Source organism: Crocodylus siamensis, chromosome 2 (genome assembly GCF_052110815.1).
Source record: "Crocodylus siamensis isolate JL-2025a chromosome 2, ASM5211081v1, whole genome shotgun sequence".
Classification (NCBI taxonomy): domain Eukaryota; kingdom Metazoa; phylum Chordata; order Crocodylia; family Crocodylidae; genus Crocodylus; species Crocodylus siamensis.
The window spans coordinates 171,598,096-171,668,035 of NC_143396.1; the positions used below are offsets into that span (position 1 = coordinate 171,598,096).

At 47.2% G+C, this 69,940-nt stretch overlaps 1 protein-coding gene across 1 annotated transcript; it reads right to left on the reverse strand.

The window, feature by feature from the left end:
* Window positions 1–5,711: 5,711 nt before the first annotated feature.
* LOC149871307 (acyl-CoA (8-3)-desaturase-like) lies at window positions 5,712–28,882 on the reverse strand. The gene is made up of 12 exons (XM_090034911.1): window positions 28,655–28,882; window positions 17,241–17,351; window positions 16,592–16,789; window positions 14,736–14,834; window positions 14,387–14,515; window positions 12,470–12,527; window positions 11,849–11,925; window positions 10,586–10,683; window positions 10,076–10,172; window positions 8,007–8,086; window positions 7,344–7,469; window positions 5,712–5,763 (listed from the first exon to the last, which is right to left on the reverse strand). The coding sequence occupies exons 1-12, from the start codon at window positions 28,880–28,882 to the stop codon at window positions 5,712–5,714; spliced, it is 1,353 nt and encodes a 450-aa protein (XP_089891037.1).
* Window positions 28,883–69,940: the final 41,058 nt, after the last annotated feature.

Here is a 69,940-nt window from a genome sequence, read left to right on the forward strand (position 1 = left end):
CTCCAGGGTGGTGGGGAGGGCAGGGTTTGCTCCCTGGTGGGCTCAGGTGGCCGTAGCCATGCCTGGCCCCAGCCTTCCCTCTCAGGGTCTTGAACCCCGCAGGGCTCAGGCGGCCCCAGCCATACCTAGCCCCACTCTCCCCCTTGGGGTTTTGAACCCCCATAGAGCTCAGGCAGCCTTGGCCATACCTGACCCCCAACTCTCCCTCTCAGGGTCTCAAAACCCCTCAGGGCTCAGGCAGCCTTGGCCATACCTGGCCCCCACTCTCCTCCTTGGGGCTTGCACCCCTGTGACTACCTCCAATGGAAGACAAACCCACCCGAAGGTGAGGACTAGGGTTAAGGTGCCCCTACCCACCTTTCACCAGGGTGATAACTGGCCTGGCATTTCCTGGGGGCACCCACTGAGAGTCCCACCAGGCCACCCTCTCGTAGCAGGGTGCAGTTTTAGGTCATGCCCAAGACCAGGAGCCTCCTGACCATCCCCTACAGCTCCTCCCTTATCTCCAGATGATATCAGCAGCCCTACAGCTAGGCAATATTATTGCCTCACCTTCAGCAGCAAAAAATGCCCTGTTTATATGGGCAGCCCTAGGTCCAAAATGGCTTCCCTCATTAGGCACCTGTCGGCTGCTAGCTTCAGGCCCTTAAAGTGGCAGGCACCTATGATGCCCTGCCACATGGTCCAAAACCCCCTCCCCTTCTTGTTTCTCCTCCCCTCCCCACCCCACAGAAAACTTTCGTGGTTGGAAATCACAGAGGACCAATATGGAAAAAGCATGAATAAGGAAGAAGTAAGTTATTTAGTATACTGTATAGAGTCCTATAGAAAATAGTCTATATTTAAAAAGTGTATAGAGCTACAGATAGTGTATAGTGTAGAGATAGATAGATAGATAGATAGATATTGTGTAGAATTATAGGACTATAGGAAACAGTGTACAGGGTTTTTTCCTACTATTTTTCTATTCTCCTTTTTTGTTTTTAAATGTTCTTTAATTTATTTATTGTTTAAATACTTTTTTCTTATGCCTGTTTTGATAAAAATATCATGTAAATGTGCATTTTTACATAAAGCTTTGAATTTTTGTCTATATGTGTGGCATATTTTCTTTCATAGGCAGATTGGCATGCATGGGATTCCGTGTATTTTGGGGGTAAGTGTGGTGGGTTGGGAAAGGTGATGATCACACTTAGCCCCCTCAGCCAGCATGGAGATCCTTTGCTTGGGCTTTTTTTTATGGAGTGATGGCATTACTGGAAAGAGTAGCAGGGTGGACTGTTATGGGAGGTTGAATACTTATCCAATGCTTGTGTTATCCCCAATCACAATGTACAGCAATCCTGGCAAGCCTGCTGCAATACTGCGGCAGGCATGGCAGAGCCTTCCTTAATAGTTGAAAGAGGGCAATTAGCAACTCTTCTGTTGGGAAGCTCTTTGAGAAAGTTATCCAGTTGCACATCTGTAAGGGACCAGCAGGGGAGATTATGCTTAGGGGCAACCAACATGGGTTCATTAGAGGCAGGTCCTGTCAGACCAACCTGGTGGCCTTCTACGATCAGGGCACAAAATCCTTAGACGCAGGTGTCGTGGTAGGCGTAGTCTTTCTGGACTTTAGAAAGGCCTTTGACACTGTCTCTCACCCCATTCTCATTAAAAAATTAGACGATTGCAGTGTTGATGCCTATACAGTCAGATGGGTTGCTAATTGGCTGGAGGGCCGAACCCAGAGAGTGGTGGTGGATGGGCCATTTTCGACCTGGAGTAATGTGGGCAGTGGGGTTCCCCAGGGTTTGGTCCTTGGGTCCGCACTGTTCAACATCTTCATCAACGACTTGGACGAGGGAGTGAAAAGCACCTTGTTCAAATTCATGGATGACACTAAGATGTGGGGAGAAGTGGGCACACTAGAGGAGAGGGACAGGCTGCAATTAGATCTGGACAGGTTACAGGGGTAGGCAGATGAGAACAGGATGGGTTTCAATACGGTCAAGTGCAAGGTGTTGCACCTGGGGAGGAAGAACCAGCAGCATACTTACAGGCTGGGGGACTCCCTTCTCATCAGTGCAGAGGCAGAAAAGGATCTTGGAGTCATTATTGACTCCAAAATGAACATGGGCCAACAATGTGAGGACGCGGTCAGGAAGGCTAACCGCACCTTGTCATGTATCCACAGATGCATCATGAGCAGGGCCAAGGAGGTGATCCTACCCCTCTATGCGACATTGGTCGGGCCACAGTTGGAGTACTGTGTCTAGTTCTGGGCACTGCACTTCAGGAGGGATGTGGCCAGCATCAAGAGGGTCCAGAGGAGGGCCTCTTGCATGATTGGGGGCAGCAAAGCAGGCTCCACAAGGGGAGGCTATGGGACTTGAACTTGTTCAGCATCTACAAGAGAAGGCTGAGAGAGGATCTAGTGGCCATCTATGAACTGGCTAAGGGGGACCAGCAGGCAATGGGAGAGTCCCTGTTCCCCCAAGCACTACTGGGAGTAGCAAGGAATAATGGCCATACGTTGATGGACAGTAGGTTCAGGCTAGATATCAGGAGGCACTACTTCACAGTCAGGGCAGCTAGGATCTGGAACCAACTTCCAAGGGAAGTGGTGCTCGCCCCTACCTGGAGGTCTTCAAAAGGAGGCTAGATAGATACTTAGCCAGGGTTGTTTGACCTCAGCATTCTTTCCTGCTCATGGCAGGGAGCTGGACTTGATGATCCACTCAGGTCCCTTCCAACCCCACCAACTATGAAATTATGAAACTATGTATTATGATGCTAATGCTTGGTCATGGTGGGGCAGCTGCATCCATGCATGGTCACTGATGGCGTTGGGGGAGGTGGGGTCAGGATCAGTGTACTAGTGTCCTCACGGTCCTCATCAACATCTGGTGCTCATCAACAGCTCAGAAACAGCTCAGAGCTTTGCAAATAGTTTCACAAAAGCCAGGAGTCACATGAATCATTCTCTTTTAACAACCCATTAATGTATTTATTTACACTTTTCTTTTTCTTTTCTATAGTAAAACCATGGGTGAGTTACATTTGTATGAATCCAAGCATGCACTGAGAAAAGACCCACCCACCCACCCATCCAACCCACTTTCTTCTATTCTACATTCACAATTTCATAACTTAATATTAATAGCTAGCATTGACTACTTACAATATTTCAACTAAGAGCATTTGTGACTGTTTAGAATTTTATGGTACCATAAATTATTTTAATGTATGGCATGTAACACTTTATTGCATGATTAACATACTAATTGTGCGGTAAATAGATCATCTGCTAGGGGCCATACAGGTATAATTCCACACTATTTTTCCTGTGACAGAGAAATCATCTGAAAATGCATAACATATCTGAATCTGAAAGATCTTACATGTTGTTCAGGAAATGCTAAACAACAATAATCCATAATACTTACTTTTTAAAGTTGGTGGTAGGTTACATTTACGTGTACATATAAATGACTCACTGGCCATATCTACATGAGACACTGACTTTGCAGTCTTTACTGAGCAGTCATTTAGTGCTTCTATAAACAAGTACTAAATGACTGTGGTAACTGGAGTTACTGCATATAGCAGGAAGCCACCTTTGTTTCTCCCCAAAATCTCTACTCTGGGACAATTTGATTAGGATGGGCCCAGCAGAGGAGACGCACACTTACCCTATCTCTTTAGGTAACCTGAGCTGGTTACATTCCTGAGGGAGGGGGGAAACCTGCTCCCTCTGCCTACGTGACTGGTATCAGCTACCTGGGTGAGGGGCATCTACCTGGTGGGCTGGAGTCTGCCCGGCAACTAGTGATGTATTTCAAATCGGTGGGCCGACAGCCAACTGGTACTGGCCTCCATTGGATCAGGTGAATGAGGTCACAGGGGCTATGTAAGTTAAGACTGCTCAGGAGGAGGGGGCAGCAGCCATGCATGGGACTCGAGACTTAGAGAGGAGCTTTACCATCTGAAACTGGCTCTCTCCCCCATAACTCATGAGCTAGGAACAGCCTGCCTCCAGAGGGAATCTCCAACAGCCTTGGGATGATACTTGTGAGTAAGCTACTCGAGATCTGGCTAGATATCTAGCTGGCAGTAACTCAGATGCGTAATCAAAAGGCTACCTCAGCCAGACTGTTTTGCTCTATGGGATTTCTATGATATTGCTCTATCTTGTACCCTATTTTCACCCTCCCCCTGTAATCAATAAAGTTCTCCTTTGTGACCGGTGTAGGAGACTTATTGAGGGGGGGTCTAAATTATGCCTAAGAGGCCCCTTAGGTCTGCGGACTAAGAGGGACTTTCCTTTTTGGCCCCCGATTTAGGGGAAGTGCCCCAAGTGCTTGTACTGGGTTGAGTACCCCTAGGACTATTAGGCCTGTGTTTCCCCGAGGACACAGGGCTGAGAGAGTCCCTTCTCAGGGTGGTGGCAGCTTACGTTACCCCCAGGCTAGCAAGTGTGATCCAGGAAGGGGGTCCGCCGGACAAGAGGCGCCCCTAGGGAGGCACTTGGAGCCTGGAAGGTGGTCGGGTGCAGTGAGTTGGGTGGCTCAACGCAGGAGTGCCCCTACTGGCCCGCCACACTGCACAGTCACACCAAGGAAGGGCTCTTTTGTGATGCTGACTGTTCACTAGCTTTTGACTGCTGTGCACTGGTTGCATCACGTTTCCTGACCTCCAACACTAGTGCACAATAGTCATGGTCTACTGTACAGTCAGCATCTCATGTAGACATGACCGCTTCTAGGTATCCTCTGCATATCTTCCTATTTTTCCAATAGTATAATGTTCACTAAAATATTTATGATGAGTCTCATATCAGAAAATAAATACAGACCATCACACATGATGAGTTAAGAGACAACCTCTAAAACACATTAGGATAACTATAGTAAAATAATGGACACTGTAAACACTCTTAGTGATTTAGCTTCTTTAGCCCTCTGTGTAAGTTTATTTCCCCCATTTTTTCTGTGCTTAACTTACAACAAATAGATGAACTCCTTGAATATTTCCTTTTCCATTTTTCCACCATCATCATTTCTTCTTTTTCAGTACAGTTAATTTTCGCCTGCACATTATTTCCCAAGGTAAAGCAATTCAGAAAGACTTAAGCTTCCTTGTTCTGAAATGATGTTGTGATGGTCCAGGGAATATGAGAGAGGCAAGACTTCTTGAGGGGTCTATCTTTTATTGGACCAACGACATGGTTGAGAGAGACGTGACAAGCCTTTGAATACAACAGTGCACTTCTTCAGGTCTTCCTCAGCTGATACCAGAAAGTTTGTCTGTGTCTATCCACCCCATGAAGTTAGACTAATAAAAGCTAGCACCCAGAAGAATTCTTGCCGTAAGCTTCCTTAAAACTGTCACTCAGGGAAAGAGTCAGGCTGATCTCTCTCTTGTATTCACAGCAAGTAACATTAGTAAAGAGATAAAGAGAGTCTTTTCTGATTATTTATAAAGCCCCTTTTCTACAAGCCTCGGCTGAAATATCCTACTGATTCATCATGTCCCTAAACAGTCACAGAAAGCAGCAGATGAAGTCAGTTTCAGAGCTAGGAGAAATATCTTGAAAGTCCATTCATATTGAAATAAAGCATCTCCCTTGCTCCCTAGCAAAGCACATGTCTATCCTTGAGATCCAGTGGTCTGCTGTGTAGTTTTTTATGGCAGCTTACATGGAGAAGAAATTTCATGTTGTATGTTTCTTATCCATGCAGATAGGCCTCAAGCCAGTGTTCCCCAGAATCTTTCAAGGTGCTGTAAAGACAAGAGTAATAAGAAGCTCAGTTCATCATAGGCAGTGAAAAGATGAAAAGGTGGTAATCTGCTAAGTGGTCTCAATGGAGAGAGTGGAGTGATGGCAAACTAGCCTTGTGAAAGAAGCACCCTTGGAAAAAGAGTGAGGTGGGAGGGATGGACTGAAAATCAGGAGCAAGAGAGGCATCTAAAGGTTGGCAGCATGAGAAAATGAGGAAGTAGTGGAAAGAAAAAGGAGTTTAAGGGACAAGAAGGAGGAAAGTCTTCTTTGAGGGGGGGTCATAGATTCCCTGAAAAAAACATGTCATGACACTGAGCCAAGGGGGTTGAGGGAGTTGATGGCAGAGAGGGAATGAGAAGGGACTTGGTTGTGAGGAGTCACCAGATAGACAGAGGTGCAGTAGACTACTTGGTCAGACAAGAGGAGACAGATAGAAGGAGCCCATATAACTGGGGAAAAATGGAGCGAGAGAGTGTGGAGGAATATGAATGGTTATTTTCTGTCTGCATAGCAGTTAAAGTCGCTCACATTCTTCATCCAGCTATGGCTACATTATTATAAGAAAGATTCCCAGACTGATACCTTGGGGTCTCATCCTCTTACTTATTTGCTTAAATTTGTTACTGGAACTGTTGGCAGTGTTGAAGCTAAACACATGCCTGCTTGCAGAACTGGGCCTTTCGTATGGTATAAATAATAATGAAAATAATGATGATAGGCAGGAAAGAATCCATAATAGAATATTTTCATTACAGCTGGTTGTATAGGTTAAAACCAAAACAGTTGCCATGGAGGAAAAAAAGCCTTTTTTGAGGTAAGTTATAATTTATTATATTTTTTTATCAAATCAAAGAATCAATGAAAACAAACTAATCAGTCTTCTGTCTTTCTTTTAATTCATCCTCCTATGCAGATCAACAAAGGATTAAAGAATGTATTTCTTTTCAATTTTCTGATCTTTATGTTGCACTACTTTGTATATGGTCCTCATATTTCTACTATTAGGTTTCTTGCGTTTGCCATTGGCTCTGGGAACTGCCATTCATTTGTGATTGTGACATTCGTGGTATTTTTGAGTGAATATATGAAAAGGGACAAATAGGCTCCATTAAAAATGCTTCATTTTGCCTGGATTTGGGCTAAGAATATGGGTTAAATACCTTGATGTTCATTTGCATGAACATTTACTGAACTAGATCTCAGAATTTACAAAGACAGTTTCACAAAGGTTAATTCTCTGACCTTGCTACTCACATAGGCCTTCCACTTAAACTGTATATGGATAGATCTGATATTCCTTTTCCTTTTATAGTTCTGGGCAGTTTCAGGTATTTGTTCACAGTTTGGAAGGGTTGCATATAAAAGAAGTATGTGAATAGACAGCATCTGGTGAAAAACTTCAATATACTCCAATACCCCTCATACTCTAATACCCTGAGCTATTGAACCCCATATTTACCTTACATATTTCTGCAGACCTACATCTCTAATATTTTCTCAAACTTCTCCTCTACTGTAGGCTGTATCCCTGCCTAGCTGTACACTAGTGTGCAAACCCATTCTCTTAATTGTCACTTACTGCAAAATGTCTGCAAGGGCAGTGAGCAAGGTCTTGGTTTTGTACTCAATGCCATGCTTGGCGCAGAGAGATTTCACCAAGGGGGCTGCCTTCCACAAGTTATGTCGAGGCATTGTGGGGAAAAGGCTGTGATGAGAGAAAGAAAGGCAGGTCACATAGGACTCCTACATATGTGCATGGAGCCTGCTCTGACATGCTGGAAATCCAGGACGTCAAAGCAGACTCAATTAATCGAGTCTACTAGAGCACAGAAATTGACACACTCTGGCAGCCTTCTGTGTCACATGTCTCAGTATCCCCGTGCATCCTGCACTGAAATAAAACATGTTCAATGAGCTTTAGTTCAAAGCATCCAGCTGCCATTTTTTCAGCACGGGGACATGCAGGGACTCTGATACACATGACATGCAGGCATTTTAATTAGCGCAGCTTGCTAATTAAAGTGCCTGGTGCCACATCCCAGCGCACATGTAAAAATGTCGACTGGATTTTGCCCCCTCCTTCCTCCCTGTCCCATTAGGATCCCCTCTCTTTTCATGTTACCAAACTGATTGTTACCTGTATGGCTACACTGCCTCATATGAAGCCTGGAAGGACTTCCTTTTTCTTATACTCAGAGGGATCCCCTTATATTCACACTCTTCTTCCCATACCCATACTCACTGGTGCTCAATTTGGAAGTTCAGGTGCCCAGTGAACCAGTCATTGAACAAGGACTGCTGCACATTGCATGTTGCCTCGAGCTGAAAAGAAAAATATGTTCTGTTTTTCATAAGTATGGAAAACAATTTTTTTCCTCATTTTTGCCTAGCCTAAGCAGTTACCTTTGTTGAGAATCATGGGTACCATTTACCTAAAGATGAAATGAGGTCTGAATGTGAGTAGTATCCTGGAAAGTGGGATAAGTATTGCCTTATGTAGAATTATGAAGTCATAGAGAAGTAGGGCTCAAAGGGACCTCAGAACTCATCTAATCCAGGGTTGTCAAACATGACCCACAGGCCACATCTGGTCTGCAGAGCCCCATCATCTGGCTCCCAGTGCTGTTGCTGGGTTTGAACTGGTTCACCCGAAGGCAAGGCTGAGGATGTGCACTGCACACAGCACCCATTCTGCCATTCCAGGATGTACGCCATGAAGTGTGTCTACACCAGCCAGTCTGGGACCGAAAATACATGTGGTGTTCACAGGTCCCACGTGCAGCACAGGTCCCAGGGTGGCTGGAGAAGGCACCACGTGAGGCATAGTCCCAAAGCAGCTGCTGGACACACCATATACAACACAGGCCCCAGAGCAGCTGGAATGGGTGCCATGTGTAGTGCAGTCCAGCAACAGTGAATGCCACCAGTAGCGTGCTCACTCCAGCTGCTCTAACAGCACCTGCCTGCACTGCACTGCACCACCTGCAGAACCCGTTTGAACTGTTTTGGGATCTGTGCTGCACATGGCATCCACCTTGACTGCTCTGGGACACATGCTGAATCAGAGTTTCATGGGTCCATTGGTTCAGTTCAGCCCATGGGCAGGCCGTATGTCAGTCATCTAGTGCACAGAGCAACAGACAAAGCCCAGAACCAGGGGAAAAAAACAAACATCCTCCACTGCTTTGCAATGTGGGGACAGAAAGCATAACTCTATGTATCACACCCTCTAACTTGATAAACAGAACTTCACTTCCTATATCCTTTCCTTAAATTTATCCCAGCTGCTCTAATCATATTTCATAACTAAAACAGTTGTGGAGCTCTGCTTCATTCTCCCATTGCTGCACTTTGTCTCTCCAATATCCAGCAACCTGTGGGGTGGGGAATTGTGAGGCTCCGGGGCCTCCAACTGTTGCTCTTTACAGAGAACTCAAGACATAACTAATTCTCATCCCTGGCCAATGCTTGTTCAACCTGTTCTTGAAAACTGCCGATGATGGAGTTTCCATCACTTCCCTTTGTAGTTTATTCCACTGACTCACTATTCCAATGGTGACAGTGTTTTTCCTGATATCTAAGCTAAACCTACTTTGCTGCAACTTCAAGCCATTGATGTGAAAAATTCTTGATTCAACTGGAAAAAGCAAAATAGTTTTTCTTTTGGGATCCACATAGACCAGTGTCTAAGCTTCCCTAAAGAGACTTTACCCATATCTCCCATTTGAATGGACAGGATAAATGAACATTGAGAAATCACAAACTATTTTTCTGGCTTCTTTCAAATCTTTCCATGAAAACAGAACTAACTAGGCTTGTCTGTAGATAGTATAACTATATCCCATAGTATACAATATTACTTAGAAACAAATGTAATTAGAGTGCCCTCGTGTACAGTTATGTCTATTTAAGCATCTCATATTTCTCCTAAAAGTATTTTGTCAAAATATTCCATTATAGAGCTATCTCTGTTCTTCTCCTTAATTTCTTTTCCTTAAGCTCAAGAATGATTATAACTTGAAGGGCTATATTTAACATAAGTCAAGGAAATATTGCACCAAACTTTTTATCAGTGAAAAAAAAAAGAAAAAGAAATCTGATTTGTTTTGCCAACAAAAGATCTATTTTTCAAGCAGTTCTTTAAAAGTCTTTTGTCAGGACTCTTCTGTACACCTGAGTACCATTTATAATTTTCCATCTGTGTCACAAGAAGAAATCCCCAACTCAATTTAGGGTTATAACTCCTAGAAAAGGAGTCCTTCAGCTTCACAACCCCAGACCCCAGGCTTCCAGCAGTGGAATAGATCTTACCTGGGTAGACACCCAGTCCAAGTTCCGATCATAATCAATGTGCATTGGGATGTGGTTCATTTGTGAAATCCAGATAAACCAGGAAGCCTCTAGGTATCTGAGCACACAAATATACACATATATAAACACAGTCATTATCCACAATCTACTTTAAAGAGACCCACTATGTTGCCTGGGGAAACTAATGATTTTCCTGTAAAAGATCTTAAAGGCCAACTTGGTAATGTCCTGGTAACAAGTCTCCCACCCAAACTCACAAGATATTACTTCTGTATTTTCCATCCCATCACTTCTGCGTCTCAGTATTTTAGCATCATTGTACTTTTTTAGCAGAGGATCTCACAGAGCTTCCCATGATACCCTTCTTTTTTCTGCTTGACTACAGTTACTTAGAAATTGGCAATGTAACTATATTTTTTATTATTCCTGCCTGTGCTGAAATCTGCAAATACTGGCAAAAAGCAAGGAATGGACAAGGGCCAGAGAGACAGAGGGCCCAGTGAATATTACCTGGCAAACCAGTAGTACAGGATGAAGGTCTTTAATCCCATTAGGGGCACGTACATGAGAAAGAGTCGAATGTTGTAAGTCACTGTCAAGAACAGCTCCTGTCATAGAGATGCAAAGAAGGCTTCACACAAAAGGCTGCTTATAGTACTACACTCCCCTACCACTCTGCTCTAGCCAAAATGGAGCAACAAACCAAAATCATAGAGTTATGAACTCATAGAAAAGGAGGGCCAGAAAGGACCGATCCTCTTCTCAAGGCAGGATCACCCCAAATTAAACCATCCTAAGCAAGTCGTTTTCTTTTATGCCCCTTGTCTATTACTCCACCTATCTAAATCAACATAAATTTTGCCCAGAAATTTCACATGGCAAAGCAAATATTTTTGTGATTTCAAGCCGTAACACACATGGCAGCTCCCATCCTTCACCATTCACTTGGCTGAGGGGGCAAATACCTGAAGACTAAAAATACATAAGAACTGCCTTTTACTGGCATTGGCAATGCATAGCAGAAGTATGTGGGTGCACATGCACCCCCAGAGCTTGGTGGTCCACCCTCTGCAAAAAGTGCTGCTGACACTGCCAGCGACACCTGCCCCCTTCCCCCCCTCACTGCTGACACCATCTGCAGTTGGACGCTGACTACCGGTCGGTGTTTGGCACCCCCCACCCCCCTCACCGACATCACTGCAGCCACCCACAGGAGCTCCCTGCTCAGCCTGCTCCCACTGCTGACACAGCTGCGGCAGCCTGCGGGAGCTCCCCACTGGCCACCGTCACGCCCCTGCCACCAACACCATTGCCGACACCTGCAGGCGGTCGCTGTGACCCCCAGCCTGCGAGGCATTTGTGTTTACTGGGTTGGTCCATAGGTCCATCAAGCCCAGCACCCTGTCTCATACAGTTGCAAAGAGCAGATGCTAAGGAGATGTGTGAACAGGGCATGGCCAGAATTTTTCTCTCCTTGTTCCTCTCCAGCTGCATTTTCCAGCATTCAGAAGTTTCAGAAGTTCTGGTCCAGAAGCTGCACTTCCACCTACCATATTCAACACCTACTGAGGGATCTTTCCTCCAAGAATTAGTCCAATCGCCTTTTGAAAGAATTAGTTAAACTGGGTTAAGATGGTGAGGAAACTCTGCAAGTGAATACTGAATATATTCTATTCTATCTCAATTCTTTGATGACAGAATTGATACATTGGGGACAGGGAAAACTGTGATTATATTTTGCAAAGGTTTCTGGGTAATGCTAAGAATACTTACAAGCCACTTTTTGTGCTTGGTTGCAAAATAGATTAAAGCAAACTGGAAAACGGGAATTAGTGCGAATGGAGCCACAACTGAGGAAAACAAAGCAAAACAAAACAGAAACACATTAACAATCTTACTGGGTTACAAATTGTGCAGAAATCTAGAAAAATAAAAGAAGAGGTCTTTCTGATGTGGGATTTTAAGTGTGGCATAAGGGTGAAGGGTGATTTTATCACTTTGCTCCAGGTTTCTATATCGTTTATCTTACTCCATGCTTCCAGGCTTCTTCCTATCTCAACTCTCTTTCTTTCCTCAGCTGATTTTCTTTCCTTGTATATCCCTCCATTTTATGCCTGCTGCACTTTAGCTGTTACCATATGCATCATTTTCAACAGGCAGGCAAGGTTTTTCAAGTAGATGTGATATAGTTATATATGCAACAGACACACATCAGCTGGCAGTCCTGACAATTGGTGGCTACCTTCCTAAACATGATGATCATCCACCAGACTATGATGTGGAACAGACTATCTTTTCTCTGTCCTTTAAGGGATATAAAGACAGGGGTGAGAAGTTGTAGCTACTGTGGGGTGAAAGCCCCATGGCACTGCCAGGAAGCTTGGAGATACTCACAGGCAAAATACTTGTGCTGATGGTTGTAAGGCATGAACTTTTTCTTCTTTTTCCCCAACTAAAAAAAGAGAGGAAGGCATAATAGGTGAGCTGGATTACTAAAAAGCTTTATCAGGCATTTCTCAACCAACCCTATTTAAACAATACCAGAAATCAGCAGTTTCTCCTGCATTTATCCTGAGAGGAAGGATTTCTTAAAATCCAAAAAAGAGAGAATTAGAAGAGAGGAGATATGGATTTGATTTCATCCCTTGTGACTCTGCACACACATGCAGAGGTCAGGGAAAGGCAGCTGAGTGAGAGGAGCCCAAACATCTCAGAAAGCTGGAGGTGACAGGTACAGAACATTTTCATATATGTGTCTGAGTTTATTGCTTAATCACTCTGTTGAAGGAAAGTATTCTAAAATATTCTCAGCTTCATCAGTATTATGCTATCTGTTGGGGCCTGATTTCACAGAACAACAAGCAATGTCCGTCTCACCCAACAAAGTGGATCACCCAAGAAAGTGGATCCCAACAAAGCTATGTTAGGACATATCCTGGCACAACTGATCTGCTTCCTTTGGTGACATCTGTTTATTTCCTAAGTTTCAGCCTGTTTCACCCTGCCTGAATTCCTGAGAAACTGTGAATATACAAAGGATCCTCTTCCACCTTACTGCTTTTTTTGTGACTCAGTGTTAAGGGTTAGATAGTTTCATAGTTTCATAGTTGGTCAGGTCAGAAGGGACCTGAGCAGATCATCAAGTCCGACCCCTGCCATGGCAGGAAAGAGTACTAGGGTCAAACAACCCCAGGAAGGTGTACATCAAGCCTCCTCTTAAAGACCCCCAGGGTAGGAGCCAGCACCACTTCTCTTGGAAGTTGGTTCCAGATGATGGTCAACAGCATGGAATAGAATCACACTTAGGTATATAAGTTTAATTACGTGCTTAATAAGTTGAATTTAATCTGGCCTTAAGATTTTATCCCTCCCCTTTCCCCCTTCTACCACAATGCTTTTGTGCAAGCCCTAGTTTACTAGTTTTAGAGAACAGAGACCAGGACTGCCCTTAAAGTTGTCCCAGTGGGCAGCCAGAAGACAAAAAACAAATTAGAGGGTAGGTGGCTCAGCAAGATGGAGACTGCCCCAGAAGGGAGGGGGCACTGGGGCAGAAACTATGTCCCTACTGTTCATTCATTTTATCCAATGAATATTAGATGCAGAAAAGCCATTCCAAGACACCAAGCCTACTCACTTCCAGTGTAATATTGATCATATGAGGGGGCCTGGCACATGTTACATGTATGGCACAATTAAGGTGTTAATTGCACTACAAATTACAATGCTGCTGCATATGCACCCAATTTAAGGCACCATAAAATGGCAAATTAGCTATAAAAATGTTTCACATATAATGTACAACATTTTTATGGATGGCTTCCACGGCACCCAAAATTGAATGTGTAACATGTCCACATACTAGGGCTGTGTTGACCCAATGCCCAACAATCAGCTGATTGCTGAAATTAGCTCTGGACAGCTCTGGCTCTGCCAGCCTGGAGCCATGTCACATCTCCAGTTGGCAGGGGACTGCTCCAGGGCTGATAAGGATGATCAACTGATAGGCAGCACCAACCCAGAAGGCAGCCCCAAGTCTCCAACTGGGTGCAGGGGATCAGAGGCTCCCAGTGGGGGAAGCCAAAGGGATTGCCCTGCCAGGGACTTTAAACCCTATGCCTGGCATCTTTCATGTGTAGCATGGTAGGATATGTGCTTGTTGAGCTCAGATCCTATCCCATGATAAATTTAACAAGTGCCAGTGGCCTAAGATGATATACTTCCCAGTCTTGGAGTCCTCCCAGCCCCATATATATTCCCATTCAAATAGATCTTTGTTATCCTGTGTTACTTCCAAACATTGCCAACACTCACCTCTGTGGAGAGTATCCTCCCAAAGCTGAATAAGACAGGGTGGAAACCAAGATCAGGGTCTTTGTGAAAGCAGTTGGGTTTGGCATGGTGTTGATTGTGCAGGTGATTCCACCAGCTGGGTGAAAACCCCTGTGGAAAGGTCATAGACCAAAGATGTCAAACTACAGTACCATGTTATCAAGACATTTATCCATGATTTATCCATTTGTCCAAGAGATATGGCACATTCCCCGCCTTGCTACATTTAGAGCACACCCCCTCACAAAAATGTTACCTCAATCTGGAGCTTATCTCATTTATTAAGCAACAATATTCGGTATCAGACAGCTTCCTGAGAAGTAGCACTTACTTTCAGAGCAGCTAAGCCTAAATGAAACCTCCGACTCCATTTTGTATTTCTGAAGACAGAAAAGTGCCCAACATCATGTTGGAACCAGTTCAATTGTGTCTGCAAAAGAACAGAATGGAAATATAAGCAAAAGTGTGAGTTTCCCCACACATTAGTGCTGTGCTTCTTCCCAGAACTAGATGCTTTTAAGAAGGCTAGAGCCAGGGTGGGCAATTATTTGGGCCCAAGGGCCATATAGGAAGTATTGATGAGCTGTCACAAGCAGGGTCAGCACCCCCATCTCTTGCCCCCCCACCACACCTCTTCCTACAACACACCAAAATTCCCTATGGGGCTTGCAGTGGGTGGGAAACACTGTTCAGGGTCAGGACAGGTGTGATTTGCTCCCTGCAGGCCCTGCCCTATGGTGAGGGTGGCAGGGTGGGGGGTATATGGAGCTGTGCGGAGGGGGTATATTCACATGGGGAGGGGCTTCTTGGGAGCCATTTTGGGGGTGAGGGGAGGGAGGGGGAGGCAGGGGGCATGTAGATCAGAGCTCAGCCCATCTCTGGCTGCTCCCGCAGCACTCTGCACAGGACTGAGCCCTGCCCAGGGCAGCCAGTCAACACCTGCTGGCCCCAGGCCTAGTCCAGGCCCTGGCTAGCATGAAGCTTCTTGCAGAGCTGTTCCCAGTGTGGCTGCAGCCAGCCAGGTGCTGCTCTGTTCTTCTCACCTTCAGTAGGAGCCACCCTGCTGAATCTTCCCCTCTGCCAACAGTGGCACAGCAGTGGCATGAGTTGGAGGAGGAGCCACCACTAGAGATGAGGGGAGCAGAGCAGCACCCAGTCGGCTGCAGCCACACCAGGAACAGCCCCACCAGGGCAGGAGCAGGAACAGGAGCAGCAGCTGCAGCTGCAAGCAAGGGAAGCAGAACAGCCCTGCTGGCCCAGGTCCCAGCTAACCTGCAGTTTCTAGTGGGGCTGGTCCTGGAGCAGCTGAAGCTGGCTGGTGCTGCTTTGGTCCCCTTGCCTGCAGTGGCAGCTCCCCTTCCCACTCTTCCCCTGCTGTACTGCTTTGGGTGGGTGAACAGGAGGAAGGTTCAACCAGGTAGCTTCTGCTGGAGGTGAGGGGAGCAGAGCAGCACCTGGCCAGCTGCAGTCACACTGGGAACAACCCCAGCAGAAGCTGCACCAGGGTCCAAGCCAGCAATAACATGGCATGGGCTGCCCCAGCTGGAGAGGGTGGGACTTGGTCCCATATGCAGCACTGCAGGGGCAGCCGTAGGCTGGATCCAGCCAGCTGGCAGGCTGGATCTGGCCTGCAGGCCATGTTTTGCCCACCCCTGGGCTAGAGCATCCACTAGACCTAAGACCCCTGCCACATGTTATATATATATTGTGCAATTCACTGGTTAATTGCACAATAAATTTAAAACATCCACATGTAGCAAAGTAATTATATCACCATAAAAATGTCCATTCAGCTTTAAAAAAAAAGCCAACAAGCTACAAGGTTAGTGCTTGAAAATACGTAACAACTTTATGGTTGGTTTCTATCCATATTTAATTTAAATGTATAGCAGCGCCCTAGATCACACAGGGGAAACTTGATCATATAGAAAATGATTTTTTGGACTTCTCTTCACAGTAGTCTTACTACTACAGTGAGTAATTTGTATTATTTCTTAAGTTCACAAGTATCCCTGGTGTTAATGGTGTCTAGCTGAAGAGAGAAGTGTCTGCTTATTACCAGCCAGGTGACAAAATCTCAGCAGAAGAAATTTCAGGGGAATAACTGCTATAAAACCTTGTAACTGGCCTCATGCATGTTGAAAAAGAGAATACACCTGAGTTATTGTGGTGGATTAGGTAGTTTACCTGTGCAATAGTGAACAGTGCCGCACCAACAAGGAAGGACACTAAGGATGCACCAAAGTACCACACAGTGAGCCAGGAAGCAGCATCCAGTACCAAGATGTGCAGGAAAATCAGGAAGAAAAAGAAGTAATTAGGCTGCAGGAGACCCATCTTCTCAACAGTGGCTCGCAGCTCACGGAAGTCCTCCACCAGCAGTTTCTGGGGAGAGACATAACATTACTGCACTCTCTAGGCAGCAGAGCAAACTTTGCAGTTAAGAAAAAGGGGAAACACTTAGGTATCCCTTCTCTCCAATAGGGGTTTCTGTAACAAAAAGGGATATACAATGATTGACAGCTATTGCTATACACAGTAACAGTTTCATCCTAGAGACTATGCCCTGAGGGGTTCTGAGTGGGTCCCAGTGACATGGAGGGGAGATGGGGGGGGGGGGGCCCTGTGACATGCCCACAACCCTAGGGGAGATTTCTGTGATCCTGAGATCTGTCCATGCATTACCTCCCTGGAGTAGGCTCCTCAGCACTCCCATCTGTGATGCAAAGCTGGATGCACAGTATGTTGGAGAACACAGCTGCCAGTACATTAATTTTTCCATTTTCCCACATAGAAGCCCACATCCTATCCCACATCTGGTTCTCCAAACACTCACATTTTTACTGGGCTCAGAGGTAGATTGATCTGGTGCCAACTCCCCGACCTGCAGTGGTTTTAAGTATGTTTTCACCAGTGCTTTATTTTTGTGGAAAGCGACAAAGGCATCCTAAGAAAGACACAAGCATTGATGGTGAAAAAGGGAAGACGCAGGCCAGATCCCAGGTTGCTCAGTGCTTCAGACAAATAATTGATTTCCATACACCCCAGCTCCTTTAATGTCCGTGCTACAGTTATTCCCCAGTTCCACTGCTCTGTTTGGCCATTGCTGTGAGGTGTCATCTGCTTCATTACACTGAAAGCCTCTCCTCAAAGATGCTAACAGATCCTCAACCTGAACAAGGCAATTAACAGGACATAGATTTGCAGTAACTGAGGCAGAAAATGATTATCAACCAAGAGTCTCCATTGCACTGTGGGTTGTGGGGACTTCTTCCTGAGGTCAATACCATTGCTCTGCGGTGGTCATTGTTTGCCAGGGTTCTTGGGGAGCATGTGCTGGTAGAATTCTCCTCTGGGCCAGGAAAGGAGACCCCCTGGTCTGCTGCTGTGTACTAAAATATCAAAGCAGCAAAGCTCCCACTACCACCTGCAAATGGTTAGGGGATGGTAGCCCATCCAGACTATCAGAAACCCACTGAATGTAATATACACATTCATCACAACTTCCTGGCTAGAACTGCTCCTACTCTTATCGGCCACTTTGAAAATAAACTTGCTACTGGTTTAAATTAGCTGCATGCATAGGAAGACAAGTTTAATCTGGGTGCTTTCCTATGTGTTGTCAAATACAGTCCAAGATCTTGCTCCTGATATTCTAATCTGTAATCAGGACCAGCCCTAGCAATGTGAAAGATTTGTTCCACCTACTGGTTGGCACTTGTGCATTATGATTAAGTCTCTCCTTAATCTTCTAGTTCAGTTAAATAACTTGGATGTTTTAGTCTTATACTATGAGGAAGGTTTCTTAGGTGGTGAATTATCTTGCTCTGAACACTTCTAATTTACAGGTTTCCCTCAGTTTATGCTGTACGTGCATTCCCAGAGAATGATGTATTAATCAAATTTGGATAAAGCGAACCCACTTTCCCATGGTCTGGAGGGAGGGAGTGAGGCTGGAATTAGGAAAGGGGCAGGGGGAGGGGTGCCACTCCCAGAGCTGCACAAGGCAGCAAAGCAGAGGGAACAGAGTGGCACTCACTCGAGCCCTGGCTGCAGAGGCCCCAGAAGTGGCTGGCACCAGCTGCCTGCAGCCGCTGGGCTGTGCCATGCTCTACCTGTCCCCATTTACCTCTGCTCTTGGGCTGCACCATGCCCTGGTGCAGGCATCTGGTGTCAGCTGCTCCTGGAACCAGGGATGGGGTGAGTGCTGCACTCCATGCTGCCCGGGGCTCCACTTGTCAGTACTCACCCCAGCCCATGCTGAAGCAGCCCCAGAAGCAGTCGACACGAGCTGCCTGCACCACAGCATGGCACAGGCCAGGAGTTGGGGTGAGCCCAGGTGCAGAACGACAGGCAGAGCACGGTGCAGCCCAGCGGCTGCAGGCTGCTGGTGCTGGCCGCTCCCAGGGTCACTGCAGCCCAGGCTGGGTTGAGTGGGGCCACAGCCATCTCCTCTCCCCTCATAGACTTACCTGCTTGGGTTGAGGGCATCTATGCTGATCACATAGGAGTGAATTTACCTTGCATATAATGAATTATGGGTCTAAACGTGCTCATTGCATAGGAGCAAATTCACATATCAAGAACCTGCATAAATCGAGGGAAACCTGTATTTCATTTCTTCATGCTGTGTCCACTCCTTGGTGTATGTGTGATTTACATATAAAGTGCCCACCTCTTTCAAACTCAGAAATCAAAGAATTGAATAAGACAATGGAAAGGCACAATACACACATGTACTAGCACAACTAAAAGGGAGCATTTGGGGCACCAATCCTGGGTACCCACTGGGGGAGGTGGTAGCTACAAAATAGTAGTTGCAGAGCTACTGACCTGCCTACCACTGCTGGTGGCATAGCTGTAGCTGTTTCCCCATGCACTGCCATCACACTGGTTGCACAACTGTCCAGTTATTCCTTTGCACGCATGTACCTTTTCAGACCATTCTGCAAGCTCATCTCATCTCAACCAAGCCTCCACAGACCACCAGAGTGAGGAGGTTCTGTAGTTCAATGACAGCCAATCTTTTTGATAGGCTTGACACAAAACTAGGCCCACATCCTCCCTGCATCCCATTTTGATCCCCTTCTCCCATCTGATCTACTGCTTTGCTTGCTGCTCCTAGACCTGTGCTCCCAGCCTAATCTCCTGCTCTGCTTCCTTCCTCTGCTTCATGCCCTATCTGCCACTTTGCTTTCTGCTCCTTTCCAACTCTGCTGAATGCCACATGGGGAGGCTGCTGATGCCATTGTGGCACCAATGCCTCCTACAGTCACTGCACCTTCAAGAAGAACAGACTGATAAAGCCTTCTTAGTGCCGCTCACTCTAGTAAGGCTTTGTCTGCTATTAGAACATGTTGGCCCTTCAAAGGATTCTCAACAACAAACTTTTCTCTGGAAGATATTCTAGCAAGCCAAAGTCAGTTCCAAATGTGCACATTATTTCTCATTCAGAAGAAAGTAGGTCTGTGCCAGTCAGCAGCGATCCAATCCCGCTTCAGATACTGCCACTTCGGATGGCCATTATCCAATCTGGAGCTCTGGACTGGGTTTCCGCCTCGATCTGGCCGAAGCTTTGGAGCCACCTCGGAAATCCCACCATAGGGTATAATGGGGAATCAATTAAATATCTATAACTTTGCTGGTTTTTGTCCAATTTGGATGACACATGTAGGGACGATAGCCTCTGCTGAGAGCATGAAACCTGCCAAGTTTCAAGGAGATCAGTGCAGGGGTTTGGGGGTAACTGTACCCCAAATTCTTGCACCAGTTTTGCTTGTCTGCAGGTTGAGAGGCAGTTCCTCCCAAACCCCTGCACTTCTTGAAATGTGGCAGGCTTTGTGGCCTCAGTAAGAGCTACCACCCCTGCAGTTTTAACCTCCCTGTGTTGTAACACATAGACATGACAGGAGTTTTGCTTTCAAGAATTTGGGGTGCAGTTCCCCCCAAACCCCTGCACTGATCTCCTGAAACTTGGCAGGCTGCATGATCTCTGTAGAGTCTACCATTCCTGAAAATTGCATCCAAATTGGACAAAAAACAACAAAGTTGTAGATATTTTATTGTTTCTCCATTACACCCTATGGCCGGATCTCTGAGGCGACTCCGAAGTGCTTTGGGAAGCCGAATGAGGCAGCGCTTCGACCCAGATGTGCTGCTTCGGACCCCAAAGCATCCAAAGCTTCTCCAGATCCAAAGCTCTGTCTGAAGCCTGGCACAGCCCTAGAGGGAAGTGATACATTCTGCTGAAGTTTATGTTGTAACCTTGGCAGTGCTGAGGAAAGGGTACAGTATAGCTATTACTATGCTTTACTTGAAGGCAAAAGGAAGAGAGTGAATGCATAAATAAAGCAGTAAAAAATACCACCACTATTTAGGCCAATCATTTCACCAGTAGTGATTCTGAACCTGACAGTCTCAAGCAGATGAGTACACCAATTAGAAAACTCATGCTGGGACCCTGAGGCAGTCAATCATACTCACTAATGTGTCTTACATTTTATTTCATTTCCAGGGTACAGCATGGGTTCAAAGAAAAAAGACCTTGCTCCACCTCAGTTCCTTCTAAGAGGCCATATCAAAATATATCTAGCTCTTTAGCTGTGATATCAAAGGATTATTCACCACCAGTCCTGGCACTCACAAAACTGTGCAAATGAGGAATCCTCCTGCCACAGAAACAGGTGCATTGTGGGTGGAGTTGGCATTCTTTTGGAGAATTTCACTGTTTCCTAAGGCTGCCAATTCAAATATTACCAGCCCACAATAATTTCTGAGGTTCAACAGGGTATATTTATTTTTTACAGAGATGTACTCTACACAGTTTTACTGGGTTTTGTTCTTATTAGGCAATTAAAAGCAGGAGAAAAAATGAGTGTGTCTGTTTTTGCCGTGTCTCAAGGCACTACTGTCTAACCACTGCATTGGACTATGTAGAAGATAAATTCAGTATTAAGAACTGAAGTACTGGGAAGAACAAAGAGGAGACATCTATGTTAACCTACTGAAATGAGACAGTAAAAGGAAACAGTTACCAGATCCACTACAAACTGGAAACGGATTCATAATTGTTCCTAGAAGGAAGTGTCCACATGTAGACTGCTTATGAGTTCTAAGCACTGGAGTGTATGAGTTAAGAGCAGTGCAGTGTGGGATGCCTGGAGGAATGACCAGGCACAAAGCACAAATGCACTGTATCTGCACATAATATTGTATTGGATCAAGGGGGATCGGCTTAAAATAGCACTCCGTTTTCCCAGTGTGCTTTTGAAATGTTCCAGGAAGTTTAAAAACAGTCTAATGGGGAACTGTGGCCTTGATCATCTTATGGTCCGATGGCTAGGTAACTGGCTATGGGGTCGGACCCAAAGAGTACTGTCACATGCACACCATAATGCTGGCATTGATGCGCGAGGCACCAAGATGGTGAGCCCCACCCTTCTTCCCCGCAACCATCACAAAAGAGTAAAACAAATGCTGCCATACCATTACTTTCATTATCAGAGCATCACCAACATAGGTGAGGTCAGCTAGTCTGTAACGCCAAATAAGGCCGGGACACAGAACCCTGAGAGGTGATAGGTGAAAACAGCCAGCTCACCGTTGAGCGCGTCACCTGAGTGATATAAGGGAGAGCACAGCCGCACCCAAGCGAGGTCGTTCATCACCCACTTTGATTATCACAAGGGACGCTAGCCTGATCACCTAGCTTCCACCTCCCATTCACAATTAGCAACCACCGAATGCTGCTTCATTGCCGGTCCCAACGTGATTAGCAGTCTACTTCTCTGCATCTCGTTTCTCTCCTCAACGCTCGCTGTGAGTAAATAAACTTCTACCTTCAACTACTCTCCGTTGCCATGACTATCACCTCACCTCCAGTCTTTTCAGGCGATGTGAGCTAGACTCACGTTAACCGTCCCATAGAGCGCTAACTGGCCCTTCTAACCCCGTCATTCTGGTCCCTTGTGTTGCGATCGGACAGCAGCATGACATGGCATCACGAACAGGATTCATGGATCCGCTGGTCGCCGTCTGCCCCTGGGGCTGGGGCTGCCGTACCACCAATGATGATACAGAACTTTGGGTGTATATGAGTTACCGCTCTGCAAGCCCAGCCCCAAAAGACTGCCGAGGCTACTTGTCTTTAAAGAAGGGTCAAAAGGAGTGGGCCTTCGAGGGGTCACCAGCTGCTCTCGGCTGCCTTCTCTCAGACCCCAAAACCCTGTTCTGCCCAAATGATGAGGGGCACACTGTGTCCTTGAAGAAAGTTAAGAGGTATGGGATGGGAGATCCCACTCCCGCGCAGACCTGGGCCACAGGTCTGCGACATCTAAAAGATCTAGGAGCTCCCATACTGGTCAATAATTTCCATTGCCTGCCTATAAAAAAATGCTCAAGGGGGCACAAAATGGCCGGGGATCTCATCAGTGACCTGGAGATGCACGGAAAAGCCGCACAGAAATGGACTGGTCCGACCTGGGATAAAAATAGTGTCTGGGTATCCTCTACCAACACTTTGTAAATGCCGTGCATTCATATTCCGATCTCGAGTCACAGTTTTGTGCAGCAGTACAGCAAGCTGCAGATATAGAAAAAGAGTACGTGCCTCTGGCAAAGAAGGCACAGCCTCCCAAGGCCACGCCTCCCACGCTGTCCGCCCCACCTCCACCATACGTGGGACAGGACGTAGAGCCATCAAAAGGGGCTCTGCCTAGCCTCTACCCAGAACTACCTCCTCCGCCAGACTTGCCGCAACCCGTCACGGCCCTCCCAATCAGCACCACTAAGGTCACGGTCGGGTTAGACAAGCACCCAGTAACAATGACCTCCTGGTGAAGCAGGTCCCGGGCAGGGATCCGTGACTTAATCACTTCCACCGCATGCCATCCAGGAGAACCGCCACTAGTCTGGCTGGGCTGGATGGTTATAGATTATGGTTATGACCGAGTCGATCTAGAAGAAACCACCGTGATGTTACGCAGTTCCATCTGGACATCCGGACTGGGGGGATTATGTCAAACCTTAGGAGGCATCTACAACAACTCTGCCCCTCACCTGTCCCTTAACTCACATGAGAACTTTGCGGACCGTTGCTTGCGATTCCACGTCGACAGTTTCAACCTCACCGATGTTTTAGAAGGAACAGACGTCGCTCTCAACCTCACGTGCCAAGCTTGCAACGTAGGGTCAAACCTCAGTTGGATGTTCAGCTGGCTCGACATGTTCGGCCTCGGACACTTGAAGAAACTTGTGCTAACCGCCCTGATTATTTGTGCGATAGGTATTGCCGTTTGTTGTTTGTTCTGTTTTTTCTTACAATGGCTAAAGTCGCGCCTGATTCGCCTATCTCCTTTTGTATATACACGCTTACTCAGTGCTGACCAAAATAGCTATGAGGCCGTACAAGTGCCTGTCAAAGATCAAAGTCTTTGATTTCAGATGCCGATGGCAAAAGGTCAGAGGCAAAAGGTCAGAGGCTAACACAACAAACTCTGCAATTGTAGTCTATCCCTCTGTATTAACAGTGCTGCATATATACACCCCTGTCTGTGCCTCATCTCAAATCACTTGAGCTTCTCATATGAGAGAGAAACTAACCTTGACAGCCCAGCACGAAAGATAAAGTACCTATAGTAAAGAGATTAGATGACTTTAATGAAACTGTAAGATCAGAATAATGTGTCATGCTTACCCTCTTGTAACCAAACAGGCTCAGTACCACCTAAACTAAAAGAAAGGCCCCCACTTTCTTGAAGGATGGGCTGCCAGCATGAAACTTGAGCAAACAAAGAAAGCACAAGTGCCAACCTGTTAATTATTCATGCCTGGCGTGTAGTAATCAGCTACCCTGCCTAGTATAACTTTGAAAGAACTTCCGCCCAAAGCGGAGATCTTGGAGCATTCCAGGAGACACAATCTGTAATCTGATCAGTTACAGACATCTCCCCGCCCCAGTTTATTTTCTTTTGGCATAACCCCGTTTCTGCCAGTTCGTCTTATCTTCGTCGTCCGTCTTTCTCGTCAAGAGCTCTCAGTAATCTGCAGACCATAGTAATTCGTGTGAACTGCTTGAAACCTGTATTCAGCAAGTCTGCAACCCACTGTAATCGCTGGGTGACAGAGCATCTGCATGCTGTAACTAAGTAATCAACTCCTCTGCCTACGTGGCACTACATCAGTAGCATAAGTAAAATAAACTTTCTGTGTAACCATCACGCTTTAAATCATCTGACTCCTGCTCGCCATTAACACCCACCTGTCCGGTCATAAATCCCTCCTCACGCCAAGCCTGTCATGCCCACCCAGGCTCGCAGGTCAAGGGTGCACCGGTCATCGGTGCGCGACAGCGCCATATAACAAAAGTGAATATGATGCTATGGTGTAGACACAGTCAACCCTCGCTGCCTCGTGCAAGGGGGCATGTCACATGCACACCATAATGGTGGCATCAATGCGCAAGGCACCAAGATGGCGAGCCCCGCCCTTCTTCCCCGCAACCATCACAAAAGAGTAAAACAAACGCTGCCATACCATTACTTTCGTTATCAGAGCATCACCAACATAGGTGAGGTCAGCTAGTCTGTAACGCCAAATAAGGCTGGGACACAGAACCCTGAGAGGTGATAGGTGAAAACAGCCAGCTCACTGCTGAGCGTGTCACCTGAGTGATATAAGGGAGCACACAGTCGCACCCAGGCGAGCTCGTTCATCACCCACTTCGATTATCACAAGGGATGCTAGCCTGGTCACCTAGCTTCCTCCTCCCATTCGCAATTAGGAACCTCTGAACGCCGCTTCATTGCCGGCCCCGACACGATTAGCAGTCTACTTCTCTGCATCTCATTTCTCTCCTCAATGCTCACTGTGAGTAAATAAACTTCTACCTTCAACTACTCTCCGTCGCCATGACTATCACCTCACGTCTAGTCTTTTCAGGCGACGTGAGCTGGACTCGCATTAACCGTCCCATAGAGAGCTAATCGGCCCTTCTAACCCCACCGTTCTGGTCCCTTGTGCTGCGATCGGACAGCAGTGTGACAAGTACTAATTGATGGGAGCAAAACAACATGGTGCAGGGTGACCAGTGGAGTTCCTCAGGGCTTTGTACTTGGCCCGATACTCTTTAACATCTTCATTAATGATCTGGATTCAGGAATCAGATGTGAACTGGCAAAGTTTGCGGATGATAACAAATGATGGGAGAGGGCGGTCTCACTGCAGGACAGGCTGGGGATACAAGTCAACTTGGACACACTTTCAAGCTGGGCTGACCAAAACCTGATGGCCTTCAATGTAGAGAAGTGTAAGGTGCTGCACCTCAGTAGGAAGAACCTTCAACCTATTTACAGGTTTGGCAGTGCTATGCTTGTTAGCACCATGACCAAAAGGGACTTGGGGTTTTGATTGACCACAAGATAAATATGAGCCACCAATGCGATGCTGTGGCTGGCAAAGCAAGCCAAACTCTGACGTGCATCCACCGATGCATCTTAAGCAAAACCAGGGAAGTCATCCTCCCACTTTACTCAGCCCTGGCGAAACCATAACTGGAGTACTGCATCCAGTATTGGGCTTCCCACTTTAGGAGGGTTGTAGAGAAGCTTGAGAGAGTCCAGAGGAGAGCCACTCAAATGTTCCATGGCCTGGAGGGCAGGCCGCATGAGGAGAGGCTGGTGGACTTGAAACTCTTCAGTCTGGGAAAGAGAAGGCTCAGGGGGACTTGGTGGCAGCCTACAATTACATAAGAGGGGTACATCAGGAGCTGGGAGAATAGCTGTTCATCAGAGCTCCCCAAGGGATAACAAGGTCTAACAGCCATAAACTCCAGGAAGACCTATTTAGACTAGACATAAGAAAATAGTTCTTTATAGTGTGAGTGTCCAGGGTCTAGAACAAACTCCCTCCCAAACGGGTGCAAGCACCTACTCTGGACTCTTTAAAAAAAACATATGGATGTATTTCTTGCTGGGGTCACTTGATCCCAGCTGACTTCCTGCCTATGGCAGGGGGGCTGGACTCGATGATCTCATGAGGTCCCTTCCAGACCCTAATGTCTATGAAATCTATGAAATGAAGTGGCCTGCACATTTAGGCTTCTTGTTCTAATTAGAACAGTCCAGCAATGCCTCACCATTACATGTATTAAGCTCCCCTGCCCTTCCCCCGTGTTTTAAAATGGCTGCAGGGGCACTTTAACTAAAGCCACCACACAGATGTTTTAAAAGGCAGGAGGCTTAATAGTGATGAGCCATTTTAATTAAAGTGGCTGTCAGGGAACCGCTCTAATTAAAACAGCCCCTCCTCACCCCCAAGCACATGTGTAGGTACCTTGGGTTTTAAAGTGTATTAAACATCTTTTAAGTATTATAGTCATTCACACCGTCAGGCTAAAAACAAAAGACTGATTTTCCCAAGGGGAAATAAGTCTTTTATTCTGGGATCTTACAGATATACAAACCCATTGTCCCACCTTTAGTACATGTGAAGAACCTGTTATTTACCAATAATAATTTTCCCCCAGGACATTTAGGACTAATCAGTTAACTGATAGTCTCATTGCATGTGTAAACAACTGTCAGAGCCTATTTTAATGTATGTCAAACATGGGAAAATCAGCCCTGATATATACCAGTTGTTTGTTTTTAACCATAATGCATCTCGGTAAGTAGAAATACAGAATACAGTCTTACATGAAGGGCAACTAAAAAGTACCTAAGTCATTCTTGGATTTTACAGCAAAGCAGAATTGGAGAGGTTTTGTGGAGCTACAGGCAGGCAAAGAAAAACTGGAGGAGTTGACCAATGGAAAACCCTGACACATTAGACCGTTTTTTGCCTGATGGAAGATTTTAAGGCAATCCAGAGGCTTTCCTTCTGCTCTTCTCACACAGCCACAACCCGTCATACCTCCCTACAACCAAGCTGTTGCTGCTTCTTCCCTACCTTTCAGTGGGCCCCTTGTTATTTCTCCCCTCTTTCCCGTGCCAAGTGCCAGGAAATCCTTGGTCTAAGGTGACAGGGAAATGATCATATGTTCCTCAGACCTACGTATAAGCAGGACTAATGAGATTTTTTACTCCCTGCAGAGGCCTGGGTGCTGAGGTGCTAATCTTCATGGAACAAAAGATGAAGTGGCATCCTTAGTTTCCTTACAGTAGGTTAGAACCAACTAGCAGGGGGTGACCACAGCATATATTAGGGATTCATTAATGAATACAGAGAAGAAAAGATAGGTTTGTGTTGCTATTGTAGAAGAAAAAACAACAATACATAGCAAAGTTCCAGATATAGCTTAGTTGATAGTGGAAAGGAGGCAATTAATTAAAGATTAAACTAAAGTTGGGAATAAGGGAAAGAGAATGTAGCTCTCAAGTGGACCTATAAGCTAAAAGTTGGAATAATCCATTTGTAGGCATGCCTTATAAATCTTGTAAGTTTCATAGAAACGTACATGATCCCTATCAGCTTGATTCTTTACACTTCATAATTTGTATTGTTTTATTCTCAAGCACTCTGTGAGGTAGGAAGTACTATCTACATTTCACCACTGGATATCTGAGGCACAGAGAAGCTATGAGATTTGCTGAGGGTCACAGACCCTGTCAGGGCAGGAAATTACATCTGGCTCTTTCAGGACTTGAGCTAATGCTCTAATACAGACTGCATTTCTAGGGTGAATACACACAACTACAACAGCAAATATAACATTCTGCAAATAAGCTGTGAGCTTTTCTTAAGCTTTTCTCTGAACAATCCTGTAAGTTCATTCACAGAAAACAAGCCCCAAAGATGCTTGCAGAAATTCTCAGCAAATTTATTTTAAGTATGGAGAATTCTTCATGATTATCAGCAATATTTTTCCTTAGGTCCAGTCTCAAATATCCTTCCTGCTGATCCTTAGATCATTCTTCCATGTTCCTAGCCTTCCACCTGATGCATATCTTTGAAATTTCTCTCTGCCTCTGGGAATTCTCCAACTCTGCCCACTGGTTCAAAATAATACCTCCACCTTCATAATCTACCCTAGGATATTGTGTCTTCCCTAGGTTCTTTACCTTAAATAATAACTTTCTCTATCTCTCTGGACATTGACTTCTCTACTGCTCTCTTCCTCTTTTGTTAACTATGTCACTCTGTCATCCAGCCAAGCATAGGTACCCTTCCTCAGGTCTCATCAAGCCATCCTGCTTTGTATTGTGGCTGATAGGACACCATCCACCTGTGCTGCTCCCCCTTTTCAGGTCTTACCGTAGCATCTTGCCCTGCATAATGGCTCATTATCCTCTTGCCTCCAGGGTGCACCAGGTAGAACTTGCTGACATCATAGACTTTCCTGTCAATTACCAGCCACCGGTCCTGTCCTGAGGTCCCAGCGCCCCGACCAGTACGGACTGCAATCTCGTCCCAAGTAAAATGTTGAGTAAAATCTGGAACAGTCTCTGACTTCTTTATTGAGGGACCAGATGGTGGTGGCATCTTCACTTCTAGCTACACTCTTCACACTCAGATTTTCTGTTCCCAGGTGTGCTGTCACACTGCTGAGATGGAAACTGGATCAGTTTTATCCTTTCATCACTATTTGATTTACAGCATCTAACATTCGCTGACACACCTGGCAAAGAGGCTCCACCAGCCTATTGACTCCAGCTTTCTCAGACGCACCCTTTGCAGAACCTCCTCCTTTCTCAATTACTTCTATCCCCTTAAACACATTACTCAATAAAATGCCTGTTCCTTCTTTTCCTTTAAAAATAATATTTTAAACGTTGACTGGTTACATTATTGTTATTTAGAATTCTTAAAAAGTTAACTGAATATCACTGTATATTTGAAGTCTTGTTGAATACTATTTTACATGTAAACCAAAAGCTTTGCTAAGGTAACAAAATATGCCATCAGGAAAGAGGTCTTAACAAAGTACAGAAAGCTCTGTGGGATATACATTCTGCAGAAAGTGTTTCCTAACCTTTTCTCCCAATGATTATGATTTACCTATGAAAGAAATAGTTGCCTGGAAGTTTCATCCCTGAGCAGGGAAATTTTTAGTAGACTTTTATGGATTTAACAACATCATGAAAACCCACAGTTACAAAATAATAGCAGATGTTCTTGGTTTCACCATATACAAGACATTTCTGAAAGTTTATTATAGACAACAATAATTTTATTGCATTAAAGATTGCATGTAGAGCAAATAGCTCTTATGCACTCTTCTACACTCCAAATTAATTTATAAATCTGCACTAAGGAGGATGAGACCAAATTCTGCCCTAGCATAGGGCTAAGCACCCTTTATCTCTGGGGGAAGACAGTGGAAATGGATAAACACAAGAACAAATCTCTCGAAAGGTCCTTTTTCTTCCTGCAACTTCTCCCTTTATACTTTCTCTGTCCCCTCCCACTTGGACCATACTTGTTCTGTGATATTAACTGGGCTCCTAATGGAACTAAGATTCTGTTTTTGTCTTAACACTTTTTACCTGATAGTGTTAAAAGCAACACCAAATAGCAATAGATATGAGGGAGATTATACTCTGTATATAGTCTGTCAGTCAGTTGTCCTACTGTTTGTCTGATCATTCTTACAGCCACAGAAGATATAAAATTAATTGTGAAACTAGAAATATATAAATATAATTTACAACATTTGGAACAAGTTTCAAAAGAGGAACAAAAGTACTAGATGCTGCAATTAACTTGTTCAGATTTAATGGGCTAGCTTACCTCTTAGAACAAAGGCAGGCTTTATAAGCAGATACTTATCACCTCTGGCACTAAAACTGTCTACAACATGCTTTACTAAAAAGAGAAATAAATAATTCTAAGAACTAGTTATTTCATATTCGTGTTATAATTTGCCAATTTCAAAGTTAATTTTTAATTATTTTAAAGATAACTCACTGTCCATATCCATAGGAACAGAAGAAACTGCCATCCTTGATCAGGAATGTGATCCACATCGCATAGCACTTTTTCCTGGTATCAACACCAGAGCATTCTGATGAGAGTGGCAGAAACTCTAAAGTAAGCAGATCTGGGATAATCCTGTGGAACGGATACCCTTAACAGTCTCATCATCCTAATCCTATAGAATCTGGTGTTGTTGTAAACTCTGAAGCAGGAGTTCAACACAAGTACTCGTAATTTTTAACATTAAATTTTATAATTCTGGATAATCTTGCTGTCCAAATAAATATTTGATTCATTTTGAAACCTGAAAAGCAACAGTTCATGATAAGGAGTTCCGGGGTTTAATCACAGGTTTTGTTTCAAAGTATTCCTTTTCTCTGTTTGGAATCTACCACTTAGTCATATTTATGAATGTGGTCTTTGTTTTTGTGTTCTCTGACAAAAAGAAGTTGCAGAACTTTCATCTCTTAATGCATGAATGTCCATCAGAAAGAAGCAGAATCAAAGCAAGTACTGAGGCTGAAGTGGAAAGACGTAAAAATTTCAATTAAAAAATACGTGACTCCGAGCTTCCACCTATAAAGAATTTCATTCCATAACACAAGTGGATTTGAATAGTGCTGCGTAAATAATAGGAGGTTCAGACAGACAGCTGTGCTTGGGATAGAATTTCCTAAAGTAGAAACTGCCTAGTCAAGCCAACAGACCCAACCCATACTGAATGGCACTACATTGCTCACATAGAGAACAAGAGAGAAAAAAGCCTAGAGCAATGCCAGAACTCACTCCTACCCCAGCCCAGGTATGGGACTCTTTTAGGAGTACCAGAAAGCCTGGGACCTCCGATGGCAGGCTTTCTTGCCTGTACATAAATGCCAGGAGCTATACCTTGGGACTAAAGTTAGTCCTACATCAGTCCACACACACAGCTGTGCAGTAAGGTGTCTACGTGTGTGTTAGTACACAGTAACTAATCAGGCGTAAATTTGATACCTGCATGAAGCAGGTATCAAACTTATGCTCAAGTTGGTATGCGTTGCCATATTTACTGTGCTGTATGGCTGTGTACTTGTAGACACATGCCTGTACTGCACAGTGGTTACTGAGTGGTAAATACATGCGTGTAAACACACCTAGTAATTCTACTGATACTTGAAAACTGAAGCTACCTTGCCCAGGGGCTAATAGTGCACAAAACTTCCTGAAATGCTGGATTTCCATTGTGGGCTTCTATTAGTGTATCTCAAGTTTTGTGAAAACTAGTTGCAATATTAAGGCCCCAAATCTGGATCTAAATGGGCTGAAAAAAATATAATACAGGTAAAGATTATCTGGTACTTCCATAACTGTAGTTATATTAATGATCTCTGAAAATGCTTTTGAAAAACCAAAAACACTAAAGCTAAGTCAGATGTTCAAAAAGCCCAAGGCAAAATTGATCTAAGTTATGCAGCTTTCTGGAAGCAGCCTAGGTTAGACTGGTAGTGAACAAAACACACGTTCACCCTTGGGTGGTGGGGGAGAGGGGTGTGCAGGTTGGGGGTGCGCCTGCACACCTTCCAGCATGACCCACAGGCTCCCTGGACTGCCAGACATGGCAGCTTGAGCATATGTGGTGCAAGGATTGGGAAGAAGGTGAATTCCCCCATTAATGTTGGGGGAACCAGCTTCAGACAATGGCAGGCATTCTGAATCTGCAAAGCCCTGGCTGACTACTTCCTCACCCTCAATGACTGGGAACCCTTCCTGGATGAGTAGGGCCTGAGGGCTTCTAGTGCCTGTGCCCTGGCACTGGGCCATGGGCCTCCCACCCTAGACTCCTCTGGCTTGCATCCATCTTCACAGGCTAGGGCACATCCCAGACTACTGCACTGGGCAACACAGTTTGGAGAGAAGGTGATCAGCCCTCAGTGGTGAAAGAACAGGTTAGGGACTACTTAGAAAATGTGGATGTGTATAAGTCCATGGGGCCAGATGGGGATGCACCCAATGGTACTGAGAAAGTTGCCTGATGTGATTGCAGAGCCATTGGCCATCATCTTTGAAAACTCATGGGAATCAGGAGAGGTCCTGGATGATTGGAAAAAGACAAACATAGTGCCCATATTTAAGAATGGGGAAAACGAGACTTCAAGGAACTACAGACCAGTCAGCCTCACCTCACTCCCTGGAAAAATCATGGATCAGAGACTCAAGGAATCCATTTCTAAGCACTTGGAGGAGAAAAACATGATTAGGAACAGTCAGCATAGATTCACCGAGGGCAAGTTATACCTGACACCCTAATTGCCTTCTATGACTAAGTGACTGGCTCTGTGGATACAGGGAGACTGGTGGATGTGGTTTACGTTGATTTTAGCAAAGCTTTTGATATGGTCTACCACAACATTCTCACAGGAAAGTTAAGGAAGTATGAGCTGGATGAATGGACTGTAAAGTGGATAGAAAACTGGCTGGAGCATCAGGCTCAGAGTGTAGTAATCAATAACTCAATGTCTAGTTGGCAGCTGGTATAAAATGGAGTGCCCCAGGGGCTCCTCCTGGGGCCAGTTTTGTTTAGTGTCTTCATCAATGACCTGAAAGATGGCAAAGACTTTCAGCAAGTTTTCACATAACACCAAGCTCGGGGGCATAGTAGATACACTGGAGGGTAGGGCTAGGATTTAGAAATTGTAGGATTGGGCAGAAGGAATCTCATAATGTTCAACAAGGACAAGTACAAAGTCCTGCACTTAGGACAGAACAATCCCATGCACCAGTACAGGCTGGGGGCTGACTGGCTGGGCAGGAGCACTGCAGAAAAGGATCTGGGGGTTACAGTAGACAATTAGCTGAATATGAGCCAGCAGTATGTCCTAGTTGCCCAAAAAGCTAACCGCATCCTGGGCTGCATTGGTAGGTGTGTTGCCAGTAGGTCAAGGGAAGTAATTATTCCCCTCTATTCAGCAATGGTGAGGCCACGTTTGGAGTACTGTGTCCAGTTTTGGGCCCCCCACTAAAAAAAGTATTTGGATAAATTGGAGAGAGTACAGCGGAGGGTAACAAAAATGGTGAGAGGGCTGGGGGACATGATTCATGAGGAAAGACTGGGGGATTGGGCCAAAAGGATTTATTTAGACTAAAGAAGAGGAGACTGAGAGGAGACTCCATAGTAGTCTTCAACTACCTGAAGGGGGGGCTCAAAATGGAGCTAGACTATTCTCAGTGGTGGCAGATGACAGAAGAAGGAGCAACAGTCTCAAGTTACAGCAAGGGAAGTTTAGGTTCCCGTAGGAAGAATTTTCTCACTAGGAGTAACACACTGGGTAGTAAAATACTGGAACAGGCTACCCATAGAAGTGGTGGAAGCTCCATCTTTGGGGATTTTCAAAACCTGGGTAGACAAAGCTTTGACTAGGATGATCTAGTTGGGGCTGGCCCTGCTTTGAGCAGGGGGTTGGACTTGATGACCTCCCTGAGATCTCTTCCAACCCTAACTTTCTATGATTCTATGGGGGACACATTGGAGTACATGGGAATGCAGTGCAAGGAAGAGACATGCCCCAGTTTAAAATGCTGCACCACCAAACTTTTCTTGTTTTTAATAAAGAAAACCTCTTGAACATTGTTGCAGAACTTGGTACTTCTTACCAATCAACACCAACCAGCAAACCTTTGAAGAGATCATGAGAGGTTTGTGAAAGGAACAAAAGAACCTGGAAGGGGCATATAGGATGGGAATGAAGGAGGTTTTTGGATTAAGAGAAAAGCTGCAGGAGCTGAACTCAGCAAACACAAAACCTTGGAGGGGAGGCATGGGGTAGTGGGCTACAGACCTGACATACTGATTCCCACACTAAGAAAAAAAATGCCTAATAATTAAATTAGGGGCTTAAATAAAAAATATCCTGCTGATGCCTATACGCAAAGATTTCTTAAACCCACCAGGTCTGAGATTAAAACAAGACATTCCTCTAGCAGGGGCTGGGGCCAAGCCCCACAGAGTTGGCTGAGCCATCAGGAAACTTACCTAAATGGGTCTGGACAAGTGGTGCATCCCCAGCACACCAGAGAAAAAGATCTGGGGAAAGCCAGGGAAACAGGCAGGTGCCTGGGGAAGAAGAACATGTCACAGGGAGCCAGCTCTGATTGGTCCAGACAAAAGACCAGCCAGTTTAAAGGGAGACACCAAGAAACTCATGGTGTTCGGCATCTTCAGGAGCAAGGATTAGGTGGCTGAACGAGGAAAGAAGACGAGCAGAGTGGAGGACCCACTCTAGCTGAACCCTCATGGAGCATCACAACCCAGGCGAGTCCCAAGCCAGGAGCACACCTGCATGCTGAGACAGTTATATAGATGTGGATGGTGGGGTAATAGGGGTCATCCCAGAAAGTCCTTTGAGACAGGGTTAGGTGGGGAAGACCCAGGACACAGTCAGTAGAAGCTGACTGGGAGGATGGGAAAAGTGGAAAGCAGGGCTTAATCCAGCTGCTGACAGCTGAACAGAACCCTCAAACTGTAATGAAGCTAGAACAGCCAGGCCCTTTTGCTGCTTCTTCTTTTTTTTTTTTTTTTGGTACATATCTTTGAATTTGAAACAGAGGAGATGAGGAGTGAGGACTATCCCTTTTCAGTTATTGTCCCTGGGTAAATGAGGGCCAGCTGGAGAGAAGTATCCCTTTGACCTAAGATTAACAGGGTCACATTCCATAAACCTTTGCCTTTCAAAGGGACTTAATCTGTAAGGCCTGACATAAGGCTGGAAGAGAGCAGACAAAAGGAAGTGAGGTAATTCAGGAATAATAGCAGAAACCTAGAATCTACAGAAGAAAGGGGTAGGGATGAAGACATAGGGAATAGCAAGAGAGAGAGAAGGAGCCAGGAGAAGCACAGCACGAGTGGTTCAACAAAGAAGGGGCTCAGACAGGAAATCATCACTGAAGAACCATCAAGGAAATAGTCCACCTGTGCTTACTCAGAGACTCTAGGTGTCTCACAATCTAGACCAACAGAAAATAATGACCACTCACCTAAGAGGAAAGGAGCAGGGTGTAGGGGAGGTGGAGCCATGCTGAAGACTGTGGTCCCTGCCATCTGAGAGTCACTCATCCTCCCAAATTTCATCATACCATCAAGGCATAGCAGTAAAGTGGGGAGGGTGAGCCAGAGGTTAAAGTAATTCTAACACAGTAGGGCTAGAGGGGTTGGGGGAGGAGAACACACTCACTCACAATCCTGCTTGGAGAACAGCAGTTCAACTTGAGCAAGACTCATTTAGCAACCAAAATGCCTGCATGCAAGATTTGCTTAATTCATACACTAATACAGAAATTATAATTACAAATCCCACCATTAGACCAGCTGGCTTTGATCTCCCTAGACATCTTCAGTCTTCTCTAAACTGAATCAGGATAGGACATGGCAGATATGGATTTCTGTTACATTGATGAGACTGGACTACTTCACCAAACTGCAACTGTGGCACCCCTTTTCAAACTCGCACTCACCTTGAATCACATCAACATTGAATGCCATCTCCATGCATTTAGTAGGACTCTATTAAACCTGCATAATACTATACCTGAGGCAATCAGTTGGCTGAAAAATGTAGACATAGAATTGTGAATATGTTTCTCCTTGTTTTGTTATCACTAGCATCTTATGTTAAAAAAAAAGAAAAGAAAAGAAAAAAAAGCTATTTCCCTGACTCAGGAGTGAAGACATGGGGCTTCTCCATGTTGGACATGGACAGGTGGGTTATCCCAGACCCACTGTCTGCCTGAGAGAGGTGTGGGGTAGGGGGAGGGGTGGGAAGAGGCTGCTGGACCAGTCAGGGGGGAGGCTGTGGGGTGGGAGGCATCACCACAGAGGGAGACTTGGACTCCTAGCTCTCCATCATGAGATCCACAACCCCTTGGCCCCTACCCCTGGGACCCAGTCTCCCCACTTGGGGACCCCAACCCTATGACACTCAGCCATGCAAGGGGCTCAAGGCACCCCACAGGACAGAGCCTGGGGGCTTTCTAGCCCCACAAAAACTGCACCATTCCCCCACAAGACCCAGGCCAGGAGGGTGGCCATAGGGAGCAGAGCTGTCCCCTAGGCCCCCATCTGGTAGGTAGATGAGCTTGGGCCAGTGGGCTCTGGTGCCAGATGCATTCCCAGTGACAGCCTGTCCTGGTAGACATTTGGGCTGTGCTCTCCCCCTGGTTGTGAGCACTCTTGAGCTCCTTTGGGACTGGCCTGCAACCACTTGAGGGGCCTACACACATAGAGTGGCCGCCAGAGCTATGTGGTGGTAAAAGGTTAGCAGTAGCAGGTTGTCGGGGTTGTGGGGAGAGGGCTAGCTGCTGGGGGAGCAGTGTCCTTGACAGCCTTGGTCAAGGCAACCCAGTCTCACTCCCCTCACCCACCACTGCCCCTCAGAGTGGGACCCCCCCAGTACCTTTCTGCTCCCCCGAGACTATGGGACACCAGATCCCTTGCACCACTTCTCCTGTCCTAGGTCCCCCTCCCACTCTGGAAGGGGCATGATGGGGAGTCATTCCCTCCAGCTGGCATCCAGGAGTCCTTCCTGTGGGACCCCCATTTTTATAGCCCCAGGGAAGAGTCCCTGGAGTGGAACACAGCATGTTGTTGGGGATTGGATAGCAGCCCCCCTCATCACTCCCAGCCAGAAGGGATATGGATTTTCTGAAGATGGCAGTGCTGGGGAAGGGTCATCTGCTTTAACAAGGGGAAGCCCAGGTTGCCACTCAACATAAGAATCTACTGCACGTGCTACCTGTCACTCCACTATGAGATCCTGACACCCCTGAATGAGTCTGCAATCATGACTACCATTGATGTGCTGTTGAGCCATGATCTGACCCAGAGAGAAGATCCCCATACCCTGGCCACATAAGAAGAGTACTGGGTGTGCCATGTATCATGGCTGTGCTCTCTAGTAGCATAAGAAAGTGGTGTGGATGTGACTTCTGTGCCTCAGTTCCTCAGTTATAAAATGAGAATACTATTTCCTACCTGACAGGATGCTTTGAGAGTAAAGCATTATAAAAAAATGGTGCTCAGCTACAACAACAATAGGGCTATTTACGCATAGGCAGATGGTTGTCCAGTCAGGACAGAGAAGTGTGCCGTAGAATGAATTACAAATGTATCTTTGAAAAACAGGTTTTGTGCTTCATCCATTTTTGAACATAGTAAGAAATTAAATGTATTAATGATTTTTTTCATTCATCTGCATTGCACCCTACTTGAGACTGATATAGTGTGGTACTGAAGTGCTCTCCAGTTACCAACTTTTACAATAGCCAGGAGGAAGGTTTTAGTAAGGAAGTGAAACAAAAGGAAAGGGAAAATTATGCAAAGGCAAGAAATAAGAAAGCAAATCTTTCATCTGCATCTCTCTCTCTCTCTTCCCCTCTCTCTCTCCCTCTTTCTCTCTCTCTGTTTCTTCTCCTGTATGTCCCTCTAAAAGTTTCTCCACCTCTAAGACTCCCAATGACTTGTGGCTGCCTATTCTGTCTGTTCCAGGTGACCAGGCAGGAAAGTTTTAACCTACCTGCCTGACTTCTGTTACCACTGCTTCAGGGATGAGCCCATTCCAGAGATCAGCATCAGTGGTGGGCCCAGGCTGGCAAGTTAACCCTGCCCTGTCTTCTCCCTGGGATAGACAGTGTGGGCTGCCACAAGCAAGCAGGAGGAGGGGTGAGTGGGCAGTGAGTGGGGATCTCAGGTGCTTGGGAGGATTGTGAGGGCACAGTGGGCTCAATCCAGAGCAGCAGGGGAATGGCAGCAAGTAGATTGTTTACACTAATTTATAGCCTAGAGTGCCCACATCTTAGTGTAACACAAGCTGGGTAAGGACCTTGCTACACAGCAATTTTGGGCAGCTTTTGGAGATCCTAACTGCTGGATCATCTGCAAATTAACACCTGAAAATGGTTTTAAGCAATCACTAGGCAGCTCAGGGTTATGCCACTCCAGGGCAGGATTGTCTGTAATCCATACTACCCAACTCCTGATACACAAAGTACAGTCATGAACTGTTATAATGCCCTAACATAGATCGGAAATAATCATGCCCTGAGGTGACGTAACTTTGATCATCAGAAAGAGTGCTTAAAACTAGGTTCAGGTGTTAACGTGAGGACAGTCCAAGGGTTAAGAGTTCCCCCAGCTGCCCAAAATTATTACCTACCTGTGGCAGGCAGCATGGCCCTATAACAGGTCCTCATAGGTGTCCTTCAGCATGCAGTTAGCCCCTGCTTCCCCAGTGTACAAAATACATTTCTGCATCATAAAATCATTTAGCCTTGAAAAGTTACAAACAACATCAGTGGCGAAAGGAGCAGAGCTGGCGTCCATTTAGAAGAACAGAGTTTTAGTAAGTGTGTTTCTGCTGCACTGGACCCTGCTTAAATTGAGGGGAGTTAGGGTTGCATAATTAGGATTACATGTACCTTAACTCTGTATTTCCTGGTTTTGAGCTGTGTATTTAACCACTCCTCACACTTTAAAAGGGTACAAGGCTGTTTTGAGCAACCTTAAACCTACATTCATCTGCTTGTGTTTTCAGCATCCCATGTACCCCATACAAGCTCTCCTCTCCCACTGTTCCTCCCTGGATCCATGGCACTGATTACCTCAGTCACAAAAGATAGTACTGTGCTTGAGACCTTTCCCACACTGGCATCATCTCCAGAGCTTATGGGCTTCCTGTCTCTCTGAGTGTCCCTCCTTAACCCTCCTCCCCAAAAAGGGGTGGAAATATGAAGCGTTCCCCACAGAAGCTGAGGAGTTAGTTTGGAATAGAGAGCAGGCACATTGCAGGAACTGGCATGGAGTCATTCAGCTTTTTTTTAAGGTGAGACAAGCCTTTAGACTGCCTTCATGTCCTCCACTGAACAATTTTGATCTCCTTCTTTCCACCCACTTCTAAGAGCAGCAGCATCAAGGTGAAGGGTCCCCTGGAGTTTCTTCCTCACTGCTGAAGGCAGTGTGATTTATACCATGGTGTCACCTGGACTTGATCCAGTGAGCTGAGCTGTTTCCACCAGCCCACAGGGCTCCTGATGGTTCTGGGAAATTGGGAGGAGGCCAAGAGGAGGGAAAGCCCTGCTGTAGAATTTGGGGCTATGGGGGCCTATTGGGGATGGCCTTCAGCAGTGGGGAAGCAAAGGGCAGCTGTGCAACTTCACTCTTGCTTGACTTGCTGCCACTCCCATCACCACCATCTATCCCACCAGCAGCCACTTACCACACTGCTGGTGCTTCCACCACCACTGTTCGCCTTCACGCCACTAGCTCTGCTGTTACCAGGTCAAGACCTGGCCTGTGAAATGTCCTGCAGTCCAGATATGGCCTGGAGAATGGGGTAAGTTTTACACCCCGCTTTAATCCGTAAAGATATTTTTTTCTCCATTTCAGACTGTACAATAGGAAACCATTGTGATGCCTGACTTCAGACTAAAACATCCAGCTACTTCTGATTTAAATGTTAGTGAGTGAAGCACACAGCAGATATACTATTGTTGTCAACTAATTTAATAGTAGGCTGCAGTTACCGCCCTGTCACACAGGACACTTAGTCTGTGTTTTATTAGATCATAGTAAGCATTCCCACGCCCTGCTGAAAGTCAGGATGTGTTCTGAGCAGTTGCAAAGCAATGTTTGCTATGATCTCTAAGGGTGCAGACAGAAGTGCAGCTCCCCGCTGTAACTCAGAATGCTTTGCAGGAAGCGTTCTGAGTTACAATGATCTCCTGGAATCAGCAGAAGTTCACGGCTGGTTCTAGGGGGTTGGGAAATCTAGCTTCTAGCTGTGAGCCTGCAGCCAGTTTCCCCTAGCAACTGCACCTCCTGTCTCCCAGCCTGTCCCTGTTTCAGAATGGGAGAAAGGAAAGGAAAGGAAATAGAGGGAGCTTGTTCTAGAGGTTCCCCAGCCAACTCCGGAGGGTGGACTGGGTGAATTGGAGCCCCCTCACTTTGGGGGTGAGGGGGCTCCAGTACACCTGCCTCACCCTCCAGCATGGGCTGAAAACAGGTGACTATGTACTTGCCAGCCCATGCAATGGGTCAGACTTGCCATAACTATGCAATGGGTTAGACATCAGCCGCGTCCTCCTGTAGTGATCATTTCAAAGCTGGCCTGCAGGGAAGCTGTGAGAGGAAGGCATGTGGGAGATATGTGGAACCAGGAAGTAGAAAGCAAGTTGGAGGAGGTTTGGCTCAGTGAGGTGGCTATTAACTTAGAAGGGGGGGGGGAGGGAGGGTTCTAATCTGAGCCCTAGCTCCTAGAGAGGCAGAGGCTTTCCACTTGGTACTATTCAAGATCCATTTCTTTTCCAGTAATTTTTAAAAGGGGTGTAGTAATTCTGAGGGTGGTGGGGATACATTGGCAGGTTTTTACATTTTTTGTCATTGCATGATCTGGATCCATTTAGTGTGTTTTGGGCTGTAGGAAGTTTGCTTCTGGTGATGAGGTTAGTGAGGTTCAGTGCTTTTTTAAAGGCTAGAATGAGTGCTTTGGAGAAGATCTCTGTAAGAATTGGATCTTCTTCTAGTATGACTTGCAATTGTTTGAGGATTTTCCATATAGGTTCCAGGGAGGGGTGATATGTCCTAACCAGTGGTATGCAATTCATGGAGATTTTTCTTCTATACTGCAGCAGTTCTTCACATGGTATCTGGGTGGCTCTTTCAAAAGTGTGGTCTATCCCTCTGGTGGACTGTCCTTGATGAGGGAAAGCCATTTTGAGTTTGTAAAGTGACAATCCTGGGTGTTCTCCTCAGTACTAATTCAGTGGTATTGGAGAGCTTGGCTGTATATTACAGCTTTCTTGGTGTGTGTAGTGAGATACGTATGTTGGTCCTTGGATTTCTTGTATATTGTGGTCTGTATTTTACCGTCCTGCACAGTGATCATCATGTCTAAAAAGGAGATGTTGGTGGTGGAGTATTCAAGAGTGAGTCTGATGGAGGTGTGATGATTGTTGAATTTCTGATGGAAATCAATCAGAGATTGCAGGTTTTCAGTCCAAATGATGATGTCATCAAAATCTCTTAAGTATAGTAAGGGTTTAATGGTGCAGTCCTTGAGGAATTCTTCTTCCAGGTGATTCATGAAAAGGTTGGCATACTGTGGGGCCACTTTGGTGCCTATAGCTGTGCCTATGGTTTGAAGGAAGTTTTGGTTATTGAAAGTGAAGTTGCTGTGTGTGAGGCTGAAGTGCATAAGGTCAGTAATATCTTTGGGTCTGTACTCTGAGTTGTCATCTTGCTCTTGTAGGTATGTAAGGCAGGCTTGAATATCATCTGGGTGTGGGACATTGGTATATAACAGGGGTAGCCAGAGTTACTCACCCTGGGAACCACATTCTATCCTCCACCAAAGTTCAAGAGCTGGAGGTCAGGGGAGGGGAAGGGAGGGGCTGAACGATCCAGGTGGAGGTGACCACCCCCAGCCCCTGCAACACCAATCTGCTCTGGCTTTCCCCATGGGGAGTGCACCCCAGAGTAAGTGTTGCGGCTCCATCCCCTGCCCCAGAAGCCCAGCACCTGAGCTGGCAGTCCCAAAGGGAGAGGAGGAAGTGGGGTAGGCTTGGGAAGCACTCTGTGCTCCCCGTGGGGAAAGCCAGAGTGGCAGGAGGTGCCAGGCTGTGCTGTCCTCCGGAGCCACCTTGGGGAGAAGTGGGTGGTGCTTCAGCTAATTTTTGGAGAGCTGCAAGTACCGTGCTAGTGAGCTGCATGCAGCTCATGAGCTGTGGTTTGACCATGGTGGGTCTATAAGCTGGTACCATCCATGGGGGTTCAGAGGGTGTTGCTGGGAAGGTGGTGTATGTTTTTAAGTTTTTGTAGAAAGTCTTTTGTGTCTTGGACAAAACTCACAGTTTGGGTGACAAGAGGTTTTAGGATTGAGTTGATGAAACCTGATATTTCCTCAGTTAGGCTTCCAGGGTTGGATTAATACGTCTGCCAAGGTTCCCTTGTTTGTGGACTTTAGGGAGCATGTAAAAAGTCCCTGGGTTAGATAGTAGGGGGGGTCAATGTCTGTAGTTTTTCTTGTAGTTCTGGTGGAAATGATTTGATGGTAGTTTTGAGTTTCAAGGTGAAAAGGTGAGTAGGATCTTCCTGTAGTTTTTTGTAGTAAGTGCTGTCAGAGAGTTGTCTGTTGGCTTCTTTTATGTAGTCTTCACAGTTCAGGATGACTGTGGCTCTTCCTTTATCTATCTGCTGGTTTTTTTGCTATTTGGTGGTTAGATCTTAAAGATTCTATGGCCCTTTTCTCTGATAGGGAGTGGTTGTTATGGTGTCACACTGAATGGATACAGATCATGCCATGACACGAAATGACAAGAAATGTAGAACCTGCCAACACATCTCCACCACCCACACAATTACTACACGCACAACAGAACCATCAGCATTCCTGGATCTTACAGCTGCACCTCCAGAAATGTAATATATCTTATCCAGAGCACCAAATGCCCTGATGGAAAATGTGTAGAAGAGATCAAACAACAACTGCATAACAGAATGAACACACACCAGAAACCTATCAAAGACAAGAATACCCAGTTACCTGTGGGGATACACTTCTCACAAGAAAACCACTCTCTCTCCTATCTCTCAGTTCTAGTCCTCAAAAGGAATTTACGAACACCTTTCATAGACAAGCATATGAACTTCACTTCATCAACCTACTAGATACAAAACACCATGGACTAAATATAGACACTGAATTTATAACACATTATAACCTGACTATCATCTGACTCCCCAGGTACCTCTCCACTATTTACCAGCTACATTCATTCCTCCCCACCTTCCCCCCAACCTGTCTCTCACCCACTGACTCCTTAATTTACACTGTCACTGACTGCCTGTCTTGCATGTATGCCAGCCTCTGGCTTCTTTACTATTCATTCCATCCAGGAAGAACACAGACCAACTGCAGATGCTTCCTCAGCCTGACAAAGGGTGTTTGTGCCTGAAAGCTTACAAAGATTTTTTTTCCAACAATTTGAGCTTGTCTAATTGTGAGGGAGGAAAGGGGCTGGTGGACGCCAAGACTCCTTTCCCCGGTGTAGTCACCATGCAACACCCCTCTCCAACCCTGAGTACAGGGCGCAAACCTACCTCCTGCAGGTGTAGGGAGGAAGGAGGGGCCCAGACAGAGAGGGCCGGTATAAATGAGACACCGGCGCTAGGCAGAGCCCTGGCAGAACCGGAAGAGCCCGGCAGGGAGACGGACGCCAGCAGGAGCTCATTCGGGTGGATGCGTGCCATCCAGTGCCGTGGCCGCACTTTCTGGAGCAGGGGTAAGCCCCTTGCGGGGTTCGTGAACCCGGGCGGAGAGCCCAACGAGCTAAAGGACTAATTTAGCGGGCCGGGAGTGATTGCCACCTGACAGGCACCTATACCGTAAAGCCCTTAATAAAGGGGCACTCAGATGGTGAATTCACTGAGGCAGCAGTAAGGGACCAAGCTGTCTCACAGAGCCCTAAGGAGGGCTGAAGAACCCCTTTGGGGGAAACAGGGAAAGAGCGGTGGACTCCGCTGAGGACTGGAGTGAGAGTCCAAGCTTAAGAGCTCCGGTTCGGAGCTGTGTTTGTGTTGTCCTTCTGTATTTTGTTGTGGATTAATCTGAGGGAGGAAGATCGGACTACGTGACAGACTCATAAGCGACAGTCACGTTCCCGGTGGTACGGGCGAGGGCGTAGGGGTGGCGGAGCCCTCATCAACGCGGGACCCTGAGAGGCAAGGAGTCTCATTTTTGGACTGACACACGTCGGAAAATACAACTGAACCAGATTACCATCAAAGTCATGGCAGGCGAGTTAGATGCGTGAAACCTACAGGTGAGCAACCCTTAACCTCAGGAGGCAGTCCCCAACATAAGGAGACTGTGTTTACCCCGGAACCATGCCTCCACACTAATAAAAGATATCAAATTTATCCAAAAAGCCTCGTTTGCCTATGTCCTTATACCAACATGACTACAACCTATAACTCAGCTTCAAAATAAGCACTAAAGAAAAAAGCTGGTAATCTGTAACGTGGTGATTTAAATGCTGTGTTGGGAAGGCAGAAGCCAAAGGCTGAATCTGCCTCAGGAAAGAAGGACCAAGAACACAAGGCCTCTGTCTTCCCAGGTGAATGTTTTACTACTCAGCTGTAGGAGAGAAAAGAATTAGAAGGACCACCACATTGTTAATGTACATGCCTGATCTGCTTGCTTCGATGGCTATGTAGGTGCACAAGCTATGTACCCAGGAGAAGTCTTCAATTTATTCATTATTTGCTAACAACAGAGGAAAGTTGAAAGTTCATGGATTCATAGTTTATAAACTTGGAAGGGACCCAATGGATCATCGTGTCCAACCCCCTGCCCCCGGCAGAAAAGAGGACTGAGGTCAAATGACCCCAGCCAGGTGATTGTCAAGCCTCCTCTTGAAGACCTTCAAATTAGGTGACAGCACCACCTCTCTTGGAAACCCATTCCAGACTCTGGCCACCCTTATTGTAAAAGAATTTCCTCCGAATGTCTAGCCTAAATCTACTCTCCACTATTTTTCACCCATTATTCCTAGTTACACCCTGGGGTGGTCTGGTAGACAGCGCATCCCCAATGCCCTGCTGTCCTCCCCTGATAAATTTATAGGCAGCTACAAGGTCACCCCTCAGCCGTCTTTTGAATTGGGTGAAGAGATCAAGATCTCTCAACCTCTCCTCGTAGGGTCTTTCACAGAGACCACTAATCATGCGAGTTGCCCTCCTCTGAACCCTCTTCAGATCCTCCTTGTCCCTCTTGAAGTGCGGTGCCCAAAACTGGACACAGTGCTCCAACTGCAGCCTGACCAATGCCGCATCGACGGGGAGCATCACCTCCCTCGATCTGTTGGTCATGCATCTGCAAATACACGACAAGGTGCGATTGGCCTTATTGATGGCCTTGTACACTGCCGGCTCATGTTCAACTATGACTCCAAGATCTCTCTCAGTCTCTGACCTGCTGCGGAGGACATCCTTCAACCTGTAGGTGTGCTAGGGATACCTCCTTCCTAGGTGGAGCACCTTACATTTATCTTTGAAGTATATCCTATTACTTTCTGTCCCTTGATCTAACCTGTCCAGGTCAGCCTGTAACTGCTCCCTGCCCTCTAGTGAATTCACTTTGCCCCATAATTTGGTATCATCCACAAACTTGAAGAGGGTGCTTGCCACTCTCTTAGCCAAATCACTGATGAAGATATTAAATAACACCGGCCCAAGCCCTGCAGGACCCCACTGCCCACCTCTTTCCAAGCCGAGAATGACCTGTCCACTACCACTCTCTGAGTGTGGTCCCTAAGCCAGTTGGCCACCCACCTGACTGTGTAGGCATCCACGCCACAGCTCGTTAGCTTCCCTATGAGAATAGGATGTGAAACTGTTTCAAAGGCCTTCCTAAAATCCAAGTAGATGACATCAACCTCCACTCCTGTGTCAAGGCAGTATGTGACCTGGTCATAAAAGGCTATAAGGTTGGTCAGGCAGGATCTACTTGTGATGAAACCATGCTGGTTTACTTTCAGCGTCGTTGCCCCTGCTGGGCTTTCACAAATAAACTCTTTGATGATTTTTTTCTAGTATTTTCCCAGGGATAGAGGTAAGAGTGACTGGCCTAAAGTTACCCAGCTTCTCCCTTCTCCCCTTCTTAAAAATGGGCAGCATGTTGGCCTTTTTCCAGTCCTCAGGGACCTGTCCAGATCACCATGACAGCTCAAACAGCCATGCCAGAGGATCAGCAATGATACTGGCCAATTCCTTCAGTACCTGTGGATGGAGGTCATCTGGGCTGGCTGACTTGTACCCATCCAGGCCTTCCAGGTGCTTTTTAACTAAGTCATCACTAAACCTTGGCAGTCTGGTGCCTTTTAGACATCTGTCTATGCTCAATGTGGGGGGATTGCCTTGGTCTGTATTAAGGAATACTGAAGCGAAGAACTCATTGAAGAACTCTGCCTTTTTGTCTGTGTCAACCACTAACTGACCTGATTTGTCCTGCAGGGGCCCTATGCTACTGTGCACTTTCTTTTTGCTCGCTATGTATCTGTAGAAGGACATTTTATTGTCCTTGATTGTTGTGAACATGCTGTTGTGAAGGCATTGCTACTAAACATGCCTTTAACCTTCTTTCTCCATCTACCCATATCTTGTGTGTTGCCAGAGAAAGAGAACCTTTAAGGCCAAAAACAGATTTTGCCCAATGAAGCGGATCAACTATGGTAGGAAGCATCCTGCCACAGCTGATACACTTCATTCTGTGAAATACATATTGCCCATTGTGCCACATTAGGCAGGAGCCCAATGCAGGACTATGGGTGAAAAGTTCCCCTTGCCCAGGGATTCCCTACATCCCTCGCTACTCCACACCTTCTTGTGGGTCCAGTATCAACATGTTCTTCATACAGAGGCACAGATCAGTGCAGATTCTGCTGTGGGGTGACACACCTGCCAGAGAGAGTCTGGGCATCCTGTGCCTCCATGTCAGGACCCACAGTGACTTATGCCTGTACATGATGCCAAAGGTCAGCATGGATCCAAGCAAGGAGGTACAGGTGTTTTTGGAACCCAAGGATTCCCCAGTTCTCTGTACTTCCATGATGGGACCCGTGCTGAGTCCTGTACAGACTCATGCTTCATAGTGAGGCATGGGTCAGTGTGTGTTCCAGCCTGGCGGCACAACATAGGTTTTCCCCCTTAAGGAGATATTCCCCTGAAAATTTTATGGTGGGCCCCTGTAAGCCAGGAACCACAACATTCCAGAGTGGTGCCCCAAGATTCCCCAGGACACATCTCTGTAAGTGAGAAAAGCCAGACTGGATGCTCGCATGGGTTGAGGGGACTGATTCTGCATGGGAACTCCCAGGGTACATAGGACTGGGCCCTCAAGCCCCTGGACCACCTTCCAGGGTAGCTTGGGAGAGAGTGCCGCCCACACTCTCCCACCACAAAGCAAATAAATGCTCTTAGCAGTGAAGCAGATCTATTTTATACTACCTTTTGTTGTTGCCATTGATGTGGAGGGACAGCTATTTTATCACCATTTGGGCCACCGAAAAACAAAATGGTAGTATGTAAAAATATGCATGGCTTAAGATGGAAGTCCAGCTGCAGGGGGTTAGAGCATAAGGAAGACCGGACCAGTTGACAGGGAAGATTGGCTGGCCCTGGGGGGAGTTAAAAGCTACCAGAGAGATGATGCTGTGGAGAGGGAAGCTGAGAAGAAAGGCAACAGAGCAGCACTACTATGAAGCCCTTGCCCTGAATGGGAGAGGTGGGGCTGGGACCAGGGTTGATTGGTATTTTGCTATTCTGTTTAGTTCGAGGTAGAAAAGAGGGAAGGCTGGCTCCTGAGCCAAGCTTGAGGAGGAACTACCTAGCACAAAGTACAAATATAAAGTCAGGCTACACCTATATCTACCCTAAGAGTTCTGCTGCTAAAGTAGATCCTGGTAGCTGGACAGAAAAATTACTGACAGCCTTGAGAATGAACATGCTCAGTTAATGAAACAATATTCAGAAAATTTAACTAACAAAATATAACTACTCAAATTGGGCAAAAAGATTTTTTTATGGAGGTTTATAGTGTATATCTTGGCCAAATGTAGTGCTATTTTTCACAGGGAAGCAAACCCCACCCCCTGAAATACAAGCTAACCATGCCACAGTACATTCAGGTTCTGCTCCACAGCAGAGAAATATGAGAATCTCTCAAGCATAGAGATGAGAGAATTTGTCATGGGCAAAGTAATATTTTCTTTAATTTCACTACCTATCTTTACTGGCATGTTCTTAATAAATCATCATGGAGCACATGCATGACATGGAAAATACAAGTCTGAACAGCTGAAGTTTGGCAAAATGAAAAGCAACTGAGGGTGCCCATAGATACAAATTTCAAAGTAGTTCTTCCTATAACACTTCCTTGGTTCCCCATTTTCCTTCACTCATGCTGCTTGTGCAGTTTGTTCTTACTCTTTGACAGCAAAGTACTTGTTGTTCTCTGCCTATAGTTATTACGACACATGTGCTGACTAAATGCCAAAGGTAACCTTAAGTTTAGTCTCCCATTTAGCCTCATGTACATGCCCTTCATTTCCTGTTCAATGAGCACTAGCAAAGGCAAGGTACCCTTTTTATGTTTAGATTGTAGACAAAGCAGTTCAGGCTTTTATGTTATGTACCATGGGTTAGCACATCAACAGGTTGCCAGTAGGGCTGTGCAAACCTTCGGTCCCTGATTCAATCAGGTGGAAATTCGGCTCGATTCTGTGGCCAGATTGAATCAGGAGACCTTTTAATATGTCTGAATTGAATCTGAGAGACAGCTTTAACTGTTTTTTCTACATACCTCTAGGTAGCAGGAGGCTCGTGAATGCTGGGGCAAATGGAGTGTCCCACAGGAATGTGGGGAGCTCCCCAGCGTGCTCAGCAGCAGACCCAGAAGTGGACCAGAAGCACTTCCAGTCCACTTCCAGGTCTGCCAGGGAGCACACGCCCCTTCACCCCCACCCCCTCCAACTCCCCTTTGGCTCAATAATGGCCTGCAGGATGACGGAATGGAAGCCCCACTGGCTTCATGGACTCAGAGTATGGTGTGCCCCAGCACATCCTAAAGCAGACCTCCAGAACAACCTCTCCAATGGTCTTCAGCCACTCCAAAGAGGTGCCCAATGTAGCACAGGCTGTTGAGCATGGTTATCTTGAGCAGGCTGATGTCCAGCTATGTCTCTGTAGAGAGGGGAAGCCACATGGTGGTAGCCTGCCACTCCAGTTTCAGGCCAAGCTGATCAAGGAGCTCCTAGAAAGTGGCCCAGGTCATCTTAAAGGACTCCGGCCACTGCTCATCATCCCAGATGCACTGGACAATGTGCAGCCACAAGTCCTGGTTGGCTAGGCAGGCCCACAGGTGGTGAGGCTGGAACCCTCAGAGCTCATGGATGGCATCAGTGGTGGCATCCATGTGTGCATCATCAGCATCCCTGCTGGGGTCAAGGTGGCCTCCAGGGGTTGGGTGGTGTCAGCACAGTTGCAGGGGGCCTCCGTGCAGTGGTGAGCCTGGCCAAATGGCCATGCAGCACAGTGGTCAGGTAGGGTAGAGACTGATCTGGGCCAGGTGGTGGTCACTGTGGCAGTGAAGGACAGTGATCAGGGTGGCAAGAAGGAGCCCAAGGCATGAGTTATCATTCAGGGGACCTGGGGCTGGAGCAGCCATCACACAGTGGGCACAGGCTCTGGCAAAGAGTTGCAGAGGGATGTGCCAGCACACTGCAGAGTTCTCCAAACCAGAAACTCAGATGGCCATGGAGCACTGTTCAGGGATGCCTTTTCAAGAGTGTCCCTGGCCCCAGGTAGCTGTGGCTTGAGCCTCCAGCTCCCAATGGCTGCTGCAGGGGAACAGTGGGAGCAAACTAGTGCCATAAGGAGCAAATCTGCTCCCAAATGGCTGCACGTGTAGATGCTTGCCCAGGGTTGATTTACTGCACAGTAGAAGTGTCTACATGTGCATTTGTGCTGGCTTAAATTTACTGCACAATAAATTACACTGGCTTAAAGTTACTATGCAAAAAGCAGGAATAGGTCAGTGTCTACATGTACAGGCATTAAAGCACATTAATGCTGTGTATGGACTGACTTGGAACTAAAGTTAGTTCTAAGTCAGTCCACACACACAGTGTTACTGCACAGTTAGTAAGTAACTAACTGGATGTAAATTTGATACCTGCATGATTACCAAATGAGTAATTTTGTTTACAGAGGAGTACGTGCACACTTGTAGACATGCCCAGTAATTTACTGTACAGTAAACACAGATAGCAGTAATTACATCTTTAGACATGCCCACTATATTGTAGATACACCCTTCTCCTAAATAGGGTTTTATAATTTCTAGTGCCAATTAAGCAATCAATATAGGGCTCCAGAGGTTTATCCTCTTCATTGTTCTCTCCATGTAGAGCAGCACTGGGATTCTCAAAAAAATGAACAGCATTTATAATAGCCATGGCCTGGGTTAAATGTTTCTTTGTGAGGCACAGACAATTTATGGCCTAACCTATTACAATAAGTGCATTTAAAATACTTTCCATAGCACAGACCTCCTGAATTGTCCAGTTTATATTCTCATATGATCAGTTCAGAGTCACAGGTAACTTTCTTCTAAAAGCCACAGCATAATAATGTAGGCTACAAACTGACCTTGACAGGTTGCAACGGTGGGCGGATGAGAATAGGATGGGGTTTAACACTGATAAGTGCAAGGTGTTGCACATGGGGAGGAAGAACCGGCACCACACTTACAGGTTGGGGAACTCCCCTCTTGCCAGCACGGAGACGGAAAAGGATCTTGGAGTCGTCATTGACTCCACGATGAACATGGGCCGGCAGTGTGGGGAGGCAGTCAAGAAGGCCAATCGTACCCTGTCATGCATCCACAGATGCATCTCGAGCAGGTCCAGGGAGGTGATCCTCCCCCTCTATGCGGCACTGGTCAGGCCGCAGCTGGAGTACTGCGTCCAGTTCTGGGCGCCACACTTCAAGAGGGACGTGGACGATATGGAAAGAGTTCAGAGGAGGGCCACTCGTATGATCAGGGGTCAGCAGGGCAGGCCTTATGAGGAGAGGCTACGGGACCTGAACCTGTTTAGCCTCCACAAGAGAAGGTTAAGGGGGGACCTTGTGGCCTGCTACAAACTGGTCAGGGGGGATCAGCAGGTATTGGGGGAGTCCCTGTTCCCCCGTGCGCTGCCAGGAGTGACCAGGAATAACGGTCACAAACTGGCGGAGGGTAAGTTTAGATTAGATATTAGGAGGCGCTACTTCACAGTCAGGGCGGCTAGGGCCTGGAACCAGCTTCCAGGGGAAGTGGTGCAGGCTCCTAGCCTGGGGATTTTTAAAAGGAAGTTAGATGAGCACCTTGCCGGGGTCATCTGACCCCGGTGCTCTTTCCTGCTAAGGCAGGGGGTCGGACTAGATGATCTACCTAGGTCCCTTCCGACTCTAGCTACTATGAAACTATGAAACTATAATCTTCTTCTGAAACACTGGGCTTCTGTTCTTCACAAAAACAGCTTCTCTTCTCCAGTATTAGGGTTACAGGACTGCTGGTATGCTGTCTTTCTAGAATCATTAGAAAGACTTCATGTAGCTGCAGAGGGATTTCAACTGAAAAACTCTATTTCACCACTGTTTACCCAGTCGGTTAATTCCTACCCCAATGTAGCCTAAAACCCCCACCAGCAAACCTCTAAGAGCCCCACATGCATGGTTCAAACCTCTCACCAGTATCTCTGCTCCATAGTAGACATCTTCTTCCCACTCAGGGTCCATCACAAGGCACTCCTCTTCTCCTGAATATTCTATGTCTGCTCTGGGAGTCTGGGCATCAGGTTCACCACACTGCTGCATGCTTGCATGGGTCCATTCCCCAGATTCTGGTGACTCAGGAAACTGTTGAGCTGAAGACTACTCTCCTTAATCCCCCATTTCCTCTGAACTATTACTACTTTAGTGTGTTCCTGGTAGGAATATGGCAAGCCTTGGTGATAAAGCAGAAACAAGGGGTCTTACTGGGCATAGTGTAAGAATCCATATTTGCTTCTGCCTGCCTTATCCTCATCTCAGAAAGCACGTGTGACCATGTGATGGGGACAGGGGATTCTGGGGCCAACTGGGTGGCCAACATGGCAGCAAACATGGTGGCAAAGACGGAGAAGAGAGTTGGGTCAGGTGCCAACAGACCTCAAGAGTAAAACAGGGAGTTTCCTCATGAGTTCAGGCACATCATGAGGTAGCTGATGTGGGAGGACATTTTGAAGAGTAATTTTGGATTTACACACCGCCAATAATGTAACCCCTGCTTTAGCACCTGGGTCATTTATTAGATATAGGCTAAAGGAGACTGAAGAGAATTAATAATTTTTCCATTTTCTTTAAAGGACTTTCAGTCAGACACTTGAAAAGCAATGTTTAAACCTGCTGGTTAAAATGCAGCTAGTAACTCACAGAAACACCCTGTATTGCTGCAACAAGATTACCACTTCTACATCATGCTACTGCTAATATTTTTTTAAAGCTACTTACTTCATTAAACAAATAATTATTCCATAGTTGTTAAGTATCCAATTGCCAGTGTAGCCAGCTTTGCCTTGTAGCAATGTGTAGGCCGAGGATCACAATCTCTTTTGCATTGGACCAAGCCTATAACTCAGTCAAATTTTTTCTCTCAGAGGTAGTCAGCTGTGAGTAATCCACACCCACGTGGCTTGCAGTTCCATTGGTAGAATTGCTCCTCTTGCAACATGACTCTGTACATAGAGCAAACAATATGGAACAGCAATCGCAAATCTTTTGGAAACGTTCCAGAGTTGAAACTTCAGATTTCATCACTTATATTTTCTTGGCTGATCAGCCCTTGCATTCAGCACTACTATGTATGACACAAGTGATATATCTATATGTGCATTTACTGTGCAGTAACTAACTGTGCAGTAAGTGGTTTTTAAGTAAGGGGCATCTACATGTGCAGGTGTTACAGCGCAGTAACGCTGTGTGTGGACTGACTTATAATTAGTCCCAAGTCAACCTACGCACACAGTGTTATGGCGTAGTAATGTGTCTACACATGCGTTACTGCACAGTACCTACTTAGGAGTAAATTTGTTAACTGCATGATGCAGGTAGCAAATTTATGCCCAAGTCAGTGAAAGTCACCATAGTTACTGCACACTATGTGTCTGCATGTGCAGATGCATACCCATAGTGCTCAGTAATTTTTGCTTACTGCACAGTAACTTAAATCACTATGCACTAAGCATGCAAATTTGCACTGCAGGAGCAAAATTAATCCCCTGGATATCCAGGGGTCAAAAAATACCCTGCACAAAAAAAATGACAACCAGAGGATTGCACAGCACAGGGCAATGGGGGGCAGTGGGGACTGGCCTCAGCTGCCTGGCACCCACACTGCCACTGTCCCATCATACGCACTGTCAGGCAGATGGGACTGCTCAGGCTGAGCAGTGCCAGGCTCTGCCAGGAGGCCCCAGTGACCCGAACAGCCACTGCTACTGCTGGTGAGTGCAGGTTTTTTTGTTTTGGGATTTTTTTTTAGTCTGGGACTGCTGGGGCCAGGCAGGGAGGCAATCAGGGAGCAGGGGCTCTGCAGGGGGGCTCTTCCAGGATGCTCCAGAGGCCCCAACAGCCACTGTTAAAACCAGTGAGTGAGAGCTTTTTTTTTTTTGGTAAGTGCTAGGACACTGGGGCCAGGTGGGGCAGCCATCAGAGGGGCTGGGGGAGTGGGTGGAGGTCCATGGGCCCTGCAGGGGGTGGTAGCCCCTGTAGGGGTCTGGCCCATGTGGAGGGGGCTGTGGCCCTGTTGGGGGGGACTCTAGCCCCTGTGGAGGGCTGTGGCCCCTGTTGGGGGGGTGTATCCTTGTGGGGGGGCAGTCCATGAGCTGTGCAGAGCAGCTTTGCCCTGTGGGAGGAAGGAGACCCACCCCTCATGAGCAGGATCCCCCCACAGTCCCCGTACAATCTACCCATACCTACCTACTCACTCCATGGCCTCCCACATCCCTCCAAAGCCACCCAGATCGTAACACCCCACTTCCCTCTCCCCTCCTGCAAACCCAACATCCCCCCAGCACAAACCCTGAGTACACAGCTGCCAGAAAGGATGAGACCTGCTGGGGCAGGGGCAGCTGTCCACACATCCTGGTGAGTGAAGGGGTCAGGGGGAGCTCTAACTGCTCTATGATAAGAAAACCAAAGGCAAACATCAAAACATAGGTATTTAGAATTCATTTTATTATGATGATAGCACTCTGAGGTAAGGAGGTTTTGCAATGCATGCATTTGTTGATGATACGGAGCTTTTCAAACTGTCTCCCTGCTTTGTCATACTGTCTGCAGAAACTGATAGGCGAGCAAACCAGCCGGGGGGCTAGTAACAGTCTTTATCAACCAATTAGCAAAACAATAGTCTTTTTCCACATTACTCCAAACTTCCTTAAACAGCTGTTCTGTCTGTCTATCCCAGTGAAATTGAAGAGAGACAAGGAGACACATCTCAGCATTAGCTAGCATACCGCATGCTAGCTACAGTCCCTGCTGTAGCAGAGAGGAAGAAGGGATCTCTGCTTAAGCAGCGAGTGGGGGTGGGGGGCGAAAGAGGGGTACGGGAAAGCCAGTGGACCTTGCTGTGCTTGCAAGTCTGTGCTGAGATCCAGCCAGGGAGCAGAGGGGAGGGGCCAGCCCTGCTGTGGAGCAGAGAGCCCCACCCAGCCCAGAGAGCATGCCAGGATACTGGGGGACTCCGATTTATCTTAAACCAGCAAGGGGTCTGAGACAGACATTGAATTAACTGGTTTCAGCCAAAACATTTAAGTTTAATATTACATTCAACCAGGTTTATCTCAAACTGGTTTCAGCCATTTTCAAACTCGTTTATGTGCACTGAACATCTGTTCTGTTACAGGTTTAAACCAGTCTCTGATCACTTAAACTGGGTTATGTGTCATGTCTGTCCCTAGCCTGGCTGGGCAGCAGCTCTTCAGAAAAGGATCTGGGGGTTACAGTGGACAGTAAGCTGAATATGATCCAAGAGTGATGCAAAAAAGGCTAATGGCATTGTGGGCTGCATTGGTAGATGTGTTCCAAGCAGGTCAAGGGAAGTGATTGTTCTCCTCTATTCCACACTGGTGAGGCCACATCTAGAGTACTGCGTTCAGTTTTGGGCCCCCCACTACAGAAAGGATATGGACACATTGGAGACAGTCCAGCGGAGAGCAACAAAAATGGTGACGGGACTGGGGGACATGACTTATGAGGACAGGCTGAGGGAGCTGGACTTATTTAGTCTAGAGAAGAGAAGACTGAGAGGAGATTTAATAGCAGCCTTCAGCCACCTGAAGGGGGGTTCCAAAGAGGATGGAGCTGGACTGTTCTCAGTGGTGGCAGATGACAAAATAAGGAGCAATAGTCTCAAGTTGCAGCAAGGGAAGTTCAGGTTAGATATTAGAGAGAATTTTCTCACTAGGATGGTAATTAAGCACTGGAACAGGTTACTTAGGTTACCTCCATCCTTGGAGGTTTTTAGGATCCATCTAGAAAAAGCTTTGGCTGGAATGATCTAATTGGGGATGTTCCTGCTTTGAGCAGGGGGTTGGACTAGATGACCTCCTGAGGTCCCTTCCAATGCTAATTCTCTATTATTCTATGTTGCACACAGCACATGAGGAACACAGTAGGGTGGCTGTTTAGCACACAGCACCACCAAAGTTCACTAGGGGGGTTGGGTAAATAGCTAGGCCTGTTGAATAGAATCTATTAGCATTATAACTGCCCTGCTATTTACAATTCAATTCTTACACAGCTCAAGAGCCAATAGAAACTTGAAACAGTTCAGAAGCCCATCTGTCTGCTGTGCCAACTTTTGCATGCAACTAAACTGCAGGATCGGGAGCGGGGAACTTCCCCAGGCCAGGTCACCCCAAGAACCTTTCAGCTGGCTACAGCTTAAATGCCTCCCCTCCCCCAGAACCCCATTAAATTTCCATCTGCTTTTATACAAGAGCCAGTAGCGGAGTTCTAAGAACCTCATCATGAAACTACAGTGATGCCACTTTATGAATAGCAGGTACATGGCACCCAACCCTGCCTGACACCCCTGGCTTCCCACCCCCTACCCTGCCCCTGCACTGCCCAGCAGGTGAGGCAGCTGGTGGAAGGAGCCTTCTGAAAAGAGAATATGGGCAATTAGCAGCAGATCAACAGCAGCTGGCAGAGGGACCAGCATGGGCTTGGGAAAAAGTAGTAGAACCAGTAATTCTGGTAAAAAAACCTGCAGGTTGGCTTGGGAGGTGGGGGGAAAGAATGCCTGCACTCCGGAAATAAATTAATTTAATATGATGCCTCCCACTTTGGACCTGGTGAGTCTTTTGGAGGTAGCCTGTTTAGACCTGGGAAGTCATGTGAGCGGGAGGGGGCCATTTGCTCTGAAGGGCAAATGAAAGCGCTCCACAGCTCACCCTTTAGGCATCCAAGTGGTTCTTAATTCCTTGATGGAACCAGCAGGGGATTATGGGGTGATGGTGTGTCTGTCAGTAAGCACACCCTCTGGGGAGCCACAGGCACCAAGACACAGGGGGGCACTCATGCCAGGGCCATGTGGAGGAGGGTGCAGATGACCATGCAGGGAACCGCAGCTTGGTATGGGACTCCTTGTGGGCAGCTACAGCTTTGGGGGTTGGGGAGTGGGTTCAGGAGTGAGGGGATTACTGGTTTGCTGGGGCCCCCTGCTGTAACTGACTATCAAAGAGATCAGTGGGGCTTCTCTGGCTGCTCCTCCAGCTGCTCCCACCAGCACTTCCTAGCGTCTGCCGGTACAGTCTATGGCCAAATCTCCGAATCTCTCTGAATTGATTCGGAGGCTTCCAATTCAATTAGGAGAGATTAATGGGTCTCCCAATTCAATTCGGATTCAGAGATTTGGCTGCCGAATCGAGCTGAATCTCTTCCCAATCAAATTGGGTACCGAAGCTTTGCACAGCCCTATTTACCAGTGACAGGCTTTAAATCAAATTAGACTCAGCGTACAATTCACAGTACATTAAAATATAACCCTGGGCACGACATTACCCACGCCTTCACCTGAATAGTGGGATCCTGGGGTACCTGGGAACCAGTGGCCCGCCCAACTCCCTAGGTAGCTGCTGCAGGGTCCCCGAGCGGAGACCATCCCCTTACAATCAAGCAACCTTGCAGACTGTTATAAAACTATTTACAGGATTTAATTATTTACGAGGTAACATATAACCAATACAATAGAACAAATGTTACACCGCATGACCTGATGATGGTGGCTTAAGGGTTAATGCTTCTTGGATACACATTACACTAGGGGAAGGATTGTTATGTGGCTCTCCCTGCTGTTATAGCAGCGTTAAAAATACACCCACCTGAAGGAACAGGAAGGGTTGCCCTGCAGAGACCGAGTCTGTCCCACTAGGGACACCATTTGCCCTGAGGGTGAGTGATGCTGTTTTGGCGGTAGCCCTCTTGTAAGTGGGAGGGGTGATATAACTCCAGCAGGGTTTGAATGAGAGACTTAGCAAATCCCAGGAAGAGTCCTGGCCTGGGATTGGCTGAGAGACTTGGTTAAAAGAGGGGAGCAGTATTCCCCAGGAGAAGAACAAAGAAAAGGGTGGGGGGTGAGAGTCAGGCTGGAGGCCAGGGAAAGGATCTCCCCACAGCCATCTCCCCCGAAACCCCTGGCAGAGCCCTGCAGAGGCTACACAGAGAATGCTGCACTGTGTCCATTCTCCCTCCTTTCCCCTCGGAGCCGTCCGGGGCAGGACAAGAGAGGAACTGCCTGTGAAGAGACTCTGAGCCTGGGGAGACCCTCCTGCAAGCCCTGTGTGGCTGGGTGATCATAGGAAGGGATGGGCAGGCTTAGGTGCTGGAGGGAGCCCTGGGCTAGAGGGGCAGGGGCTGCTCCAGCCACCAGAAGCCCCAGGGCAGGCAGGGCCTAAGGAGGGGCTGAGTTTGCTGGGTGCTGTGAAGCTGTGCTGGCCAGGGGAAACAGTTACAATCTGCAGCACAGACAGTGCTCCCCACTGAGCCAGGGAATGGATATGGATAGGAATAAGCTCTCTTGCAGGGACCGTAGCAGAGGAGCCACCTCCTACTGCATGGAGACCCCTGGAGCTCATGTGGGGGATGACAGCACCAACCACCGCCAACAGATCCTGTGCAGGGACACAGATGCAGTCCTGCTCCCTGAGACACCCAGCCAGGGGCTGGGCACACAGGGTCCTCGGTACACAGTGTACAAATCATAGACTATGTAAATAAATTCTTGATGGTTTATTAGTTGGAGTAGCAATGTATTTATATATTGGCTCCTTATTTATCATGGGTAATTTGTATACCTTCCCCTCGTGTTATGTGTATCCAAGAAGCATTAACCCTTAAGCCACCATCATCAGGTCATGCGGTGTAACATTTGTTCTATTGTATTGGTTATATGTTACCTCGTAAATAATTAAATCCTGTAAATAGTTTTATAACATTCTGCAAGGTTGATTGACGCTCTCTGCTCGGGGAACCTGCAGCAGCTACCTAGGGAGTTGGGCAGGGCCACTGGTTCCCAGGTACCCCAGGATCCCACTATTCAGGTGAAGGTGTGGGGTGTGGGTAGTGTCGTGCTCAGGGTTACATTTTAATGTACTGTGAATTGTACGCTGAGTCTAATTTGATTTAAAGCCTGTCACTGGTAAATAGGGCTGTGCAAAGCTTCGGTACCCAATTTGATTGGGAAGAGATTCAGCTCGATTCGGCAGCCAAATCTCTGAATCCAAATCGAATTGGGAGACCCATTAATCTCTCCTAATTGGATTGGAAGCCTCCGAATCAATTCAGAGAGATGCGGAGATTCGGCCATAGGCTGTACAGGCAGACGCTAGGAAGTGCTGGTGGGAGCAGCTGGGGGAGCAGCTGGAGAATCCCCAGCTTGAGTCAGCAGCCCCAAGAGAAGCCACAGCTCCCCTGGCTGCTCCCCCAGCTATTCCCCCACCTGGGTGAGGCAGGCAACACTGGCAGCCCTGGGAGAATCCATGGGAGCTAAAGGGATCAAACCAAGAGCTGGGGAAAGCCCCTGTTCATGCTCCTCAGCTCCCAGTTCAATTCCCCAGTTCCTGGCTGGATCCCCCAGCTCCCAATCATTTCCCTCAGTTCCTAATCATTCCCCCAGCTCCCCAATCATTTCCCCCAGCTCCTGCAGAGAAGCCGTGGGGCCTGGGAGGAATAAACAGGGAGCTGGAGGGAATGACTGGGGGCTGGGGGAATGAACAGGGGCTTTTCCCCAGCTCCTGGTTCAATTCCCCAGCTCCCAATCATTCCCTCCAGCCCCTGCATCTTCTCCCAGGGCTGCCAGCACTGTCTGCCTAACCTAGGTGGGGAGGCAGCTAGGGGATCAGCGGCTTCTCCTGGGGCTGCAGGCTCAGGCCACACCCCCAGCTGCTCCCACCAGCACTACCTGCCTGTATAGTTTATGGCAGAATACAACACTGTGTCGAATATCTTCTGATTCAGCCGAATTGAATCAGGGTGATGATTTGAATCATCGAATCGAATCACTGTCCCTCCGAATCTGAAGTGAATACTTTCCACTTCACACAGGCCTACAGGTAAATAATGTATTGAACTAAAACAAATTGTTTAATTTTTAATAAACCTATTAAATTTAGTGAGGATTAAATGCTGTCATGTATAAAAGTGCCCAAGCTGTTCTAGGCACTGTTCTAGGTTTTGGAGTGGGGTTTTCTGAAACCTGGCTCTCATACAGAGGGGGTTGTGGTACTATGGCTTCTAGCCAGGGGTTCAAGGGCAGCAGCTGGTTTACATCTGGATCTCTGTTCCAGCAGTCATCTCAATTATCCCAGGCTCCTTCTATTAATTTATCCAGAATTACTATATTTTTCCATTTCTGGCCCTACACCACCAGTGATATAAATATTTGGTGGCTGTTACTAAGCACCAAGACAGGGGAAAGTACTTTTCATTGTTGTAGATTTTCAGCTGTTTCCAAATTTGCGTTTTGCTCCTGTACTTGTTGCAGCATGCCACATGTTTGTATGGCCTGCTATCCTGCCAATAAAGCCTGTGATTGCCAATACCTTATAGCTTGTGTAACTTCTTTTAACTCTTTAGTTTTCTTTATACTCTCTTGGCTAATTGGGTGGCATGCTGTCTCAACCACCTAATAACCATACACATAGCTTGTATAATTCTACATTTTTAACTTATGTAGTTGTCCCCACTCTCTTTTTTAATGGGCACAGACCACCTTTATCCATAAATTGTAGGGGAATTTTGGAGGGCAGGAAGGAGAGGATTACCTAACTTTGAGGACTCTGCCTTTACATGTTGTAACCTTTATATGAAGGCAAATTCATAGTTTCATAGTGTCATAGTTTCTAGGGTCGGAAGGGACCTGAGTAGATCATCTAGTCTGACACCCCACCATGGCAGGAAATAATACTGGGGTCAAACGACCCCAGCAAGATGTTCATCTAACCTCCTCTTAAAAACCCCCAGGGTAGGAGCCAGCACCACTTCTCTTGGAAGTTGGTTCCAGACCCTAGCCGCCCTGACCGTGAAGTACTGCCTCCTGATATCTAGCCTAAACCTACCCTCTGCCAGCTTGTGACCGCTATTTCTGGTCACTCCTGGCAGTGCTCGGGGGAACAGGGACTCCCCCAGTGCCTGCTGGTCCTCCCTGACTAGTTTATAACAGGCCACTAGATCCCCCCCCGAGCCTTCTCTTTTGGAGGCTGAACAGGTTCAGGTCCCATAGCCTCTCCTCATAGGGCCTGCCCTGCTGCCCCCTGATCATGCGAGTGGCCCTCCTTTGGACCCTCTCCATGCTGTCGACATCCCTCTTGAAGTGGGGAGCCACAGGCACTTCATGATTCGCAAATCAGAGGTCAGGGTGACCCATGTTTTTCTGAGGCATTGGGGAGTGTTCTCAGCTGGTCTCTTGCCTACGTTCCCTCATGATGTTCAGGTTGCTTGGGTCTGTGTAATCTAAGAAGCATCTTAGCTATAAACACAAGGGCTGAAGGACTTGTTTGTCCTAGCAAACTAGGGGAGAATGATTGCATGTTACCAAGTTACTACCATTGGATCAGGGCATCCTGGCTAAGCTCGGCTGATTTCTTAGGACAGTACACTAGCTGGTCTGCTAAATGACAAGAAACCTCTCAGCTTTCACCAGTGAACATGAATTTGAGTTCTTTTTGCATTGCACCTAGGCTTCAGAAGGCTTAATATGCTGCCTGGTTGAGGCAGGAGGGTCCTTCACCACAGGGCTAGCCTGCAGGCAGCCCCCACACTGAAGCAACCTCATGCCCCAGCCAGCCAGGGCAGCATCTACACATGTGCTGCTGTGGATTAAAAAACTCTGTAGCAGGGTGCTACTTGTATTTACAAGTACTATCCTGATGCAGAGTTGATTATTTTATTCTAGCTTAATATGAGCACACATGTAGATGCATGACATTTTCTGCACAGCTCATTAATCTACTGCACATTAAACATTTCATGTAAATGTGCCATTTTTGAGATACAGATGCACAGACAATGACAGCAATGTTTAGATGGCTAAAGAATAGGGCAGTGCAAAGCCTCAGTTGCCGATTCAATTCGGAGGAGATTCGGGCTAATTCGGTGGCTTAGTCTCCAAATCTGAATCAAATCAGGAAACCCATTAAAAGGTCCAAATTTAAACTGAAGACCAGAAAAGATTCTGTCAGAGCTCTGGGGCCATGTGACAAAGCACCCCCCACCACACACACACACACACACACACACACACACACAGCCCTGCTCCCTGATCTGCACCCCTGCCCAGCCCTGCCTCTTGATGGCTGCCTCGCCCAACCCCAGCCTCCTGACAATTTTTTTAAAAAGCCTCATGCTCCCTGGCTCCAGCAGTGATGATCAGGGCCTCTGAGGGCTCGTGGCAGAGACCACCGCACAGCACGTGGCAGTGGGGAGCAGCAGGGATCACCACCCCAGCCTGGCATCCTCTTGGCAGATGCCCCAGGGTATGGATGCAGTGTGTCTCAGCAGGGCACTGCACACTGCCTGGGAGCTGAAGCACCTCCAGCACTCACCCAGAGCCCAGCACCACTCAGCCCCATTGGCCCCAGGTCCCAGCCAGCAAGTGGCACGCAGAGCCCTGCCAAGCCATGCTGCACCTGCGCCATGAAGCAGATGCCACATGGGTGCCAGGAAGTGGGGGAGTGATACCCACTGCCCTACACTGCATAGGGGGCTCTGCCAGGAGCCCTCAGAGGCCCTGATCACTACTGCCACAGCCAGTGAGTGTGGGGCTTTTCTTTTTTGGGTTTTTTTTTAATTCCAGGGAGGCTGGGGCTAGGCAGGGCAGCCATTGGGGGCAGGGCGGGGATGAACAGGGGGAGAGACTGGGAAGCAGGAGCTGGGAAGGGGGCACTCTGCCAGGTGGTCCCAGACCCCCTGCTACTGCCAGTGAGTGTGGGTTTTTTGTTTCATTTTTTTTTAATTGCCAGGATGCTGGGGCTGGGTGGGGGGCAGAGGGCATTAGGGGCAGTGCTGGGCCGGGGGGGTGCAATTTGGGAGCAGGGACTGCATGGGGAGGGGAGGTCCTCCAGGAGGACCCAAAGCCCCAACAGCTGCTGCTGCAACCAGTGAGAGTGGAGGCGGTGGGTTGGGAGGTTTTTAAGTGCCGGGACTAGGATGGGGCTGGGCAAGGGATGGGGACGGGGATGGGCAGGGCAGCCATGGGGGCTTTTCCCGTGGCTCCCTCCACCCAGCGAGAGGCAGGCACAGCTGGAGGAGGCGCCGGAGAACCTGTAGCCATCAGGCTGTGCCTGCCTCTCCCCAGCCCATCCACATCTCTGAATCAGCACCGAATCTCTGATTCTGATTTGGCCAGATTGAATGGAGACAGTAATTTGGATCACCAAATCAAATCACTGTCCTCCGAATCGGCCAAATCTGAATTGAATATTTCCCTATTTGCACAGGTCCACTAAAGAACTATCGCAACCAAAACACACTTTAAGCAAAATATACACTCAGTTAGAGCAATATTTGTAGAAAACATAGCCATGTTATTTACGGGGGCGGGGGGGATACACGGAATTTACTAAACATAGCAGGACTTTCTCCCACTGCAGAAAGTCCCTTTGTCTCTTTATACAGTAGCATCATATCCAACTTTCAAAGTCAGAGACCCACTAGCTCTCCACACACTCTGTCTTTGCTGTAGTTAGACAGTGGCTGTATTCCAGCATAGGGCAGAACATCATTGTTATATTATATCCTACTTGGCATATCTACACAAGAGACTAAATGCACAGTAACTTAACTTTACTGCACATTAGTGTGCATAGCAAAAACTGTGCTAATAAGCTACTGGGCAGTAGTATTAGGCTACTGCATGATTAGCATCAGTAAAAAGCTGTGCACTGGCACTGCTGTGCAGTAGCACTAGTTACTCTGCATTGTATTAGTACTTGGTTATACAGGTACTAAACTTAATGCACAGTAACTACAGTGCACTAATGAATGGGTAGATGCACCCAATGAGTCTGTGTTGTGGGTGCATTAAATCAGATGGACTTCTCCTTAAGAGTCTTTAGTAGTCACAGGCTAAGGTATTATCATTGACATAAGATGTATTATCTTATCTTTTTATTTACATATTAGTGCATACTTCTTAAACTTTAAGTGTGTTTGAATAACATTTCCATTTCTTTTCTGTGTATACAACCCATTTTTTCCAATTTTGCAGAATTTTCATAGGTTCCTCCAAATGTGCATAGTTTCATACAGGTGCAAATCTTCAGTCCTTTCTTTGTCTCAACGTAATATTAAAAATAATGTAAACCTTATACTTCTGCATTTATAAAGGAATCGCTAGTCAAGAAAACTATGATAATTATTTTGCAACCTGAAGGATAGTTTCCTATATCATATTAATGACTTTATCAGAAGTATGCTCTCCATGATGATGGATGCTATCTAATTACGCAACTTTGATTACAATGAATATAACATGTTTCCCATCCGGCAGCAAACACAGGCCATCACACTTATCCAGTTAATAGAATAAATATGAAACGTGAGAATGACAATGATTAAATAATAGATTTTTATCTGCTCACAATGATTTCACTTCTCTAGCCACCTCAAATAGAGATCATCCATTTGTTTCCATGTTTATTTTTCAACAATTAAATGTAGCCCCTGAAATATCTTTCTCCCTGTGGCAGAAAGCCTTGGTTTCTCCCCAAAATCTCTGCCCTGTGACAACGTGATTAGATGGGCCAGCACAAAGGATTCACACCTCAGCCTATCTCTTTACGTAACTTGAGCTGGCTGCATTCCTGAGGGAGGGGGGAAACCTGCTCCCTCTGCCTATGTGACTGGCATCAGCCACCTGGGTGAGGGGCATCTACCTGGGGAGCTGGAATCTGCCCGGTAACAGATGATGTATTTCAAATTGGTTGGGTAACAGCCAACTGGGACTAACCTCCACTGGACCAGGTGAATGAGGTCACAGGGTCTATATAGGTTAGGACGGGCAAGGAGGCGGACTCTTCGGCCATGAGGTGAAGCAGCAGCCATGCGGGGGACACAGAGGAGCTTTACCATCTAAAATTGGCTCTCTCCCCCAAACTCACGAGCTAGAAACCGCCTGCCTCCATAGGGGAAACTTCACCAGGCTTTGGAAGATGCTTGTGAGTAAGCTACTGAAGATCTGATTAGATATCTAGCTGGCAGTAACTCAGACGCGTGATCAAAAGGCTACCTCAGCCACAGTTTGCTCTTTAGGATTTCTAGAATATTGCTCAAACTTGTACCCTATTTGCACCCTCCCCTTGTAACCAATAAAGTCTTCCTTTGTGACTGGTGTGGGAGACTTATTGAGGGGTGGGTCTAAATTATACCTAAGAGACCCCTTAGGTCTGCAGACTAAGGGGAACTTTACTTTTTGCCCCCTAACTTGGGGAAGTGCCCCAAGTGCCTGTACTAGGTCGAGTACCCATAGGACTCTTAGGCCTGTGTTTCCCCGAGGACACAGGGCCGAGACAGTCTCTTCTCGGGGTGGTGGCGGCAACATTACCCCCAGACTAGCGTATGTGCTCCAGGAAGGGGTCAGGCCGGACATAAGGTGCCCCTAGGGAGGCATTCGGAGCCTGGCAGGTGTTTGGGCTCAGGGAGGTGGGCAACTCAATGCAGGAGCGCCCCCTACTGGCCCACCACATGTGGTGTTAGAGGTGAGATCCGAATACCCTGCTGTTTTACAGGCATAACTTGAGAAGAGTAATAGGGTCACTGAAATCCCTTGAGCAAACAATTTCTAATTTGGCATCGGGTCAACTGGATAGCGTAGATAGCCAGGATGGTGGACCAGTACGCCCAAATGACTGTGCTCGAACTAAAAGAGCTGGCGAAAGAGAGAGGCCTTCATGTGAAGAAAGGGCTAAAGAAGGAGGACCTGATTAAACTCCTGTGCGATAGTGACTTAGCCTCAGAGCAACCTCCACACGCGACAACTCCTGTGTCCTCCCCGAACTCTCAGCGCTGCTCGCCAACTCCACCGCTCACCGCGGAATCACCCCTTATGGAAGAATGCTGGAAGTACCAGATGCGGCTAGAAGCTGAAGAGCGGGAGCGACAGAGCAAGCTCAAGTATGAACTAGAGTTGAAAAGGATGGAGCTGGAGATCCAGCATGAGCACGAGAAGTCTCAACTGGAGAAGGCAAAGATGGAGATGGAGCTGAAAAAGAGGGAGATGGAGGCCCAAGAGGCAGAGGCCAAGCGCAAGCACGAACTAGAGGTACTCCATCTGCAGGCTAACGGGAGAGAAGAGAGCCCTCCATAAGCGTCCGGGGAACACCCCAAACCGAACTCCTCAGCCTTCGCTCGCTACCGACCTGGAGATGACCCCGAGGTATTCCTCAGCATCTTTGAAAGGCAAATCCGATGGTTAAAGGTGCCTGAGGAGGAGTACATGCTGCACATAGCCGCTTTGGTAGATGGTGACCTGGCGGTAGTCCTGAACAGCCTGCCCTCAGACGCAGCGGATGACTATGATACCTTTAAACAGGCCTTGTCTTCAAGGTTCAAGTTAGGACCGGACTATTTCCGAAAAAAATTCCGGAATATCCGCCCACAACTGGAGAAGTCAATGGCTGATTATGCGGCCTTGATGCGGGATGCTTACCTTAAATGGGTAGGAGGAGCCAAGGCTGACACTGTTGAGAAACTGCACCATCTCATGACATTGGACCAATTTTATTATTGCTGTCCAAGGGAGATTAAAACCCTTGTCAAGGATAGGGGCCCCAAAACTGCCCATGAGGCCGCTGAAATTGCAGATCAGCTTAATCGTGAGGGGTCAGACAAGAAGCCTCCCTACTCTGGGAAGGAACATAAAGGGTTCCAAAGAGGGAGGAAGGGAGGGCCAGGTCCAAAAGGGGAAAAGGGGCCATCCCAGACCGAGCGAAAGGAGGCCTCTGATTTGACCAAACATCCCCATTTGGAAAAGAGGGGGGGCTATAACTGTGGGGAGCTGGGCCACATCAAGCCCAACTGCCCAAAGTTAAGCAACAAACCCAAGCCTGTCAGACATGTAACAGCTGTAAGCAATGAGGCGGAAGACCCGAGCCCCTCTGAGGGGCGTGCCTGTTACTACAGGATCACAAACCCAGGGGAGGTGATGGCCCCCCACCGGACCAAGATAACAGTCAATGGGAGAACCCTTATTGGGGAACTGGACACGGGGTCCAGCGTGACATTAATCAATACCAACCTAGTTTCACCTGCAGATATAATCCCAGGGAAGTCCCTTACCATTCAAGGGGTGGGGTCTCCACCATTTGAGGTACAGGTAACCCATCCTCCCATCGAGTGGAGAGGCTGCGCGATGTGCGTAGAAATAGGTGTGCTGCAAGGGGCTCCGGTCCCCATCCTGGTGGGACGGGATATCATTGACCTAGAACTCCTGCACCGGGAGGTGGACCAGGACCTAGAGCTAGAGCCCTACCGCATTAATGCGGTGATTCCTCTGCAGAGCCAAACGGCTAGAGGGGGAGGATTAGAAACTCCCCAAGAGACAGCCACACCATTGGCTGCACTGGGAGAGGTCCCAGTGGAGGGCGAACGCACACCAGTTCCGGAGGGAATTAGCAACCCCGAGGGTGGGCTAAGTGACAGTCCCAGGGAAGCATCCAGTCCATCAGTGGCAGAGGGAGGTGAGACTCTCAGGGAGGAGTCCAAGGAAGTCCCTGAGGGTGAAGGTGCACCCCCTGCAGGAGCCCCCAAACTCTCTGCTGATAGCTTAGCCAGGCGAGAGGAGTTCAAGCAGGAGGTTCTGGCGGACCCCAGCTTGGAGGACCTCCGGCAGATGGCTCAGGAGCAAGAGAGTGAGTTTACCCCAGAGAAGAGGGAACAGGTGGTCTGGGATAAGGGACTTCTCTACCGGTTGTAGATGCCAAAGAACCGCGCCCAGACCTGGGAACCCCATCGCCAGATCATAGTACCTCACAAATACAGACAACAATTGCTTTCCATGGCTCATGATTTACCGTGTGCTGGTCACATGGGCAGGGAACGGACACACCAGCGACTGCAAGCAAACTTTTATTGGCCCAGAATTGCCCAAAATGTGACAGACTATTGCAGATCTTGCGAGACATGCCAGCGGACGGGCAAAAGTGGGGACAAGAGAAAGGCTCCCCTACAGCCCCTCCCTATCATTGATCAACCCTTCCAACGAGTGGGGTAGACATTGTGGGCCCTCTGAGGCATAAGACTCATAGAGGAAAAAAATACATCCTGACCCTAGTGGACTTTGCTGCTTGGTACCTGGAGGCAGTTGCCTTGATCTCCACCGAGGCACCTGTGGTTGCTGATGCCCTAACCAAAATCTTCTGTCAGCTGGGTTTTCCCTCCGAGATCCTGACCGATCGGGGTGGACACTTCCTGGCGGAGGTGAAGTGCCTGTGGGAGTGCTGTGGGGTGAAACACCTTAAGACCACAGCCTACACCCTCAGACAAATGGGCTAGTAAAGAGGTTCAATGGGATCTTGAAAGGGATGCTAAAGGCCTACGTGGACTCGAACCCCAATGACTGGGATGAGAAACTGCCGCATTTGCTCTTTGCCTACCGGGAGGTGCCCCAGGAGTCCACGGGGTTCTCACCATTCAAGTTGATGTTTGGGAGGCGAGTTCGAGGTCCTCTTGATTTGGTGAGAGAAGAGTGGGAAGGGAAAATCCCTTCCACCAAGACCTCCGTGGTGGAGTATGTGCTGAACTTTTGTCAGAAACTGACTGATATGATGAAAGTGGCACAAGAGTCCCTGGGACAGGCCCAGGAGAAGCAAAGGTCCTGGTACAATGAAAAGGCTCACTTACATACCTTTGACCAAGGTGATAAGGTTATGGTTTTCCTGCCACTAAAGACAGACAAGCTACAAGCCTCTTGGGAAGGTCCTCATGTTGTCCTGGACAAGCTGGATGATGTAACCTATGTAGTGGCCAGGAGTGGGAGAAAGCCTAAGACTGTTTATGTAAACATGCTTAAACCTTACTTTGATAGAGGTGATACGGTATTCTGGATTTCCTCAGTAGAAGGATCACCTGAGGACCCAGAGGAGCTGGTCATGTACGGTGACTGGGATGGGGAGGCAGGAATAGGGGAACTGGGCCTGCTGGACCATCTGCCCTCTCAGGACAAGGACAAGCTGCTTGCAGTACTCAAAGACTTTGGGACAGTGTTCTCCAACAAACCAGATAAAACGGACCTGGCGGTACACTCCATAGACACGGGCAGCCATCGCCCTATACACTCCAGACTGTACTCAATTAATGAGAATGTAAAGCAAGCAATAATGCAAGAGATCACAGAGATGGAAGGGTTAGGGGTAATCCGGCCTTCAGGGAGTCGCTGAGCCAGCGCAGTGGTACTCATCCGGAAGCAGGATGGGTCCATCCGGTTCTGTGTGGACTACCGGAAGCTGAACACTATCACCACCCCGATGCATACCCTATGCCCAGGATGGACACTTTGCTCGATCACCTGGGTCCCGCAGAGGTCATTTCTACTCTCAATCTGTCCAAAGGATTCTGGCAAATGGCACTGGATCCAGATGCCATAGCCAAGTCTGCCTTTACCACCACTGTGGGACTATATGAGTTTACAGTTTTACCTTTTGGTATGCGCAACTCTCCTGCATCCTTTCAAAGGCTGATTAATAACCTGCTACAAGGGTGCGAGCAGTTTGCCATGGCGTACATCAATGACATCGCCATCTTCAGTCAGGACTTTGAATCGCACCTGTTTCATCTGACCACCGTGTTAAGCAAGATCAAACAATCTGGTCTTACGGTGAAAGCCAAAAAGTGCCAGTGGGCACTATCTGAGGTAGTATACTTGGGACATCGGGTGGGTGGAGGTCATATTGCTCCCTTATGGGACAAGATCAAGGCCATAAAGGACTGGCCGCCTCCACAAACCAAGAAGCAAGTCAGAGCCTTCCTTGGCCTGGCTGGATATTACAGATGGTTTGTCCTGGGATTTGGGGTGACAGCAGCTCCCCTACATGAGCTGACCAAGAAGGGCAGCCCTGATCCAGTGGTCTGGAAGCCAGGGTGCCAAGAAGCATTTGACACCCTAAAGGCTGCCCTGGTCAAACAAGCGATCCTGAAGGCACTGCTCTTTGATAAACCCTTCTACGTTGCCACGGACACCTCCGGCACAGGTCTAGGAGCTGTACTCCTACAAGAGCACAAAGAGACGTGGCACCCCGTGGTGTACCTCAGCAGGAAGTTAATCCCTCGGGAGCAGAACCTGTCGTCTATCGAGAAGGAGTGTTTGGCAATCGTCTGGGCACTGAACAAGCTGAGGCCTTATCTATGGGGGCAGCAGTTCACCATCGGACCATGCCCCACTACAGTGGTTACAGATGATGCAAAACTCCAATGCCAAGCTTCAGCGATGGGCCTGGCAGCTTCAGGAGTTCAACTTCACCGTC

Excerpts from the sequence above, each read along its gene's own strand:
- LOC149871307 (XM_090034911.1), bottom strand. The coding sequence starts at position 28,882 with ATGCCACCACCATCTGGTCCCTCAATAAAGAAGTCAGAGACTGTTCCA. Across the intron at positions 17,352-28,654 it reads ATGCAGGGCAAGATGCTACG|GATGCCTTTGTCGCTTTCCA; the intron begins GTAAGACCTGAA and ends TGTCTTTCTTAG. Across the intron at positions 10,173-10,585 it reads CTGTACTACTGGTTTGCCAG|ATACCTAGAGGCTTCCTGGT; the intron begins GTAATATTCACT and ends TTGTGTGCTCAG.